The sequence below is a fragment of the Mirounga leonina genome, unplaced genomic scaffold (assembly GCF_011800145.1).
Source record: "Mirounga leonina isolate KUSES-001 unplaced genomic scaffold, KU_Mleo_1.0 Mir_173, whole genome shotgun sequence".
NCBI classification, from domain to species: domain Eukaryota; kingdom Metazoa; phylum Chordata; class Mammalia; order Carnivora; family Phocidae; genus Mirounga; species Mirounga leonina.
In genome coordinates this window covers 82,970,487-83,029,578 of record NW_023270447.1, presented here as the reverse complement: position 1 = coordinate 83,029,578, position 59,092 = coordinate 82,970,487, and the positions used below count along the sequence as shown (strand labels likewise).

General features: G+C 44.9%; 2 protein-coding genes across 3 annotated transcripts; one reads left to right on the top strand and one right to left on the bottom strand.

Annotated features, from left to right (window-relative positions):
* The first annotated feature begins 1,489 nt into the window (after window positions 1-1,489).
* On the top strand, window positions 1,490-41,145 carry DNAJC16 (DnaJ heat shock protein family (Hsp40) member C16). Of its 2 annotated transcripts, XM_035019728.1 has the most exons (15): window positions 1,490-1,579; window positions 3,432-3,616; window positions 7,421-7,487; window positions 8,508-8,847; window positions 18,988-19,172; window positions 20,964-21,068; window positions 21,783-21,941; window positions 31,686-31,816; window positions 33,378-33,561; window positions 34,453-34,635; window positions 34,786-34,862; window positions 36,224-36,304; window positions 36,408-36,506; window positions 37,087-37,257; window positions 37,774-41,145. In XM_035019728.1, exons 2-15 carry the CDS (start codon window positions 3,450-3,452, stop codon window positions 38,171-38,173), a joined length of 2,349 nt encoding a protein of 782 aa, XP_034875619.1. In that variant the 5' UTR covers window positions 1,490-1,579; window positions 3,432-3,449; the 3' UTR covers window positions 38,174-41,145. The 2 variants fall into 2 exon arrangements, with proteins under 2 accessions (XP_034875619.1, XP_034875620.1); XM_035019729.1 differs by lacking the exon at window positions 3,432-3,616 and having other exon boundaries at window positions 1,504-1,579.
* A 407-nt stretch (window positions 41,146-41,552) lies between these two features.
* On the bottom strand, window positions 41,553-51,520 carry AGMAT (agmatinase). The gene is made up of 7 exons (XM_035019730.1): window positions 51,158-51,520; window positions 49,587-49,789; window positions 46,811-46,859; window positions 45,727-45,922; window positions 44,610-44,789; window positions 42,718-42,802; window positions 41,553-41,993 (listed from the first exon to the last, which is right to left on the bottom strand). The coding sequence occupies exons 1-7, from the start codon at window positions 51,427-51,429 to the stop codon at window positions 41,920-41,922; spliced, it is 1,059 nt and encodes a 352-aa protein (XP_034875621.1). The 5' UTR covers window positions 51,430-51,520; the 3' UTR covers window positions 41,553-41,919.
* Between the last annotated feature and the right edge of the window lie 7,572 nt (window positions 51,521-59,092).

Below are 59,092 nucleotides of genomic sequence, written 5' to 3'. Positions count from 1 at the left end.
ACCCATGCCATGGTCTGCCCCGCCCCACTCAAGCCCCTCCCGGCTATGGTGTCCTCCAGCCCCCTCCCCGCCGGTAATAAAACCGTAATTCTCTTGCCCCCGCCCCGTGCCCAGATGTCGTCGTTTACTGTTCCGAACTCTCCTGTCTCACCCAACCAAGCCCACATTTCACGGTCTTAAATCTCCCTCTTCCCTCCCTCCCACCCTAGCACCTCCTACAAGGAAGAAAAAAAAAAAAAACTGGCAGAAATCTAATCTGAACTCCCAATTTGTGCAGCTCACTTCCACATTTCAAAAATAATTGCTCCTGTTCATTGAGCATTTGCTAAGCCTCAGCCATTGAGCTAGTCACTTTACATTGCGTTATCTCACTTGTCCTTGACTACAGTCCTACCAAAGGAATACCAAAAAGTGTTCTTTTCCCCCATCTTGCAGATGGGGCTCAAGGAAGTGGTCTCCGTTCAAGGTCCCAGAGGTAGTAAGTGGCACAAGGCAGCCAAAATTTAAACCGGAACCTGACTCAAGTCCACCTTAGAATCCATTCTCCTGGGCATCAAAACCTCAGCCCCATTCATTCATTTATTCCACAAATATTTATTAAGATCCTGTCTGTGCTGAGGTCCGAGAAGATCCAGGTGAACAAAACAGAAGGCCCTGCGCTTAGAAGCTTACATTCCAGTGGGAGGAGGCAGACGATGAACAATATAAAGAAATAAAGGATACAGTGTGTTGGTGATAAACGCAAAGGAAATTTTTTTAAAATAATAAAAACAGAGCGGGGGGGATATGAAATCTCTTTCTTTATATCCCCAAGGAACCTATATCATTGGCTCAGTGGAAGTTTAACTCATTCACCTGTGACTTTCCCCCTCCCTCCCCGCCACACACACGCATCCCTTTCCCGTGCTGAGGGCAGTCCCTGGCACATTCTATGGCGGAGCTCGCTTTGGTAAATAAGTTTAGGAGTCCTGGATTCTCTGGGCCTTGGGCAAGTCCCTGCCCCTCTCTGGGCCTCAGTCTCGCCATCGGTATAAGGAGCAGTCGGACTAGAAAGGCTCCCTAAGGTCCCGTCCAACTCCGACGCTCTAGGATTCTATGAATAGGGTTAAAGAAAACAGGGACCAGCGATTGCTTCCCCACCCTAGCAACTGTTACTAGACGAGGGCCATCTCCTGGTACGAGTGGAAACTCCTCCCTGAATCGCGAGTGTCTTTGGGGCATCCCATCATGCATCGCGACTTTGCCTCTCTAGGAGGCACGTTTTGGCCTCTTTGGTCACGATCATCCCTTTGGATCCAGCCAAAGAGCGCGCCTCGTTCCTATGGCAACCGCGCCAGGTCCACGCGCAGACGGCAGGTAGCAAGGGTCAAAACAGATTCGCAAAGTAGAAGTCCTCGACCCGTTCAGTCCGCGCCTTCGGTGAGCCGAGCCTTTAAGTGTCACGTGACCTCTCCCGTTCGTCCCCGCCCCTCTCCCCTCCCGAGGTCCAGGCTAGCGCTGGTGCGGAGCGGAGGCTTCCGGCCCGGCGGACTAACTGGAGCACGGACGCTGCAGCCGGTTGGGCCGGTGCCCTTTCCCGGTAACTCCTTCCCGGCGTGACGCGCGGAGCCGCGGACGCGGCGGGGCCGGGCAGGCTCGGGGATCTCCCGTCAGTTCCTCCTCGTTCTCGGTTCCCCCGGGCCCGGGGAAAACCGGGAGCCGGCAGGGCCCGGCGCAGGGCTCTCGGTGGGCGGCGGGGAAGGCGGCCGTCTCTTGGAGGGTTGCGACCTCCGGCGGGAGCTCAGACCTGGAGCGTGCCTCCTGGAGCCGCTGCTCTGACCAGGGGATACTGCCCGCGGGCGGTAGCCTACCTGTTGGGCAGGTGGTTTCCTGCCCCGAGGCTGGCACAGTCGAGCTCGAGACTGCCAGCCAAAGAACTTCACAGCCCCCCCGCCTCTTGGCTGCTCACTGGAGGCGACTGACACGGTGGAATAAGGCAGCGATTGCACTGCGTGATAGAAAAAATAATAAGTATCACTTTCTGACTGTTGACCCTATGTTCAGCAAATCCTTTACATACATTTAACTTCCTTGCTGATCCTTTCAAGGTGGTATTATTCACCTCCATTTATGAATGACACTGAGGCTTAGCAAGTTTAAGTTAACTTGCCCAAGGTCATAAAGTGGTGGAGGGCAGATCCCAATATGACTCTGTTTCCAGAGCCTGTGTGCTTAACCAGTAGCTACCTCACCTTCCCGAGTTTTAGCGCTCTGTACGTGTTTTATAGGGCAGAATAGGTTATAGGTTGCCTTAACAAGGAAGAAACTGAATTGTTTTAGGATTTTTGTTCAGCATGCATGCAGTCCTAAAAATTGGAAATCAAATGAGTCAATTTCGTGAGCACTCCCACGCACTGTTTAGACTTCCGCTTGTCAAAATCCACCGCTGTTACAGCTTTGCCTTCCTTAAGTAAGGTGTCGCATTAGACACTTGAACCTTAAAACTTTAGTAATTCATGAAAAGTCAAGATAAATATGACCCTTGAAAATTCACCGTATGTTAGCACAAAGGTCATAATTCTGTACTGTAAAGGTCCGTGCAATACAGCACTACCTTGTTCATTAACCAACCAGGATTATTTCTGAACCCACAGTGAATTCAGTTACTGCACTCACCAGACATGGATCTTTAACATTTGAAGACCCTGCCTGGTCCACAGCCTTTGCCGTTAATCTCCCTTCACGTGGAAAACTAAATTTTTTCTCCCCAGTTTTTCCTCATCTTTGGTCTCCATTTATAATAACCATATTGCTCATGGTTAAAGAGCATCGTCCCTATTTTCTTGGTCCAGTGGGTGTGGTGAGAATAGAATTGGGGTACACAATGTCATAACCGTTTTTGTTTTTTTAGAGTATATCACTTTCCTACTTGTACTTATTTAACCCCAAGAATGTCACAGCTATTGAATTTCATAGTTTTGCACCTGGCAAATCTTACAGTCTCATGAATTTATTTAGCCTGTACTCAGTGAAGTGTTCTTAAGCCACGTATTTTTAAATTTAAAGTATTATTGTCAGAATAAGTAAAACAGTGTATTTAAGATGTAGTTGCCTTGATTTTCCTATGTATGTTTTCCCACATTTGCTTATTATTTCTTCATCTCATTCATTTTCAGTCATTTCTAGAGCTTTTCTAATCCAAGGAGTCTGGAAAGTTGCTGTTAATTCTTACTGCTCATCTTTTCATCTATTATAGTTCTTATGTATGATATATTCAAAAATAGTAGCAAGATTGTTGATTTTAAAAGACCTGGTCAAACAGATTGACACTTTTCCTGCCAAATAGAGTTTGTCTGTTTTATTTTTCATCTATATATCTTATCCCTTTATCTAAAAAGCAAGACTCTCCAGGTTTCTACCACTGAAACTTACTGCCTCTTCGATCATTTCAGCTCTGGAAAGGAAGAGAAATGGAAGTGAAAAAGTTGAGCATTTCCTGGCAGTTCTTGATAGTTCTGGTTCTGATCCTGCAAATTCTGTCTGCGTTGGATTTTGACCCATACAGAGTCCTAGGGGTCAGCCGAACAGCCAGTCAGGCTGATATTAAAAAGGCTTATAAGAAGCTCGCCCGGGAATGGTAGGTGAAACAAAGAAATAGCAGTTTAATATAAGCTAAGCAGTTTTAGTAGGGGAATGAAGCCTAAATTATGGTTAGCTTTTATTTATCTCTGTTTCAATAAATATATGTATCTGTCTAAAATACTTTATTGGGGAGAACTAATGTTCATGTTATTCTTTAATTTTTAGTGATGAGATCCAAAGTCTGTGTTGCTATGAAACCCACTTTTAAGAATTCTTTGGCCTAAAGGATTACCCTAGATGCTGCTAGCGTATTTACTGTTAAAGTCAAAGGGGGCTTTAGTTTTAAAATACATATGTAAATAGTCAACCATGGATCAGCTAACCATCCCCATGATGTGTTATTCATAAAGTAACTCTTTATGAGTGTCATTGCTGAAGAGAACACCCTCCAATCCTGTTTTCTAAATTATTAATATTAAGCTTTCAAGAAAATTTAGAGTAAGAGTTTTTTGCCCTCAATTTTACAATATTCAGGAACTGAGTACATTACTCTTAAAAATCATCCTGTAGAAAAATCATGATTTTACCTAGATAAGTTTTGTATTTGCTAAAGAGTATACAAGTGTTTGTGAATTAGCAGGATAGCAATGAATTTAAAACTTACAGACAGACATCGTCAGTTTTTTCCCCCGATGCTTTGGACATGCCAAAGAAGTAGAAGTATCTGGATCATATAGCTGGAGGGGAGCAGCAGGAGGGGAAAGGATGGGAAGGGCACTGGTGACTAGAAGCTGGGGGAGCCAGTCATAGATAATAAAAGCAGGTTTGGGATGAGACCGATCGTTGTGCACCTACTGCGTGCTAGGCTCCAGGTTCTATGCTTTTTATCTTATTTACACCTTATAATTACCCTATGAGGGAGATATGCTATCCCTCTTTTACCTGTGGGGAAACCTAGGCTCACTGTTACTAAGTATTACTTCTGGGCTCTGTAGCTTGACCTTCTGTGCCAATAGGTAGTTTATTCCTTTTTTTATTTTCTAATCACGTACACGTCTGAGCAGACGTAAGACTGAGTGGGTTAGTGTTGGGGCGGGCAGGAAGCTAGGCGGAAGCAAAGCTTCCCCATGCAGATGACATTGCAGGCTGTGCATGACTCTGCCTGGCACCATTATTCTTCAGTGAAGGACGTAACTTAGTTTTAAGCTGGTTGCGATAAAGGTAAAATATAGTTTAAAATACAATGTTTTGAATACATAAATATTTTAAACCAAACTCCAATCACAGAGAATCCAGAATTCGATACTAAAAACACAATCTGATTATGTGTGGCCCCTTTCCAGGGATTCTCTTTACAGCAAAATCGTTTCAAACTCTTGCCTCTTTATATTCAAAGCAAAATACATAAATCTGCAATAAATCCATAAGGTAGCAACATTCTTTTGGACAGGGTACTGGCCTTTGGCAACATTTTAAAAGCAGAAATCGCTTGAGTATGTGGGATTTATTAAAATGTACAGCTTTGTCTTTTCTGTCTTCCAGAGCTGAAAAGGGTGTTATGCTATTAATTAAATGAGTCATATGCTTCTCTTCCTTAATTAGATTCTCTCTAGGAGTCATTCATCACCTTAGAAATATAGAGAGTATCATCCAGGGAAAGTCTAAAATTTTACTTCACCTTTGTATTTTCACTGTGTTATTCCTTGTCGCCGTTTGGCTATGGCAGGGTTTTATCCCTAAAATCGTTGGTTTCACTTCATGATGGCTTCATATGCACTGAAAATAGCCAGTTTGACTTTTCGGAATGAACAGCAGCCGGGGGAAGTGGTTAATCATTGAATTGGGTTTGTAACTCTCCTCTGCTAGGTTTTACTACGAAGTAATGTTTCTTAAGCTTCTCAAGAGCTTTCTCCTTCTTTGGTGAAACCATTTCAAGTGACTTTTTTCTCTCAGGAAAGCTATGTTTCTCTCCTAATAATTAAGTTTTAACATAGGCGCCTTTCTGTTGTCATCTACATTGGCAAAATAAACACCCTCACACCCCAAGAAAGAGGCGTCCTAAAACTTGATAGGAAACAAATGGGTATAACATGGTCAGTCACTGGAACAGTAAGACGATTTGTCTATGACTTTTCTGTATTACTTTTTCTACAGCCAGTAGATACCAAGTACAGTATTTTCTTCATTTCCAGGTTTAAAGGACGTGTATCATATTGCGGTCGGTGACGTGTTTCCTACACACTGAAAATAGTATTGGGCAGTTCTTTCCTAGAGCTGGATTTATCCTTTTTTCTACACGTTTGCCACCTTGTGGTAGTGTCCTGCAATTAGGAAAATATCCCTTATAACCTGAAACTGTCTTGTGGTTTCCCCTGTTCTCTGGCCTTGGTTTTGTCTGCGTCAGGATCTGTGGTTCTAACCCAGCCACCCTCACAGCCCTCCCCTTGGTTTGGTCTCCTCAAAAGCCCCTTCCAATCCTTCTTCCCCTACCACATTCTGTATGTTAAATCTTCATTTGTGTGAATGCATCATTTCTCTCTTTTCAGCCTTTAGCCTAAGTTTGAATATTTAAAACGCTTTTTTTTTTTTTTGTCATCCAGAAACATGCTTTGGAACCCCCATCTTGTTTCCTTAAGTCATACTATTTTCATTATACCCAGCTGACATTTTTTTTTCTCACCAATATCCATAATGAGAACTAAATAGTTAAGGGAGGAATGGTGTCTAAATTCAACAGCCAGCCATTTTCAGTTTATTTTTAGAGAAATCAGAATATGTGGTATAATTCATTCAAACATGTTCCTGCCAGAATAAGCTGATCAAGTCATAAATTTTCTTTATTCCAGTGTACTTGGTGCTGTTTTTAGTAGTCATTTGCTTCCAGGTGGATTGTTTCTCTTTCCTGAACCTTTGCTAGAGGAAATTTACTAAAAGTTAGCAGAAGTGGTTACATGAAGAATAGGCTCTGTAATAGAGTCTCTTAACAAAAAGAACGTTGAAAAATCAGTTGGTATAAAACACTGATTTAGGTCTTGGGGGGATCCTAAGGAAGTAAAACCTAGCCCCTACTTTCCAGGACTTTAAAAATCTCCAAAGTGGAAATTGGCATAAGCACAGGCAGATTACAGAATAACCTATGACCGCAAATGGATACAGTTACTTGTCAGCTGTATAAAATAGCAAACATTAGTTGTAACAGAAGTTTAAATCACTTTGCATAAACTGTAGATTTTTCTCACCTCCTAAAACATGGGGCCTGGAAATCATTATCCACTTACAGGTAAAAGGCCACCTTAGGCAAAAAGGGACAAGCAGAGCAATAATGAAACTGAAATGTTCTCATTTGAACATCAGCAGCCAAATGCTATTTGGAACATGGTTGACACTTAAATGAATTCACGCCGTATCGGAAAGCTATTTCCTGTGTCTACCTGAGTTGTCAGAAGAAATCCCTTCCTTGATAACATTCTAACGTTGGGATGAGTTGCTGCCATCCTGGGAAGAGAAGTCGGTTCTTAGGGCTCAGTGTCGTTAGCCTGGAACCAGCTTCAGCAGTGTTTAGGAACCAGGTAAAGACATGCCTACAGCACACCCTTCCTCAGTGGGATGCTGCCGAACTCCCTGGCGCTTTGAAAATGTGCCCTGCTGAAGTGCTTTGGGTAGAAACACCTGTTTCAAAGTTTCACTTAATTATTATGGTCACGTGAAGCAAGTGATTGCTTCTGCCATTTATTTTTAAGAAACTGTCCTAACAGAATGGCCTTCCATTTGCCTCAGATGTAGTGAACTGTGTGTACAAGATGTTAATTGTGTGTAAAACATTAAATCCACGCTCACTGCCTGCCCGTTTGTGTTTCAGGCATCCTGACAAAAACAGAGATCCTGGAGCAGAAGACAAGTTCATCCAAATTAGCAAGGCTTATGAGGTATCATGTCAAACTTGTGATGCATCCATTAGCTCTGATAAAATATTTTTTTAAGTGGCCAGTTTTGTAAAGACCTCTCAGAAAGGGCACGCTCCCAATGCCCTTGACCCAGTTTCTAGATGACGGTAGAGAAAGCATATTCAGCCACATCCAATATGTTGAAATTGGTGCCTGAATAATTCAGCCCTTAAAAACAAAACAAAACAAAAAAACTGGCCTATTTTAAAGGCTTTAATTGGAATTGTAGAATTCTCAGAATTCCTAAATGTAGGTCTCTGTTTCCTTTGTAGGAACTTTTATCACATGCTCACCTCAGCAGCATATATACTAGAGCTTCTATTAAAGAAAGACTGGTGTGCCTGTATTTATTAAAGTCGCACAAGGTTACAGGTACATGTAAACACAAGATTTTCAACAGTTTTCCAACAGGTCAGCTTAAGTAGCTTGGTCTAGAATGTGCACAAAAGATAAGTCCGTGGCTTCCTGATTTGTGTATGGTAATGCTCTTCGAGAGACAGCGCTTGGCTCATAGAATGGCACATCATCCTAAAACAGCTTCTCAAAGTGTAGACTTCAGAGTTATTTCTGAGTAAAACAAAGCCAACGTACAAGACACTGAACTCAGTCCTGTGGCGACTTTTTGGTGTTCGCAGCTTTTCCTATCTCGGTTTGAGTTATTCCAACTTAAGTGGCATGACCTAGGCCATTTTTTTGTGGTCAACATTATGTTAAGTTTTATTTGTTTTACTGATGTGTCGAGTACTCTGAGAACTCAAAATCTCTAAAGCCAAGATGAACGCGAATATCTGAAGGACTGCAGTCTTTCGGTCTTGAAATACTGAACGTTTCTATTGAGAGAGGAGCTTCCTGGCATGTCGGAGACTGCATGCGGAATGTCGAGCCGTGCTATAGCTTTAAACATTTCTTTTCTTCCCGTGTCTTCCGTGCTGCTCACAGGATAGTCCTTGGGGTGAAACTTTTTCCATTTCACAGATTTCCTATTGTTGTCTTTCCTTATAGATTCTTTCCAATGAAGAAAAGAGGTCCAATTACGATCACTATGGAGATGCCGGAGAGAACCAGGGCTACCAGAAGCAGCCGCAACAGCGGGAATATCGCTTCCGGCATTTCCATGAGAATTTTTACTTTGATGAGTCCTTTTTTCACTTCCCCTTTAATTCAGAGCGGCGGGACTCCATTGATGAGAAGTATTTATTGCACTTCTCACACTACGTGAATGAGGTGGTTCCAGATAGCTTCAAGAAACCCTACCTCATCAAGATCACCTCAGATTGGTGCTTTAGCTGTATCCACATCGAGCCTGTTTGGAAAGAGGTAGTTCAAGAACTGGAAGGATTGGGTAAGATAATTTTATTTGCTAGAAGGTGTCTTTATAGAAGAAGGTAGCTTTTGTAGCTTGAATTTTATGGGCTCCTGGGGAGAAGGGACAGTGAGATTTCTCTTCACAAGTTCATGGTGACTGGGGTTTTTCCAGGGACACATTTTCAGAGGAAGAAATGTGTCAGCCATTCTCATTTTGCACTACGAAGTTGAAGCCTTATATGTATAGTTTCCTAACATCTAGTTGGGGGCCTAGTACATAGGAGAAATTTAAAAATTACTGGTTGAACAGAGCAGCCCTCAGGCATCAGTTTTGATGCTGGTGGGATCTGCAGATTGTTCTCAACAATATGATTGAATTTGCTAGAACTGCCATAACAAAATACCACAAAACAACAGAACTGTATTTTCTCACATCTCCCAAGGTTAGAAGTCCAAGATCAAGGTGTCGGCATGTTTGTTCTTTTTTTCTGAGGCCTCACTCCTTGGCTTGCGGATGGCCGCCTTCTCCCTGCATGTCCACATGGTTGTGTCTCCATGTGCATGTTTCTGGTATCTCTCTCTCTCTCTTTCTGTGTCCTAATCTCTTTACAAGGACACCAGGCATATTGGATTAGGGCCCACCCTAACGACCTCATTTTAACTTAATTACTTCCTTAAAGGCCCTATCTCTAAATACAGTCACATACTGAAGTACTGGGGGTGAGGACTTCAGCTCTGTCCATAACACTCATGGTCATGGGTTACCACTCTGGATCACAGATTAGCCCTTCCTGTGTTCATGGTTACCACTTAGTGCCAGGAAAATGCCAGCAATCCAGACAGGGTATTTATTTTAATGACTCTGAAAAGTTGGAATTACTGAATTGTGTGTGTGTGTGTATGTGTTGTGTTTTATAGGTATTAGCAGACCTATTCTTGAGTAACTAAAAAAGGCCAAACTCAATCACAGGGGCCAAGAGCCTGGGTGTCTCTGGAGAGAACAGACCAGTGAAAACCATTAGTTCGTTTATCCTAAAACAGAAATTTTCAGCTTATGGTTCAGAAGCAGTCCAGTGTGCCGAAATGCTTTCGTGAGACTGAGTAAAGAAGTTCTTGGAAGAAGATGAGGAAATAAGTTTAGCACAGTGTCAAACATGTGGTGGGCAGTCAGCAGATGCTTGCTGGTGGTGCATAATGAGTGAACGAGAGGGTGAGATCAGCTGGAAGCCCCTGGGTTGAACAGCTTCTTCGTCAAAAAGTGTAATTGCATTTTATACCCCACTAGGTGGTATACTGAAACCTATTTAACTTCCTTCGTCTAGGAGCCGACATTCAGACCCAATAGCAGAACATAAACGTTAAACCACCGCGTAAGTTAGGAAGGCAATGCGTTTACACCAAAGTCAGATTAGGGCCAACATTCTATTTTAAACATGCCAGGTGAACAACGTGAAGGAGCAAAGCATGGTGGTTACCTGTGTCCCATCCCTGGGCTTGGGAGTCATAGGCCAGTGTTCAGTGCATGTGCCACTCCAGCGAGCACCAGGCAGACCAATGTTCACATCTGAGCTCTGTCATTTACTATCTTTGTGTCCTTGGACAAATTACTTAATACACATTTCTCCATCTCTAAAATGGGTGTAATAATGTCAAACCAACAGGATTGATACGAAGATTAAATGAGAAAAATATCTATTAAGTTTCTAGTATATATTAAGCACAAACATAAAATGAGCCCTAGGGAATTTCTAATGAACTAGGTTTTCTGGTTTACCAAAGTAAAAATTTTTAAAACACCTATTTTATAAATTTTTAAAAATCAGTCTCAAATACAGGAGTCTACTTTCTTGAACTCACTGGCTACCAGGCACTGACTTTTGACTTACATTCAGCTAAGTCTCACAAGGTAATTAGAAGTTGGATGGGCAGGAAACCAAGGAGGAACATTACAGGCAGAGGGAACAGGGCAGCCAGAGACACAAAGAGCATCCAGGGGAGAGGGGGTCGCAGGGTGTGACTCTGGTGTAGCTGAGGGGGAGCAAGCAGGAAGAGCACGCTGGGACCAGGTAGTAAGGAGCCTTAAAGTCCAGGCTCAAGAAGCTGGACTTTATTTTACAGTGCGTAATAAAGCCAAGAGAAAATTGTCACGTAGAGGCATGATTTAATCGTATCTACACTTTAGAAAGCTGTTAGAGCCGCTTGAAGGACAGACTGAAGAAGGTTAGAAGAGTGGCAGGGAGGTCACCAGCCCTGGCAAGACAGCAACCACTGGCCCAGACTAGGACAGAAGGAAGAGAGAGGTGGACAAGGGTAAGATATTTGAGAGGTAGGATCGTGGAAGTCTGGAGGGACCTGGCTCCTGGAGACCACCTGAATGTGAGGAATGAGGAAAAAAGGAGAGAGGGGGACAAGATTGACTCTGCATTCTGACTTGAGCCAGTGGATGGGCAGGGAACGCAGGGAAGAGCTGGATTTGAGAACTTGTTCTAAATCGTAACTACGTTTGGACATACTGCACATGATGACATGAAAATAGTAACACTAGCTTGTATTTATGGAGAATTTACCATACGCCTAGCACAATTCTGTCAACGCATATGAAACAACAGCCATTCAAGGCAGGTGCTGCTGTCATCCCTTTTTTTACAGACATGTAGCTCATTTTGGGAACCTCGTCAGGGTCCCACCGTTGGCGTTCGGCAAAGCTGGGATTTGAACCATGGTAGTCTGGCCCTAAGTCCGTGCATCGCACACCATGCCGTATGGCCTTTTAATATCCTTAAATCTTTGACGATGGAAGATCTTGTTATTCTTTTGGGTTGTCATGCTGTTTGATTATAGTAAGTCGGGACTCAAGTGACAAGGATGTAAGAAGCTGAATTTAGATCCATAGAAGTGACATTTACTGAGGGTTCAGTCCATTCCCCCACTGCACCCCCAAAGTTCCCTGGAAGGCTGGTTTTGACCAAATGTATTAGATTAGTTTGGTTTATAAACCATTTTCCTCTTTGGAACGTTTGGATTAGTTGAAGATTCCCGACAGTCAAGGTCCACTTGGTTATAGTTGGGTGGCAGCACGATGAGATCTTTACAGCGTCCATGGCCATTTCCCTGTCCCAGTGAGGCAGCGCTACCCTTTAAGGCAGGTACTGCCAAAAATGTTTCTTTTTTTTTTCTTTTTTTTTAACATTTATTCCAGAGATAGAGAGGGCACGAGCAGGGGGAGGGGCAGAGGGAGAGGGAGAAGCAGACTCCCCACTGAGCAGGGAGCCCGATGCCAGACTCGATCCCAGGACCCCAGGATCATGACTTGAGCCGAAGGCAGACAGACGCTTAACCAACTGAGCCAACCAGGGCGCCCCCTGCCAAAAATGTTTCTATTCTATAGGAAGAGCAGACTGGGGCACCTGGTGGGCTCAGTCAGTGGAGCAGGTGACTCTTGATCTCAGGGATGTGAGTTGGAGCCCCATGTTTTGTGTAGAGATTATTTAAAAATCTCTCTCAAAAAAAAAAAGGAAGAGCAGACCATCTTAAAAATCAGCTGAGGGGTCTGGGGAAGCTCAGACCTGTCAGAATAACGTAAAATGCCTGGATTGCCATGGGTGGATGAACGAGAACAGTTCTGCCCCGGGGGGACATGCGGCTGCTGGTTAGGTGGAATCCAGAGCCACGCAGCGTGATTACGGCTAGTGTGCAAAGGCAGCCCACGTGTGTGGACAGCCGCCCTGGGGAGAAGGGCCAGAGTAGTAGGCGCTGCCTTCAACCTTGAGGAGCTTACTGTTGAGCTGAAGAGAAAAGATGTACCCAGAGAATACACACCTGACATTTGCAAGTACAGAATCACATTCGTAATTACAGAATAATAAGCGCTACAGGAATAAGCAGAGGATGAGGAAGAATTCATGTTCTCATTTCACACTCTGTTCTTGATGAACCAAGTACTATGTTAGACATTAACGTATAAGTTGTAGTAGTTTTTATTGAGCCTTTCAGTGGTTTGGCATTGTGCTAGGTGCGTTGTGAGGATTGTCTGTATCCCCAGAGCAACTCAGTGAGGGAGAGACTGTTGTTATCCCTGTTTTCCAGATGAGCAAACCGAGGCCCAGGAAGGGTAAGGGACTAACCAAGGTCACACTAGCCACCAGTAGAAGTGCTGGGATACAGACCCAAGAGCACAACTCTAGGGGTCACACTCAACCACCATGCTGCACGGCTTCAAAAATCAGTAAAACGTGGTCCTTGCATCAGCAGACTCAGGTGGGAGACACAGGTGAATTATCACAGTGCTCTGCATGCGCACGGGGAGGGGTACAGACAGCGACCAGGGTGTCAAGGAGGTTACATGTCTTAAAATCAAATACCATTTTAGGGCAACCCAATTTGAACAATCCTGCAGATTATTCACCATGACTTCTCATTTATTTTTTGTAAAAGATTTATTTATTTATTTTAGAGAGAGAGAGAGAGCGCATGAGCAGGGGGAGAGGCAGAGAGAAAGAACCTCACGCAGACTCCTCACTGAGCATGGAGCCTGATACGGAGCTTGATCTCACGACCCTGAGATCATGACCTGAGCCAAAACCAAGAGTCAGGCGCTTAACCGACTGAGCCACCCAGATGCCCCATGACTTCTTATTTTAAAAGAAGGAGTAATTTCTCTCCTTTAAGGAATTGTTAAGTATATAACAGTGTTACACTGTCTAGGAAAAGGGTCTACCTAGATACTGGTTTTAAAAAAATCTGCTTTAGTTTCATATCCTTGATTTTGTTCCGTTTCACATTATTTTGCATCTTTTAATTTCTTTATTGATGGGTTTGTGTTTAGTCAGATTCGACAGTGGCCTATTCCTCCAGCTGGCACTGTACATTCCTTAAGACATATGCAAAACTAAAAAAAAAATAAAAATAAAAAAAAATAAAGACATATGCAAAACTTGTGGGGCGCCTGGGTGGCTCAGTCATTGGGCGTCTGCCTTTGGCTCGGGTCATGATCCCAGGGTCCTGGGATCGAGCCCCACATCGGGCTCCCTGCTCCGCAGGAAGCCTGCTTCTCCCTCTCCCACTCCCCCTGCTTGTGTTCCCTCTCTCGCTATGTCTCTCTCTGTCAAATAAATAAAATCTTAAAAAAAAAAAAAAAAGACATATGCAAAACTTGAAACAAAGATGAATGTGTCTAGAGGTGCCTGGGCGGTTCAGTTGGTTAAACATCTGCCTTCAGCTCAGGTCATGATCCTAGGGTCCTGGGATCGAGCTCCACATTGGGCTCCCTGCTCAGCGGAGAGCCTGCTTCTCCCTGTCCCTCTGCTGCTCCCCTGCTTGTGCTTTCTCTCTCTCTCAGATAAATAAATAAAATCTTTAAAAAAAAAAAAATGAATGTGCCTATGTTATAAAGGAGAAAAAGAATTTCCCTAAAAGGTGCAATACACATTGGTACCTCAAAATAGAGGTACGACATGGACACATTGAGTACTGTAAGGGAGGAAGACTTCTTACAACCTCAAAAAGAGAAGGAAATGTTAGTGTTTTTAATTACCCAGGATCTGCAAATTAGCCAGAAACAACAATCCATATCAAAATCAAATGTTTCTGAAAAAGGTCGCATCTGCTTTGCCTTCCTTTTAAATTCACTACTCCTGTGTGTTTGGATTTGGGGCATGTCCGTCTGTCCTCTAGCCAAGCTGTGCTAAATCAAGATAAGAATACATGGATAGTTTTACTTGTTGTTGGCCACCTGAGCTTGCTTTATGGACCCTGAGCTTTGAAGTGTAGAAAATTCAAAGGCAAAGGAGGAGACAGTGGAGACTGTGTTGTTCTCTGTGACTCAGAGACCCCAAGTCACCACCCGCCACTGGTCATTTCCCAGGCGGAGTCTCTGTGAGATATCAGCACTACCAGCTTTTCTCACTCTTCCTTCCCAGCTTGGGTGGGGAAGGGGGAGGGTTAGACCTGAACTCTCTCTTTTTTTTTTTAAGATTTTATTTATTTATTCGAGATGGGGAGAGAGAGCGCGCACATGCGCAACAGTGGTGGAGAGAAGCAGAAGGAGAGGGAGAAGCAGATTCATGCTGAGCACAGAGCCCGATGCGGGATTCGATCCCAGGACTCTGGGATCATGACCTGGGTCAAAGGCAGATGCCTAACTGACTAAGCCACCCAGGCGCCCCTAGATCTGAACTCTTATTAAATATTTTCTCAGGAAGAAAAATACCAGCAATTGAAACACCAAATATTTATCATTCTTTATTCTATTCTAATCCACATGCTAGTTAATATAGAAGAGAGGTAAAATTCCTCCAGAATTTGGAAGTGGGATTATGATAGTAACAATCGAAGTCCTTTGTGGAAATGATCCAAGAAAATGGCCTTTATAGATTTGGAAACACATTTAACGAAGGTGATGTATGTAAGGACTCGAGGGTAATTTAAGTAAAAGAAATGAAGCCTAATCACTTGTATTCTGTTCTAACCAGGAAAGAAGCTGTACTGATGGGAGGGCAGGAGAGGTGGGGGGAGGACAGCTGAGAGAGCAAGGGTTTGCCGTGTGTATACCCCTCTGCAGGAGGAGACCAGCTGCTCGAGGCAAAAATCCCACCCCCACAGACACAGTCTAGGTTTCAGGCTTCACCATGGTCTGGATGAAATAATACTGAATAATAACAGTTGTAATTAATTAGGCACCTACTGTATTCCAGGCTCGGGGTTAGGTTCTGTTTTATGTTATGTGGTTTAGTCCCAACAGAACAACTTATCTCCATTTTACGAATGAGGAAACAGACCCAGAGAGGTGAAATGACGTGCCTGAAGTTACACAGCTAATGGGGAACAGAGCTGGGCTTGAATCTGGATCTGATTGTGAATACTGATTTTTAATTCATTGGTGTTTGTTTTTTTTTTTTTTTAACTGAGTGCCTACTAAGTGCCAGGACCTGTTCTAGATATTAGGGATGCAGCAGTAAACAAAACAAGCAAAACTCCCTGCACTCCGGGAGCTTATGTTCTAGTGAGTACACACCACTAAGTAAATCACAGAGTCCGACAAAGGGCGCTGTAGCCTGGTAAGGCAGGGTGGGTACCAGAGAATGCCAGGACGAGGTTACAGGCTGAAACTGTGCGGACAAGGAGGGCCTGGCTGAGGAGGCAGCCCACTGGGGGTGTGACAGTGAGCCCCAGGGATATCTGGGAGAAGAGTAGAGTGAACAAGTGCAGATCTTTTCAGTTTCCCTTTGCTCTCCAGGACTGCCTGCATCTCTCATCCCGACTCTGGGCCCAGCAGCCACCTTTCTGATTACTAATTTTGGTCCCTGTGTGTCCTGAAACCTGGCAGAGAGCACCCTGAATGGCACAGTTACTAGACAGGTGTACTCCCTGGGATCGGATAATAAATTGGCATCTGGTCTGTGTAAGATCATTTAGGGTGAGTCAGTCTCTAAGAAGTTGATCCCTCTGGTATTCAGAACCCACGGTGGAAGAGGTCAGTCTTCCGAGGCAGGAAGGGGCCAGGCTTCGCACTCGGGCGGGCGTGGGTCCCGACCCCAGTTCCGCTGCAAGCTGCCTATGGTGCCAGTTCAGTTGTCCTCAGCTCCCAGGCCCGGAGGACATGAAGGCAACAGCACTGACCGCTCGGGATATTGGCGAGCATGAGCAGTGATAGTGTATGTAAAGCTCTAGCCACGCTGCCTCACTTAGAAAGGGTTCAGGACATGGTCGTTCCACCCTTGGGCCTTAGCTGTGTGGCCACTTGACGTCCCTTGGTGATATGTCTTCTGACTTTACATAAAACCGAACCCAGCGTTGTATGTGCCTGCTATATTCCTGTTCCCTCTTCTGCTCGCACAGTTTTCACAAGCCCTTCCATTTGTTGACGCTATTCCGCAGTTACCTGGAATGCCTGCAGTGTGGTATGCTGTCCTGCACTCGACTTGGCTCTGGAACATCCAGCTCGGGTTCTGGTTCTGCAGTGCTGTCAGCTCTGCGAACTGGGATCACGTAATCTCTCTGAAGCTCACTCTTTGTAACATGAGGGAGTAGACCATGTGATGTCCAAGTTTCCTCCTTAAACCTGCCCTTGAGATACTCCAAGGGTCATAGTCAGGTAGCCTGCAGATAGATTTGTTTCTTCTCCTTAGCAGTTTTAATGCATTAAGCTTGTGATCCCTGCCATTTACCCAGCAATTCCATTTTTGGAATTTAATTAGGAAATCACACACGTACACAAAGACGTGTACACAAAGATATACAAGGGTGCCCATCAAAATATTCCTTGTAACAGTGAAAGCCAAAAGCAGCTTCAGTATTCAGACACTGATGGCCGGGTTTCCGCGGTTTCCGTGAGCTCCCGCTGTGTGCCACGCTCTGGTCTGGTGCTTAGGATACATCTGTGAACCGAACCAGGCTCGACAGAAAAAAGCCAAGTGTGAGATACGTTAGAAGATGGGAAGTGCTATGGAAAAAGGGAAAATGAGCAGGTTGAGGGGGATCCCGTGTGTGGAGAGTATGGTTTCAGACATGGTAGCCGGGTGGGCCTCATTGAGAAGGACTTGCAGTTGGCGAAGGAGGGACTCAGCTACGCAGATGTCAGGGAGGAACACACTCCAGGCAGAAGGAACAGCCAGTGCCAGGGCCCTAAGGCGGGAACATGCCAATGGCTTTAAGGAAGAGAAGGACGCTGGGTGCTGGAGCAAGATGAATGAGGAGGAGGACAGGGAGGTCAGCAGGGGATCCGGGGCCAAATTACAAAGGGCTTTGTTGGCCTTTGTGTAGATCGGCTTTTATTCTGAGTGAAATGGGAAGTCTTTGCAGGATTTGGGCAGAGGAGTGCCATGATCCGTTTTATGTGTTAGAGGAGACAGTGTGGTTAGTTGAGAATAGGCCACAGGGAGACCAGGAGAGACAATAACGTTAGGCGGGTGTTGCACAACCAGGGAAGAGAGATGGTGACTCAGAGGAGAATCTAAAGAAAGTGGAAACAAACAGATTCCTGGCGTATTTTGAAAACGAAACCAACAGGACTTGCTGACAGATTGGACGTTGGGTGTGAGAGGCAAGAGGTGGAAGATGACTCCGGTCTTCTGTCCAAGTAACAGGAGGGAAGGGGCCCCGTTGGTGACCAGGGGAGGCCTGCGTGGGATGGGCCTGAGGGAGGAGTGCAGGAGTTGGGTTTGAGAAATGTTAAGCTGGAGAAATCTGTTGGGCATCCACGAGAAGACTAGTCCTTACTGGCTGTTAATATTTCATGTACCTCCCATCTTTAGCTGAGGAGCTGACTCTCCAGATATACTGGTTGAAGGACGGAACAAGAAAAATTATTCAAATATTAAGTGAAATGAGTATCAGATGCTCCTATTTTGTTTTATATATAGGATATGTGTCTACACACGTGTTTGTGTAAGAAAAGGTACAGATAGATACCAAAATATTAACAGTAGTTATATGGGATTTGACTTCTGAGTGATTTCAACTTAATTTCTTTCTCCTTTTGAGAATGTGTACTTTCTAATATCTATCTCTACCAAGTAATTTGTATAAAAAGGAGAATTGTTCTGAAGAGTGAGAAGACTGACTTCTATCAATAAATCATAGTTATTTTTCCAATGATTGCCTAGTTGTTGAACCCTTGGACTTTTTACAGGTGTTTTTCCTTGTGAATAGAGGCACTATGAGCAGATCGCTTTCTTTTTTTTTTTTTCTTAAAGATTTTATTTATTTATTTGACAGAGAGAGACACAGTGAGAGAGGGAACACAAGCAAGGGGAGTAGGAGAGGGAGAAGCAGGCTTCCTGCTGAGCAGAGAACCCGATGCAGGGCTCGATCCCAGGACCCTAGGATCATGACCTGAGCCGAAGGCAGATGCTTAACGACTGAGCCACCCAGGTGCCCCAGCAGATTGCTTTCTTTTCTTATGAAGTATGTTCTCACGATCTCCCAAAATTCGAAATAATGGGGACTAAAAAATACAAAGATTTGTAGCTCTTAAATATTGCCAGATTATTCTGCAATAATAAAACTGAACCGATTTAGAATATCAGCAATGGAAAAAAAATGCCCATCAGCCTATTAGGAAAGATATCCTCCCCTCCTAGGTCAGGATTTCAATTGCACACCAAAAAATCACTTACAGCATTTCTTCATCTACCATGGGGCATAAAAAGGCCTCATGTAGGTCTTCCATACTTTGCAGGTGTAGGAATTGGCGTGGTCCATGCTGGGTACGAGAGACGCCTGGCCCATCACCTGGGAGCGCATAGCACTCCCTCTATCCTGGGAATCATAAATGGGAAAATCTCCTTCTTCCATAATGCAGTCGTCCGCGAGAACCTACGACAGTTTGTAGAAAGTCTTCTTCCAGGGAACTTGGTGGAGAAAGTAAGTACCTGGCGGAACAGTAGTTTACAAAGTACCTGGGAGCACTGGTGGCCCTGAACTCTGTCTGTGGTCATCTCAGACCTGAGTGTCATTTTGAATAGGACAAGACGTATGTTAATTAATTACTCAACCGAAATCATTTAAATGAAGTCTGTTGGAGACTGAAACAAGGTAAAAAGACTGAGAGAATCCCTCCCTGTTAGTAACCACTGGGCACGTTTACACGGTGGTGGGGATCTGAGCCTGAAATGACAATGACTCTGATTTTCTAAACCAAAAATTCAGTCACAATGTAGGATGAAGGATTTCTTTCTGACTCGTGAGTTTGTTCATTTGAAGGTATTTGTCTTATGAAAGGATTCAGATTAAGTTACATTTGGCTATATATTTAACAACCACATCTATGGAAAACACAAGACTCCATGAAGTCAAATACTTTTTGGAACTTCCAGAGCTTAGAGTAATACAAGTGTGAATAAATTTCACAAACAAAAATTGCACTAAAGAAGCCAGGTACAAAGAGTTCATACTAGTTTATGATTTTTATACTTAAGAAGCATTTTTTCCTCCAGTATCTTAGATTAGGGATCAAAGGAACTAGAACAAGATTCTTGTTTGCTTTAAGTGATTCATTCCTTTAACTGTACCAGGGAGAGTGAACATACCAACAATTCCAACCTATTTCCACATGCACTATTCATAGACTATCCCACCAGGATCATTATCCACAGAAGAAATATTTGTTGGAGCTAGCAGAGAGCAGGGCAGGCTCCTAGAATGATTGTAGGTTGTCCAGATGGGTCCTCAAACATTTATGAAATGTCTGTTCTCTGCCAGTCGCTGCAAGTGTTGAGAACACTTTTCAAGGAGCTCCCAGTCTAGTGGGTGATTATTTCCATCTCATCTGCTGAGAGGCTGCCCACGAGAGCTGAGAAAGGCTTCTTGGCAGAAACGGTCCCTGCACTGAGTTCACCAAGTGAGGAGAGAGAGGGAATGAGTTGCAGGCGGACAGAGGTCTGGGACATGAAGCAGTCAGCTCTGCGTGAAGTAGTCACTAGTGAGCAGGAGAGGGCAAGACTAGAGGGCTTTACAGGAATCTCACTGCCAGGACCTCCAAGCGCCCGGCCGCCCTGGTGAGAAACTTGGGCCTTGGTTTGCAGGTGCTTAGAGCCATTGAAGGGGGCTGAGCAGAGAGTGAATGATCAGATTGAGGTTTAATAGAGATCATTCTGGAAGCAGAATGGAAAGATAAATGGATTTTTTAACTATGAAGAATTTCTAGGTAAAATTTTTATTCGTGTTTTTTATATTCTCAGTAGGATTATTTAAGGCATAAACAGGGAAGCACAAAAGTAGCAGTTCACATGGTAATAAATGAAATGGTGTAACATACAGACTGAGTGGGCCCCCTTATTCTTTTAAGCCATTTTAGAAGCAATCATGGCATTATCTTCCACAGGGTAATAGATTAAGAAGGACAGTCTATAACAGATTAAGAAGCATGTCTATAATTCAAAAGTTCAATTTTTTTATAACGTGCTCAGTAATTACTCCAGAAAAGATTGTGATTTCAGTCTATAAGATTGGGAACACATGAAAATATGAAATCAGTAACTATTCTTTTAAACCGTTTTAGTCAAACAGAGACAAAAAATTAGTGGTCTGCATTTTTTATTTTTTACAAAACAATCTTTTACAGATACTGGGTTTTGTTTCATTATCTCCTGACTACATTATAATGCAGTTGTTGAGAACTGAATACTGAAACTAACCTCCTCTCTTCCACTTAAGGTTACAAATAAAAATTACGTCCGATTCCTCTCTGGCTGGCAGCAAGAGAATAAACCTCGTGTCCTTCTGTTTGACCAGATGCCCGTCGTACCACTGCTGTACAAGGTATATGAGGTGCTGGGGGAATGTTTGCTCTTTTTCTGGTGGAAGGAACTTGTGGCCTGCTTGTCCTTTTCGTAAGAGCTTATCCAAAGAGAAATGTTTGAAGACCAGAAATCTGCCTTAGCCGCCATACACTGAGCACCTCCTGATACCATTAAATGTGCTAGTGCATTCCACACACATAAGAGCATGGAATCTTCAGAAGAGCGCAGTGATACAGTATCATCCCTGTTTTATAGACCAAGATACTGAAGCTCAGAGAGGTTGTATAACCTACCCCCGTGGTGACTGCATGATTCCCAGACCCGCCCTCTGAATGACCCCGTCTGCAGCACTTCCAGTACCCCTCTGGTTAACCCTGTGACATGAGATGGGAGAGGAAAGTGTCCTGCTTAACCCCTGGCACGGTCACTGCCGTCTTCCATAATTGAGGTGATTCCTCAAACACTCCCATGTCTCCAACCCAGTGTAGATCTCAGTAAACTGAATATTTTTCTCCATCTGTAAAAAAAAAATAAAATTCACTGTGTTTGGCTTTGTGGATCCAGTTTTCGGGCATGAACACCATAGAATTCCTCCAAGTGCACAGAGGTCTAGCAGCCCGAGTGGGGCTATACAAGCTAGCATTCGTCTCCACCATTGGTGTGAACTCGTCACACTTGGGTTTGTGTGATCCGCTGCCAGTTTAATTTCTTCCTCTCTCTTACACCCTGACAGTTGACTGCTTTTGCATACAAAGATTACTTGTCATTTGGATATGTACACATCGGTTTGAGAGGGGCGGAAGAGATGACAAGACGGTACAATGTCAATGTCTATGCCCCCACCATCTTGATCTTTAAAGAACACATAAACAAGCCTGCAGATGTTATCCAGGTACGTGAGAGTTGCCCTGTTGTGAGATTGCCCTCGCATTGTATCTTGGGCCTTTAGAAATAAACAGCAACATTGAACAGAGCAAGTGAGAAGGAGAAATTCGTTTTTAATTTCTTCCTTCAGAGGCATGAAATTTAAAAACGAGTTTGGTTTTCATCCAGTTTGGGACTGTTTTGCTCAAAAAATAATCCTTTGACAGAAAATAGGATGGTGGCGATGCCAAGAGCTGAGGGAGGAAGATAATGGGGAGTTGGTGTTTCATGGGGACATTTTCCGTTTGGGATGGCGGCGAGAGCAGTTGCACAACAATGTGAATGTATTTAATGCCACAGAATTATGCACTTGGAAATGGTTAAAATGGTCTATTTATGTTATATATATTTTGCAAGTAAGAGGGGCACCTGGCTGGCTTAGTCATAGAGCATGTGACTCCTCTATCTTGGGGTTGTAGGTTCAAGTCCCACATTGGGTACAGAGATTACTTAAAAATAAAATCTTTAAAAAAAAATTTTAGGGCGCCTGGGTGGCTCAGTTGGTTAAGCGACTGCCTTCGGCTCGGGTCATGATCCTGGAGTCCCTGGATCGAGTCCCACATCGGGCTCCCTGCTCGGCAGGGGGTCTGCTTCTCCCTCTGACCCTCCCCCCTCTCATGTGCTCTCTCTCATTCTCTCTCAAATAAATAAATAAATAAATCTTTAAAAAAAAAAAAATTTTTTTAAATAAGAAACAATAATCACTTTATCTCTAAAGTGATCCTGTCAGAAAATCAGTAATCTTATTCTAAAATAAATTACAAAGATAAATTTAAAAGTTAAATATAAAACAACAATAAAAAGGAATGAAAGAAAACCATAAACTAACTTGGAGAACATATAAGTGAATATCTGAGCTTAAGATAAAGAAGGGTTAAAAATCTCGGAAAATCTTGTTTTATAAGTTTTAAATTTGTATATAAATACTTAAAAGTTTTAAGTTAAACAATAAGCTAAGAGAAATATTTACAACCAATCTAAAAAAGATGGTTATCTTTAATTTCTCATGAGCTTCTTCTAATCAAAGAGATCAACACAAAACTTACCGAAAGTGATCGCTTAATGGGTATAGGGTTTTCTTTCAGGGTGATGGAAGTGTTTGGGACTAGAGAGAGGTGATTGTTACAAAACACTGTGCATGTACAAAATGCCATAGAGTGATACATTTTAAAATAGCTAATTTTATGTTATGTGAATTTCACCTCAATAAAAAAAAAATTTTAATAAAACTTCCCAAGAAGAGTAGGTTGAGAATATGAATAAAATTCTGAGAAGAGATTTAGGTGACTGATAGTCACTTTTAAAAATTAAATCTCACTAATCAAGAAAAACCAGTTTAACATTTTCTTCTCCTCCCATCACATTGTTAAAGATTTTCAAAGTGAAGATACTCAGTTGAGAGTGGAGAGAAACAGTCGGTCTTTTGTTTGGCCAAGCTGGAGGAAGCTTCAGAAGTTTTCAGAAAAGTAGTTGGGTGGTAATAGGCCAATTGCGTTGATTCATTCAGGAAAAGAGTATTCCTGAGTACCTGAGTACCTTATGTGGGCCAAACACTGCCCCTAGTGCTGGGGACAAAGCCCTGAACAAAGTCACCTGAATTCCCTGTTCCAGGGTCTGTCCTGTGTCTAGCGGGGATGACAATGGGCATAACATACTCCATGGTGCCGTGTCATATGGGGAGAAGCGCTAAGGAGAAAAATAAAGCAGGAAAAGGGAATGTGGAGTTGGGAGAGCAGGTTCACATTTTTTAAGGTAGAATGACCAAGAGGGGCCTCACTAAGAGGAGGCTTGCGTAAAGACCTCGGGAAGATGAGATTACCTTTTAGGAATCTGTCCTCAGGGAAAAGGAATTCAGACCAAAATTACAGAGACATTATCGTTTGTAACCAATTTCACTGGGGGAAAAATACAAATATCCAACAGTAAGCTAATTATTGGTATATACCAAGCAGGGACTACTACATAGTCATTTAGCCGTTAGAACGGCTGTTCTAGAACACTTACTGATGGGGACAGTTTTCATAACATAATGTTAAAAAGAACATGCAGGATGCAAAATTGAGGTTCCTCACCCTGTAGCAGGTCTGAACTCTGTGGTCATCTCAGACCTGAGTTCCATAGTAGTTAATTACTCAAACAAAATCATTTAAATGAAGTCTGTAAAAGCCTGAAAATTGAAACAGATGAAGCACAGAGACTGAAGGATCTCAATACATACCAATTCCATACACACTCTAAACCCTGATCTCGATTTTGTGACGTGTGTGTATGTGCATGCATGTGCATAGGAAAAAGCCGGAAATAAATACATCTCTTGATGGTAAAATTACATATTATCCTAATATTGGGGTTTTCAAAAATCCCTATCATGAACACGTATTATTTTATTTCTTTAATGTTATTTTTGTTTTGTTTTGTTTTAAGGATTTTTTTTCACATAATCTGCACCCAAAGTGGGGCTTAAACTTACAACCCTGAGATCCAAGAATCAGCATGCTCCACCGGCTGAGCCAGCCAGGTGCCTCTATTTTTTTTTAAAAAGCACTAAGATCCCTTTGATTTACTTTCTCGTAAAGGAAGCTAGAATGAGAAGTTCTATAAAATCCTTTATTTCATTCACTCAGTAAACATTTTGTTTCCTGCCTGCTGTGTGAAAATACAGAGGAGCTCTGGCATCCAGAGTTAGTCTTTGTCCTCACAACTCCATCAGAGGAGAGAGGCCTGAAGGCAATTTCCATCCACTGGCATGGGTGACTCACTCAGATGTGAAAGTAGAGGAAGGGCACTTGAGGCTGGGACTAAAGGAAGGATGGCGTCTGAGGCAGAACCAGATGGGGGAAGGGAAGGGGACAGTGAGGAGAGAAGGGCAGGTTTAGGAAGAAGGTAATGAATTCAGTTGTGGACGTACAGAATGCGAGCTGCCTGCAGGAAGTCTGAGGGGAGGTGTCCATCGGACAGTAGGGTGTAGGGATCCAGGTCTTAGTGAGCTGGGGAGAGAGATCTGTAGCACCTCAGTGAGTTGTGAGAGGTAGAAGTCCTCAGTGTGGCGCAATCTCCCAGCCATACATAGTAGGTGAGGTAAGGAGAGAAGGGGGCCAGGGACAAAATTCTGGACAACCGCCGGCAATTAAAAAGGGGGTGCCCTGCCCGATGGCAGCTGAGGAGCTGAGAGAATCAGGAAGAAAACATGCTGGTGGTGAAGAAAGGAAACGAACTTCTCAGTTCAAGATTAATCTATGAAGACTTCCTAAATTGCTTTTCAGTAATAGCTTCTACTCTTGAGAATGATTTATTTATTCCTCAGGGAAAATTGTAACTCAAATACATTTACAGAATTACTGGCACAGGGGTGCCCGGTGGCTCAGTTGGTTAAGTGTCCGACTCTGGATTTCGGCTCAAGTCGTGATCTCAGGGTCACGAGATCGAGCCCCTCACGAGGCTCTGCGCTGGGGGTGGAGCCTGTTTAAGATTCTCTGTCGCCCTCTGCCCCTCCCCTCTCCTGTGCACACACACATGCTCGCTCTCCCTCTCTAAAAAAAAATTACTGGCACAATGGATGCTTTACCAGTTTGCTCCTATGGATAAAAGCACCACTTGTTCCGTGGAGCACTACTGAATTTGTTTTATTTGCTGAATAGTATTTTTGGCCACATGGTAATTTCTTGATTCATTCTTCCATCAGTGGGCATTTCGGGGCTTTAGGAGCCGTGTTGTCATGAACATCATGGGTATCTCAGTCTATCTGGGTTTCTCTAGGACAGCAGTTTTCAGAATGAGGTTCACAGACCCTGGGGTGGGGGTGAGAAGTCTGTGAGATCAAAACAACACGGAGACGTAATTTGTCCTTTTTCTCTGTGTTGACACTTGCACCGATGGTGTGAGAGCTGTGGTGGGAGAAACTGCCAGTGCGTAAGCCCAGGACCTAACCCAGTGTGAAAGCCCAGGACCTAACCCAGTGCTTAAGCCCAGGACCTAACCCAGTGCATAAACCAAGTCACAACCCAGGACATAAACCCAGGCCTGGGCCCCAGACTACCAATAAGCATCTGTTTTTCTCTCCTAAGCACTCACCATAAAAACAAACAGAAACAACACTCCTTTATCACTTAATGCCCTTGATGAAGCAGTAGCAGGTATTAATTTTATTAATAAATAGATTGACCCCTGAGTACACGTCTTTTGGGTATTTTTAACATCCTGTGTGACAAAACAGGAACACTGCTGTGTGCCAGAGTATAAAAATTGTTGTCTGGAGGGTAAGCATTTGTGTGATGACTTAACTCGTGAGTTTTGAACTAGCCCCCTTTTTTAATGGAACATTGTTTTTACTTGAAAGAATAACTGACAGACAGCTAGGGTTATTCAGACTTGGGTTTGTTACAGGTATTTCCTAAAAACTGAACACAGTGAGCCTACCACTTTAAGGGAAGCAACTGACAGTATGTATTGCCAATGATAAAATTCAGGCTTCCAAGAAAATCAGAATTCTGAAAAATTTGTACCGGCCATTATGAGCTTCTCAAAACTTTCTGATGAGATTGGTTCATCTGTGTGGTGTGCTTTTTTTTATATGTATAATAAAATCCATCAGCATTTGGAAGATCAGAACCAATATTTTCCAAATGACCAATGAATGCATGATTTTTAAAAATCATGCCTGAGTAGGGGCGCCTGGGTGGCTCAGTCATTAAGCATCTGCCCTCAGCTCAGGTCATGATCCCAGGGTCCTGGGATCGAGCCCCGCATCGGGCTCCCTGCTTGGCGAGAAGCCTGCTTCTCCCTCTCCCACTCCCCTGCTTGTATTCCCTCTCTCGCTGTGTCTCTTCTCTGTCGAATAAATAAAATCTTAAAAAAAAAAAAAAAACATGCCTGAGTAAAAGATCCATTTTAGTGCAAGGTGATCAGTGAGTTTAAATTTAACAAAGTATTAAAAGTTCCCTGAATCCAGGGACACCTAGCTGTGACTCTTGATCTCAGGGTCATGAGTTCAAGCCCCATGTTGGGCATGGAGCCTACTTTAAAAAAAAAAAAAAAGCATAAAGGTGTTCTGAGACCAGGAAGTTTTGAGAACTGTTGCTTCCCAGGTATATCTGGTTGCAAAATCGCTGGGTCCTGGGGTCTGCACATCTCCAGCTTCTCTAGGTAATGTTTTCCGAAGTGATGTTACCAGTTTACATTTCCACCAGTCACATGTGAAAGTTTCATTGCTCCACATCCTTGCCAACACCAGTTCGATTTAATTTTTCTGAGTTGACTGATTAATGGTATCTCATTGTGATTCTGCTGTGCATTTCCCTTAATCACAAGAAAGCGGATGATGGGCCTTTTGGATTTCCCCTTTTGTGACATGACTGTCAAGTGTTTTACCCATATTTTTCCTATTGAATTGTCTGCCTTTTTGCTAATGATTTGTACCAGTTATTTATACAACTGAAATCATGCAGTGTCTGGCTTTTGTCAGCTTATATTTGTGAGGTTCATACGTGTTGGCATGAATATACTACAGTGTATCTGTGCAGGCTGCTGCTGACAGACTTTTTGCTTTTCCCAGTTTTTAGTGATTTGACCAGTGCTGCTATGACTATATTCTTGCATTTGGCGTCTTTTTGATGAACAACATATGTTCTTACTTTTAACGTATTCACTGTGCCAACATTTTCCTTTATGATTGATTGGTTCTGTTTGTTTACTGTTTAAGACATCTTCCCCTACATCAAGATAATAAAGATAATCCCTTCACGGAGCTTCTAAAAGCTTTATAGTTTGCCTTTTATACTTAGGTATTGGCCATTTGCAAATAGTCTTGAGGGGCGCCTGGGTGGCTCAGATGGTCAAGCATCTGCCTTCGGCTCAGGTCATGATCCCAGGGTCCTGGGATCGAGCCCCGCATCGGGCTCCCTGCTCCGCAGGAAGCCTGCTTCTCCCTCTCTGACTCCCCCTGCTTCTCCCTCTCCCACTCCCCCTGCTTGTTTTCCCTCTCTCGCTGTGTCTCTCTCTGTCAAATAAATAAAATCTTTAAAAAAAAAAAAAAGAAATAGTCTTGATAACTCACAGAGCAAATCCTCCCACTTTGTTTTTGGATTTTAGGAGGATGGGGGAGCTTCTTCAATAGCATCTTGGCTATTCTTGGTCTTTTGTATGTTTTATATACATACTACATTCTGTCTGTCAAGTTCCCATCAAAACCAACAAACGTGTTGGGATTTTATTGGGTTTGTATTGACTCCTTAAATCAGTTTGGGAAGAACATGCATCTTGGCAAAAATTAGCCTTACAACCTATGAGCATCGTATATCTGTTTTCATTTGTTTAGGTGTTCTGTAATATGTCTCTATAAGCTTTTATAATTTTCTCTGTGAAGATCGTACTTTTTTTCCAGCTTATTTCTAGGTACCTCATATTTTTTAATGCTATTGAAAAGGGTATCTTTTTTTTTTTTTTAAGATTTTATTTATTTGACAGAGAGAGTCACAGTGAGAGAGGGAACACAAGCAGAGGGGGTAGGAGAGGGAGAAGCAGGCTTCCTGCCAAGCAGGGAGCCCGATGTGGGGCTCGATCCCAGGACCCAGGGATCATGACCTGAGCTGAAGGCAGATGCTTAACGACTGAGCCACCCAGGCACCCGAAAAGGGTATCTTTTTTACTGCATTTTCTGTTTGGTGGTATTAAGTAATACAATTGATTTTTTTAAAGATTTATTTATTTTTAGAAAGAGTGTGTGCTTGTGAGTTGGGGGGAGGGGCAGAGGGCGAAGGAGAGAGAGAATCACCAGCAGACTCCCAGCTGAGCACAGAGCCCTGTGGGCTGGATCCCACAACCCTGAGATCATGACCTGAGCCAAAACCGAGAGTCAGACGCTCAACCAACTGAGCCACCCAGGCGCCCCTACAATTGATGTTTAAACATTGACTTTGTGTCCAGAAATCTTGCTAAACTCTCTTACTGATTGAAATAACTTATCTGTACCATCTTTGGGGTTTGCTAAATACACAAACATATCATCTGAGATTAATGGCAGTTTTGCTTCTGTTTTATTTCTTTTTCTTACTTTACTGTGACCTCTGGTGTGATGGATAGAAATGTAGTGATGGAGGGGGTTCCTGGGTGGCTCAGTCAGTTGAGCATCTGACTCTTGATTTTGGCTCAGGTCATGATCTCAGGTCATGGGAACGAGCCCCATGTCAGGCTTCGTGCTCAGCTGGGAGTCTGCTGGAGATTCTCCCTCTCCCTCTGCTCCCCTTCCTGCTCACATGTGCGAGCATACATGTGGGATCTCTCTCTCTCTCTCTCTTCCCCTAAAATAAATAAATAAATAAAATCTTAAAAAGAAAGAAATGTAGTGATCAGGGCATCCTTGTTCTTGATCTCCGTGTCCCCCATAAGTATGATGTTTGCAGAAGGCTTTTTATAGCTACCTTCATCAGGATAAGGAAGTTCCCTTCTATTCATTAATGACCTGAATGGTATTGGTTTTTATCAGATGGATTTTTCCACAGCCATTGAGATTATCCTGATTTTTCTTCTTTAATATTTTGTCTTCTAAAATGTGCTAAATACATTAATTCATTTTCTAATGTTCAACCTAATTTGAGTTCATCAGGTAAGTCCAACAAGATCATGATTTGTATTATGCTTTCAACATATTGCTGGATTCAATTTGCTAGTACTTTGTTGAGGATTTTTGCATTTGTGTTCAGAAATGAGGTTGACTTCTGGCTTTCCTTTCTCCTGATGCCCATGTGAGGCTTTGCATCATGAAGTGAGGTGGGTGCACTGTCCCTTTTTCTGTTCTCAAGAAGACTTTATGTAAGATTGGATTGTCCTCTTGAAAGTTTCATCAAAACCATCTGTAACGCCATCTGGGCCTTGAGTTTGTGTTTAAGGAAAGATCTCTGACTGCCACCAGTTCACCTTCTTTAACGGTTACACAACTATTTAAGCTTTCTATTTTTTCAGATACTGCTATAGTTTTCTAGAAATTTGTCTATCTCATCTTAATTTTCAAATTTAAATAAATTTTTCTTTTAACTTTTACACGTAGGTGGTGATTCCTCCTTGTCATCCTTGATAATGGTTACTTGTGCTTTCTCGTTTGCATGATAGATTTTTCCAGTAGTTTGTCAATTTTATTAGCTCTCCCGGAGAGCCAGCTTTGGCTCTGTTAATTCTTTCTTCTCCTTTTTCTATGTTTATTTTGCTTCATGGATCTCTATTTTTATCTTTATTATTTCTTTACCCCTTCAAATTTTTTGCTGTTTCTTTTTAACTTGATATGGGCATCTAGGTCATTAATTTTTCTGTTTTATTCATTGTAACATTACCCTCCAAGTATGGCTTTATCTGTACCCAAGGGTTTATAAATAGTACTGTCATGAGTCATTCAAATTCATGGGGCATCTGGGTGGTACAGTTGGTTAAGTGTTCTACTCTTGTTTTGGGGTCAGGTCATGATCTCATGGTCATGGGATGGAGCCCCAAGTCAGGCTCCATGCTCAGCGGGGAGTCTGCTTGAGATTCTCTCTCCCTCCCTTTCTGCCCCTCCCACTCATTCAGTCTCTCTCTCTCTAACAAATAAATAAATCCTTAAAAAAAATTCAGAGTGGGTGCCTGGGTGGCTCAGTTGGTTAAGCGACTGCCTTCGGCTCAGGTCATGATCCTGGAGTCCCAGGATCGAGTCCCGCATCGGGTTCCCTGCTCGGCAGGGAGTCTGCTTCTCTCTCTGAACCTCCCTCCTCTCATGCTCTCTATCTCTTTCTCTCTCTCAAATAAAAAAAAAAAAAAAATTCAGAGTATTTTCTTAATATCTGATAGGCTCTTCTGACATAAGCAGGTGATTCAAATATGTTCCTTAACATGTAGGGATTTTCTTGTTTACATTTTATATGGATTTCTAGATTGTAGTCAGACAACCTACTTTATATATAATTTCAATCCTCCAAAATGCACAAAAACTAATAATAACAGAGTGGCCATCATACAGTTTTGTAGTCTGCCTTTTATACTTACTAACTATGGAGTTTATTTTTAATTGTTCAGTTTGCTGTCCATCTTATTTTTTTCTTTTTTAAAGATTTTATTTATTTATTTGACAGAGACATAGCGAGAGAGGGAACACAAGCAGGGGGAGTGGGAGAGGGAGAAGCAGTCTTCCCGCTGAGCAGGGTGCCCGATGGAGAGCTCAATCCCAGGATCCTGGGATCATGACCTGAGCCGAAGGCAGATGCCCAATGACTGAGCCACCCAGGCGCCCCCAAACCGACTTTTAAAATCTGCCAGCATGTAACCATATACAAAAATTCTTCAGTGGAAAAGACACTTGATTTTCCTTTGACATGAGATAGCTCCACCATTGCTTTCAGCCCTGCACTGTTGAAATAGATCACTAATGTTTATTTGCTCAAACAGATCTGTCTTATTTGTTGTATTACTTTAGCCTGGGTCAGCCAGATATTTTTTTCCAGTTTTTTTTTTTTTTAATGACTCTTTTCCTTGAGTATAGTTTACATACAGCGTGACAGTAGTTTCAGGTATACAAGATAGTGATTCGGCTTCTCTGTATGCTGTGCTCACCACGAGTGGGGCTACCATCTGTCACCATACACCGCTGTTACAGTATCATGGGTCAGCCACGTTGTTTTTTTAAGCTTTAAGTAAAGCCCACTTGCAGTGAGAAAAGGGCATAAAACTCAGCTGTTCCTTGGTTTTTCTGCAGGCCCGAGGTATGAAGAAACGGGTCATTGACGACTTCCTCACCCAAAACAAGTATCTACTGGCAGCCAGGCTCACCAGCCAGAAGTTCTTCCATGAGCTCTGCCCCGTAAAGCGGTCTCACCGACAGAGGAAGTAAGGACTCCAGGCTTTGCCTCTGCTTGTTGTTGCAAGAGAGGGGCCACGTCGCATTTCTCTACTGGGCAATTAAACATCGACCTGTGACATCAGAACTTATTCTTTATGTTAGTAGTGGGGTGTATTAATCCAGGGTGTCAGCCTGGCCTGGGGTCAGAGAAGATCTCCCTAATTCATAACCCTTTAGCTGAGGCCAGAAGGATGAGTAGACTTTAGCCAGCTGTCAAGGAGAGGCTGGGTCACTTTATTTATTTATGTATGTATGTATGTATGTATTTATATTTTATTTATTTGTCAGAAAGAGAAAGAGCACAAGCAGAGGGGAGCGGCAGGCAGAGGGAGAGGGAGAGGGAGAAGCAGGTTCCCCGCTGAGCAGGGAGCCTGATGTGGGGCTCGATCCCAGGACCCTGGGATCATGACCTGAGCCGAAGGCAGACGCCTAACCAACTGAGCCACCCAGGCATCCGGAGGCTGGGTCATTTTAAAGAAGCCTGGATGAGCAAGTCACTGCTCCTACTAGGGGCCCCATGCAGGGCGAGCCTTCGGAGGCCTGGGGTGGGGAGCTGGGAAAACACTAACCCTAGGGAAGTGTAGGACACTGAAGAAATGTTCAGAGAATTAGCTGGGAATGGGAAGGCTGAAGCATACTTATTCATACAGAGTATTTTAAAAAGTCAAAATACAGGGGAAATATTTATTAGACACCTTTCAGATTAATGAGTCAGTGGCTTTAAATGTAGGGCTGTTGTGCAATGTGTCTAGATATGGAAAGGAGGAAAACATACTGGTCATCTTATTTGAAAACACAACTACAGTATTGTTTAAAGTGAGAAAACTTCCCTATGTTTCCAGTTTTTCTGATTCCTTTATAAGACTAAGAGAGAAGAAGACTTGAATTCGATATAAAGAAGACTATCATGGACTCCAGGGATTGTTGTGTGCATGGCCTTCAGAAACTATCCCAGATCCACACACTTCTCACCTTTTTTACCACCACCAGCTCTGGAGACCCCGGTGCTAGCCTTCTAACCAGGCTCAGCTTCTGTTCCATTGCCCTCTTGTACCTTCTCCACACAGCAGCCAGTGATCTTCCTGGAACTGTGCGCTGGGTCCAGTCTCTCTCCATCCAGGGGTTCTTTGCGCTCGCAGTTCTCTCTGCCTGGAACCCTGACCCCTTTCCCCATACGGCACATCCCATTCGGGTCTTTGCTCACCTCCAAGAGGTGACGTGTCCCTGTGCAATCTAATGGCCCGAAGCAGATTTGACCAGCCCTGCCTGTGGTGGAGGCACCAGAATAGCTGGCTTCTGAAAGGATTCAGAGGCCACTGCCTTAAAAGAAATTCCTAAGTGTGGTAACGTTTGGTTTGGGGCAGATCTCACCCATCGAAAAGAAGCAAGTCACTGATGACGTTAGAGACGTTAGAGACTTCTAACGTATAGCTTCTATTAGTAAACTATATTCACTTCTGTAAAACACACACGCCTCTTCTTCACCTTCTCTTGTTCTAGCCTCAGCCTCGGAGATGGATTATAAAGTCCTCTTTTGTCGTTATGCAGGTACTGTGTGGTTTTACTGACCCCCGAGGCTACCAAGTTGAGTAAACCCTTTGAGGCTTTCCTGTCCTTTGCCCTGGCAAACACACAAGACACAGTGAGATTCGTGCACGTCTACAGCAATCGACAGCAAGAGTTTGCCAACACCTTACTACCAGACATTGATGCGTTTCAAGGAAAATCAGCGGTGAGTCATGAATTCTCTTCTTATTCTAAGCTCTTGACATGCTCGTGGCACCTGAACTCTGTTTCTCCCTTCTTTGGGAGTTTTGAATACAGATTCCAGGAAATCCAGAAATCTCTGAGCCTGTTTTGAAAGCCTACTCTTGAAATAGTCTTTTATCCTAGTGATTTCACCTCCTAGATTTTCAGTCTTAGACCTTCACAGAAAGCATCTTTCCTGTGAGTAAAGGTTCAGGAGCATCAGTTCTTCTCACCATTTTTTTCCCCATGGTGGGTGTAATCTTAGAGTGCCTAGTTCGTAAGGGATGCCTGGGTGACTCAGTCAGTTAAGTGTCTGACTCTTGATCTCAGCTCAGATCTTGATCTCAGGGTCATGAGTTCAAGCCCCACATTGGGCTCCATGCTGGGTGTGGAGCCTACTTAAAAAAAAAAAAAATAGAGTACGTAGTTTGTAAAATCTTCCTTAGGCTACCAGTAACATCTCCCTCCTTTACTTCTGCCTCTTTCATTTCATTTTAATTGATCTCTCCTTCCCTTCCCCTCCTTTGTCATCACTCTACAGAAGCATTCAATTCTTCCCTGTCTTTGTCATCATTTTGGTCATCATGGAAACTCTCTCTAAAAAACTGAATTTCCTTATTATAATATTAAGTCAGAGGTTATAGGAAAAAGTCTACTCAGAAGAAAGAGCTTTAACTTCTAGCAGAAGCTTTGGAAAGTCACCATAAACATGGTTTCCTTTGTCAGAAGAAACTAAGATCTCTTGCACGTATTTTATACCCATCCATATTCGTGTTTGAGCTTACTGCTGACTTCACTGGATCCTTTTTCCATCCTCCCTGAAAAAAAAACAAGCAAACTTGAAGACTTCTAATGGTTTCTTCTTTTCCCCCAGGTGTCTATCTTGGAAAGGCGCACCACGGGAGGAAGGGTGGTGTATAAAACCCTGGAGGCTCCCTGGACAGGGAGTGAGAGTGATAAATTCACGCTTTTGGGCTATCTTGACCAGCTGCGCAGAGACCCCGCTCTGCTGTCCTCAGAAGCTGTGCTCCCGGACCTGACAGATGAACTTGCCCCTGTAAGAACGTGGCCCGGGAGAGGGGGCGCCGGGCAGGGCTGGTGAGCCCCCAGAGCCCAAGCAGAGGCCGGCAGCACGCTGTGCTGGGCAAGGACTTCACCCAGGCTCGGGGGCTCAGTCCTGACCATCACACATTTTCTCCCTCCATAGATCTTTCTCCTCCGGTGGTTCTACTCTGCTTCTGACTACATCTCAGACTGCTGGGACAGCATATTTCACAACAACTGGTAGGAGTATTGCTACAGTGAATTTCTTTTTCTCCACTGATAGTAGAACCACTTTTTTCTCTTGAAAAGACTCTTTCTTTGATTTCAGTGTATACTCAGTACAGGCAAGTTGGAAGAATGTTTACACATCTTCAACAACTGTTCCCTTTTTCTTTTTCTTTTTTTTAAAGATTTTATTTATTTATTTGACAGAGAGATAGCGAGAGAGGGAACACAAGCAGGGGGAGGGGGAGAGGGAGAAGCAGGCTTCCCACGGAGCAGGGAGTCCGATGTGGGGCTCAATTCCAGGACCCTGGGATCATGACCTGAGCCGAAGGCAGACGCTTAATGACCGAGCCACCCAGGTGCCCCCTTTTTCTTTTTTTTAAAGATTTTATTTATCTGAGAGAGAGTTTGAGCAGCCAGGAGGCGGGGTGGAGGGAATGTTGGAAGCAGAGGGAGAGGGAGAGGCAGGCTCCCCCCTGAGCAGGCAGCCTGATGTGGGGCTCAATCCCAGGACCCTGGGATCGTGAGCTGAGCCGAAGGCAGACGCTTAACCGACTGAGCCACCCAGGCATCCCCCCTTGTTCTTTCAGTAACTTCACTTTTTACATATTTGCTGATTGCCCCTTAACCACTGGGCCTGTCCTCTTCATCAGGGCACCCCTGGCACCCAGTCTGGGGCCCGACACACGTGGAGGCCAGTGTAGAGCTGTACAAGCCAGTCAGTGAGTTAAGCAGAGAAGGGAGGGCCCTCCCACTCCCACCCCCAATCATACCGCGAGCTCCTGAAGGGTAGAACCACATCTCATTCGTGTTTGTGATTCCTGGCACCCAGCACAGCTCCTGAAAACTGACAGGCCTTTGAGGAGTGTTTGTGGGGGAACAAAATGTTAGAGCACCAGTCCTAGAGGACGTTGTGCAAGGTCACTGTCTTCCTCCTCCGACCTCTGTGCCACGTCTGAATTATTCTAGCCAGAAAAAAAAAATCAAAATAAAGGAAATAATTCCACAGACTTTCTACCCTCGACGTCAGAATATTCCTCCACATTGACAGCATAAATCCTGTTATTTCCTTCTGCAGAACTTATTAAGCACAGCCTATTCTATGGAGACAAAATAATCAAACTTGTAGAAAAAGCAAGCTGAATTAAAATGGCGAGGGAAAATCTCTGCTTTCCTCACCACCACCCTCACCCTCAAAAAAAAAAAAAAAAAACTTTATTTGTATGAAACTAGAATGTGTTTATTGATATGAAAGCCTTTTGGTTTGGAGTTCTTTTGGTTTTGTCTGAGCCAAGGAAAAGAAATCCAGTATCATTAACGGACATAATCTCAGCAACCCATCTAGAGCTGACCAGAGTTTGTTAACTTCGTTTCAGGCGGGAAATGATGCCTCTTCTGTCCCTGGTCTTCTCTGCCCTCTTTATCCTCTTTGGCACTGTGATCGTTCAGGCTTTCAGGTAAATGCCTCCGTGGCTTCTCAGCGTGATTTCTCAGGGGTGAGCCCCAAACCTCGGGTTGTGGTGCTGTTTCTTTTCTAAAACTCCTTGTTTCCTACTTTAGTGACTCAAACGATGAGCGAGAGTCCAACCCTCCAGATAAAGAGGAAGCTCAGGAGAAGACCGGGAAGACTGAGCCAACCTTCACCAAAGAAAACAGCAGGTTTCTCTAACAAGACACCAAACCCACCCGACCCCTACCCCCGGGCAGGAGAGCCACGGGCCCTGTAGTCTGACAGCGCGGTGTTCGAGGACCTAGCATATATAAGCACTCCGGGTCACTTCCTTGTGTGTGAGATGAGGATTTAGGGAAAAGTCAGCTGCTAGTTAGTGTTTACTGAAACCCCGTAGGCCTTTAGACACAGGACCTACTTATATTCTACTCAGTACCTTCAGGCTCTCAGTCTTAAATGTAATAATGCGGGCAGGAAGCAAAGCATGTCAGAGTTGCTAGACGAGCCAGAAGCAGAGAAGGGTGCGTCACCATGACTGTGCCGACCACCTTCATCCTGTCCCAAAGCCGCTTCTACGCCAGCTGTGAACGGCAGCATCTGAAAGGCCCTTTGTAGGCCCGGGACCGCCAAGTGGGGACTATCCCCATCCTGCCGATGTGTCAGGCTCCAGAATATTAAATAACATACCTAGTCTGGTTGGAATGCAGCATTTTCTTCCTCTTGTTTCTTTTCAAAGTAATGACATTCTCCTGCCTGATAACATCTCAATTCCTCACTATTTCTCCACAGCAAGATTCCTAAAAAAGGCTTTGTGGAGGTAACTGAGCTCACAGATGTAACGTACACCAGTAACCTGGTCCGCCTGAGGCCAGGCCACATGAACGTGGTCCTCATCCTGTCAAATTCCACCAAGACCAGCCTACTACAGAAATTCGCTTTGGAGGTCTACACATTCACTGGGTAAGCTCGTGTGGGAGAGGGGGAGAGGCAGGGAGAGGAGGGGGCCAGAGGAGAATTTCATCCCTTCCTCTTTCACTGTGAGGGCCTTTATGCACGCAGCAAGATGTTGGCTGTGACCTTTCGAGCCCAGAAATCTAAGCCGTCATGAGGGCACCTTTCTCTCCTCGACTTCATGTCCCGATGCTTCTGAACAGAAGAGTTTGACCTCACTCAGTCTTCTGCCCTGAGCCTTTTGGGGAACTCTGTCCTCTAGCTGTCGTGTGTTTTCCTGAAGCCAGACACTGAGAGTGCTTAAGGGGCACCCGGCAAGGGGCCGGGAGGGAGATGGGCCAGCGGACTGTTAGAGCTGTTGCAGAAGCCCTCACATCCCCCAGGAATCCTCCATTCTTTCCATATTCGGGCCCCATCCAACACAAAGCCACCTCCTATTACATGAGATCTGACGGAGGTATTTACGTTCCCTGCAATTCAGTGTGTCAGGCAGTTCCGTAAATCTTCACTGTGTCCTTCCACCAGGAGCAGCTGCCTGCACTTCTCCTTCCTGAGTCTAGATAAACACAGAGAATGGCTGGAATACTTGCTAGAATTTGCTCAGGATGCAGCCCCGATCCCAAACCAATACGACAAGCATTTCATGGAGCGTGACTACACAGGTTACGTGCTGGCCCTGAACGGTCACAAGAAGTACTTCTGCCTCTTCAAGCCCCAGAAAGCAGTGGAAGAGGAGGAGGCCGTGGGGTCCTGCGGTGATCTTGACTCTTCCCTCCATCTGGGCGAAACTCGAGGGAAATCTTCCTGTGGCCTTGGACCCAGGCCCATCAAAGGGAAATTGAGCAAGTTGTCCTTATGGATGGAGCGCCTGCTCGAAGGCTCCTTACAGAGGTTTTATATCCCATCGTGGCCTGAACTAGACTGAGGGAGCTCGAGAGAGACTTTAACTCTTCAGGCTTTTTAATAGGCCCCTGGGAACAGGTCTTTTCAGGACTCGACCTATCACCACGGACAGAGAATAGATTCTAGATTATTCTTCCGGAACAATGGCTGGAAGAATCTTTCCTTTGTCCTGTCCTACCTAACCTAGAAGTGAAAAACACCTCAAGTTGAATTCCTTAGATCAAAATATTTTGCTTTGGGTTCTTTTTCCCCTCGTTTGAATGCCGCACTATTTAAAGGAGACTGCTCATCCCCTCTTCCTTCATCATCCCTGTCCTGTGCTCCCACCGCCCTCCCCTGTCCTGTCTCTGCGCTGTGGGAGAGACACAGGGCTGTGGCCGGCAGCAGGCCCTGGAGTGCTGGCCGGGCCCCCGCCCCCGCCGTGCTTCCGCGCCCAGTGCATGCTGTATCCGTGGGACGACAGCCCACAGCAGCTTCTAGGCCCTGCATCCTGAAAGAGGCCTGGTTCCAAGCAGTCTCACATTTGATAGTTTTTTCTGGTAGTCAGTGGCTAAAAGTGTATTTGGGGGGTACCCCCCTGCAGCAGTTGGTCAGCCACGGTTTTACAAGGCTAGGGATAAGTGGGGGTCCTGCATGTGAGTTTGGTTTGAAGGGGGAGCTGGGCAGTGACGTACGTGACCCCTTGGGGCGTCCCATCAGCCACCTCCCCCAGCGCTAAGCGTGGCCAGGGAGGGATCTGCACGGCAAGAAGTACTGTAATGACTGAGCCATTTATGTGTCTGTTTTCACATGCCTTTCTGCCTCTGTCAATTTTAGGGTATGAATCTTAGGAGCCATAATTTGTAATCTTGTTCTCTGGACGTAGAGATAAGCTGCTATAAACCAGTAGATGTTAAACTGAAGACACCTCCCTTATCCCCTGCCTGACAGGCGTCAGGCTTGAGGAACCTCTTCACTCTGGTGGTGTCTCTTTAGTAAAATACCAGACATGTCTTTGTATCAAGGAACTTAAAAATTTCTCAACAATTGTATTTTGAACACTGTTAACCCCCAGAAGTGCTGTAACTTTGAGCCCTCTTTTGTGACAAGTGAGCCAAGACTTGTTCTAGACTCCTGTTTGGCAAAAGGCTTACTTTGAGCTTCTGACCTATATTACGATAGCTCAATTGCTTCCACTCTTAACTCACAGCTGCTTCACCAGTAACAGGGTCCGACCTACCATCAGCACCCCGGCTTCCAGTGTGCAGTGGATCACACCCACCAGTTAGAGAGTTTGCCTTTTTGGGGGCGGGGGGGGGGGCGCAAAATTACCAGGGGATTTTGAGCAACCTCAAAGAGTGGTCAGTTCAGATGTCAAAACACATTGGCCTTTTGTAAAGCCAAGTGTCAGGATCAGTGATGGGACATTTACTGAGTTAGTATTTCTTTAATCATCATTGCTTTAAACAAAGCCATTTGGGTCCTGAACAATTTAAACATTGAGCTATAGGGGCAAGTAATAAATTATTTAAGCCCAGGAATTCCTATCATTTCCATGGAGTCTATAGCTTTATTTAAAAGAAAAAAAATCACTGCCAGTCTTTTTTTTCCCCACATGATCCTCTAAAAATTGGATGCTTCCTCTGATTGCTGTCTCCTGGCACCTGGCCCAGGCAGGTGTGATCAAGGGATTCATTTGGTTCCTTGATGCACCAGCCTCAAAATTATTTTCTAGGTCTTTTATGGCCAAGTTGCTGATGTGAGTAGTGTTCTGGTTCAGTGGTCGGCTTTTAATTTCTGGTACTAATGGGATGGATCCCTAACCTTAATTTCTGAAAACCAAAACCTCCCCCAGATTTGTTCACTTTAAAAATGTTTCTCATTAAAATGAAAAGCACCTTTAGACAGACAGCTGCACCCTCTATTTGTACGAAGAAAGGAAAGTTAGAATAGATAGGATTAAAAACATTCCCGGTGAATGTTTCAGTGCAGAAATTATTTCACAGGTCTGTTTGGGGCTGGAAGATACGTCCCCCAAGAGGACACTAGGAAGGTTCTACTTTGAACTAACTTTGCCCTTGACCCCCCAAGCCTTTTCTCCTGAATGTTTCCATGAATTTGTTTACTTTTGTGTCAAATGTATGAGCCTTTGTCATGCTCAGCCAATGCCACCATTTCTCCTCCTCTTGTGTGAAATCACACAGACCTGATTTTGGTTTTAAGTTAATTTCTTGGTCTTTGAATATCTTGAGACTGACAACATTGTTTTGTTTTTAGAAGTAGGCTTTTCTGGTACATCGTGTTTAGCAGCTGGGGATGAAAACTGGCCGAAAACAAGTCTTTGTAGAACACGCACCTACTTACAAATATTTTTTTATCATCCAGGTGCTGGTGGCATAATTTGGCTAAGAGATTGTCCCAGCTCTGAGTCAGCAGCGTTTCAATGAGCAAGACTGCCCTGACTTCTATTAGGCACTATGGTCTCGCTCTCTGCCATCACTTCCCAACCATGAAAATTTGGTCATACTTTTCAAATTAATAGGTTGATTTCCTCCTCATTCAGTACATGAACGTTTTCCTGATTTAAAAAGAAATGAAATCTGAATGTGTTTTTTTTAAGTGATTTGCTCTGTTTGGGAAAAAGAAATCAGAAGCAAACACTCCAACTTTTTTCCTAAGTAAAATTCTTTAAAAGCTGAGGCAAAATATCTTTGCAGATGAAATATCGCTCACATCCAAATGCCTGACCTTTCCCTTGAACACAAATGCAGTGTGGCAACTGCTAAATCTGTCCATTCCGTTTGTCAAGGAGGATGGAACTTTAGAGACCGATCTGAAAAGAAGGTGAATATTTTGCACTTTTGATACTCTTAGGAACAAATAACTTATTTGGCAAATGGTGTCTTTTTTTATGTTGTTTGTGTTTTGTATTGTGAACAGGCACTGAAGCTGATGTTATTTTTGTTTTGAGAATATTACAGACTGGAAACAGAAATAAACTATTTTAATGTGTGATGATTATGCGTCGCTCTTGCATTGGGAGATGATGATTTGCCCGTGGACACGTTAGCGACAAAACTGAATTTGCATGTAACTCAACCCACGCCTGAATCTTCCCTGCGGATTTCAGGAGTTGCCGTCACGGAGGGTGCATCAGCTCCAAGAGTAGATAATGCGAAAGGGAGGAAGTGGGTTAGGAAGGGTCACCAAGGGCTCTTTGGAGGCCACCTGATGTCTGGTTGAAAAGACATTCTGTGCACCCTCCTGGGCTTTTGAGTGGGAAGTTTCTTTATCAGGATCTGCATGTTACTTTCATTCAAACTTTTTGTTTCGGTTCACAGTGGTCCTAAAACCCAGATGCAGCCCTGAGTTCCTCAGGAGAAGCCACAGTGTGAAGGAAGAAACTAGATATGGGATGTTTATGCAGGATTATGTCCTAGGGCTTTTTTATTTCACTTCTCCAATTTTTAGATCATCTTGAACCAAATGCTCCTTGGCTCCCTTTTCCCCTTAATCCTCCACCATCTTTCATCAAAACAACACAAGTGCTTCTCTGTTTTTAGTTCATTCAAACTCCATAGAAATATTAGCTGTTGGATTAGAGTTCTACTGAATGCCCTGGTTTTATAGGCCCCGGGGACACTGTTTAGTGGCAAGTTTTACTGGCATAAACTCTTTGAGTACTCAGACTGCTTGCGCATAAATTCTTGAGAATTGTCATCAGCACAACCTGTTGTATCTTGAAGAGCACAGGTTCAGACGACCGTCACTCTGGGGAGAGCACAAGGTTCAGACGACCGTCACTTTGGGGAGAGCACACAGCATCTCAAACAGCAGGTTAGCCGCCAGAAGGGCCGTGTTTCCTACAAAGAGACAAAACGGAAGGTGAACACCATGCAGGCTGCCCCCAAGGCCAAGCCTCTCGGTACTCCGCCCTCTTCCCTCCGGCCTGCCTTTCCAAATTCGCCCTCCCATGCTCTTCTCTGGGCTGCCCAGCCACCCTGTGGACACACTTTCCCTGGTACTCCGCTCCAACAAACATTCAGAAAGAGCATTCTGAAATTCAGACAGTTCGTTGTTTACTCTGAGAACAGACTCCCCCCAAAGGAAAACCTTTAATAATGGTGTCTATTGTATTTATCACCTACCCTCTGAGACTAATTGGCCTAAGTCTGGAAGCTTCTCTAAGTTGAAATTATTGGGATGGCATCTGCTTTGAATATCTCTCCTAGACCAGCTAACCACCCACTTTTTTAATATTAATAAATATTACTTAGGCAGTAATTCACTTTTCAATGAACTATCAAAGAAGGATAGAACTATGCCACCCTATTAATAAACCATAGGCTGGTTTCTTTCTCTTCTGCTGTCGGGCAGGCAAACCAATAATAGCCACCTCCCAGGGGTTTTGTTAATTAGCTCGTGTTTGTAAGGTGTGCAGTAATAGGTTTATTTTCTTCACTGCAGAACATACTCAGCAGGTTCCCAAGTTATACAAAAGGATCCATCCATCTTCTACTTATTAAGTAGATTAATATAATTTAAACCAGCAGCTGCCTACAGATCATGGTATTCTCGCTTACTCACCAAAAGGATCGTAGGGCGGCGAAACTTCCACAAGATCACAACCCACCACGTTCAGGCCTTGACAACCCCGGATGATTTCCAGCGCCTGTCCAAGACCAAGCCCGAGTTGTCCACAGCAGTAACCACTCACAATGAAAAGCAACCACAGAGGTCCCAGTGCATCTCTCCCAGCACATGCCCACCCTTTGACTTGGAACTGTCGCTTTCCCTCAAAAAACATTTACTGATGGCCAGGCACCCTGGTGGGCATCATGGGGACACAAAAGGCCAAAGCACAGCCCCTGCTCCCGAGGGGTCCGTGTGTGATGGAATACACACAAGCAGGCCAATCATTCCAACCATTCGTACATTACAGGCTTCAGGAAAAGCAAAGCGTAGGGGCACCTGGCTGGCTCAGTCAGTAGAGCATGCAACTCTTGATCTCGGGGTTGTAAATTCGAGCCCCATAGTAGGCGTAGAGATTACTTTAAAAAATAAAAACTTAAAAAAAAAAAGCAAGCGCAGAAAAGTATAATAAGAAACAGCCCGAAAAGCTGGGGGAAGCCCTCCCCAAGCAGCAGGAACACTTAGCCCAAGGAATTAACCAAGCAGACAGGTAAGGGTAGGGCAGCCCAGACAGAAAGACACCAAGATGGAAAGAAGTAACAGTCGTTAGATGTGGCCAGAAGACAGGATAAGTGAGGGGGATGGTAGGAAGAGGTCACTTTGTCTAAAAGAGTTTCCATTCGGCCAGTGAAAAGCCCAGAATGATAAGCTGAGGAAGGAGGATCGTGTTTTAGAAATCTCTCTGAGGGGAACTGATAGAGAATGGCTTTGAGAGGTAGTTGCTCACAGGCCCCTCTCTTAGAGGAGGTAAGATAACGGATCAGGTGTAAGTGGTCTTCACTCATTCACACAGATATCTATGAGTGCCTACTCTTTATGTCAGGCACCATTCTAGACTCCAAGGACAGGGTAGTACATGAAATAACAGCGCTAACCTTGTGGAGCTCGCTTCTAATTATAACCACACTCTGATTCTGCCTCCTGCGTTTACACTCAGCCCACCTTCAGAGAGCTTTATTTGGGTGTTTCTAAAACTCTTGAACTTCGGGCGCCTGGGTGGCTCAGTTGGTTAAGCGACTGCCTTCGGCTCAGGTCATGATCCTGGAGTCCCGGGATCGAGTCCGGCATCGGGCTCCCTGCTCGGCAGGGAGTCTGCTTCTCCCTCTGACCCTCCTCCCTCTCATGCTCTCTGTCTCTTATTCTCTCTCTCAAATAAATAAATAAAATCTTAAAAAAAAAATTAAAAAAAAAGGGGGGGCGCCTGGGTGGCTCAGTTAAGCGACTGCCTTCGGCTCAGGTCATGATCCTGGAGTCCCGGGATCGAGTCCCGCATCGGGCTCCCTGCTCGGCAGGGAGTCTGCTTCTCCCTCTGACCTTCCTGCCTCTCATGCTCTCTGTCTCTCATTCTCTCTCTCTCTCTCAAATAAATAAATAAAATCTTCAAAAAAAAATAAAGTATTAAAAAAAATAAAAAATAAAACTCTTGAACTTCCATGGTAGGTGGTTAATCCCACCATGAGCACTTTTTAAGTGTAACCCCAGAAAGATAAGCTTGGTGTTTTTAAGAGGGGATACTGCTATACGTCCCCAACTATAGGAGGATCAGAGGCAGAAAGCTCAAATAACAGACTATTATATCCCAGAGAGGAAATGAGGGCCCTTGCCAAAGTCCGTCTACTCACTCAACAAGAGTGTCCAACCTGTGGTCAGCCCTGAGAACAGTTAAAGGCCTAACCCCTCTGCTTTTAAAATCCTGTCCTGATCCTGAAGACTCACCACAAGTCCCAGGAAAGTGGGGAGTTGAGACTCCTCACCCCCAGGCATTGTCCCTGGTGGAACCTCCTTACCTGACTAGGGGTGAGCCCGGCAGTTTCAGGGGTGCCTGTCCCTGGGGCATAGGCAGGATCCAAGCCGTCGATGTCAAAGCTGATATAAATGGGTCTGCCGCCCACCTGCTGCCTCACCTCCCCCATCAGAGGAACCAGGGACTTCATCCAGCAGTCTTCAGCCGGGACCACCCGGAAGCCCTGAGGACGTGGGAAGTAAAGAGCAGGATGTCGAGGCTTCTACATGGTGCCATTTACTGGGCATTTCTTATGTGCCAACCCCACGCTAAGTGCTTCTGTACACATGACATCAGACCCCCAATCTTCACGAAGAGGGAACTGTCCTCCCCCTTCTACTGGTGCGGAAGGGAGGAGCGACGGCTGGTGAAGAAGCAGGGAGTAAGTCAAAGCTGACCTGGGGGGGATGCGATCAGAGAGAAGCTGGGCTATAGAGTAAGAGGGAGAAACTCAGCACCTCCTGAACGACTCTGTCCAGAAGACTGGCCCTTGCACGCTCTAAAAGCAGGGGACTTGGGTCTTTCCTGTTGGGATCTTGTCATCCGCGTTTCCCTGGGAGCCACTGTGCCCGGTGGGGGTGAGGACAAGAACTAGAAAGATGGCCACTGGCCTTGGGTTCGGTCCTCCTCAGCTCGTTGGGAAGCCAGCGAAAGTGCAGAGGCTGGTATGTTTCGGCTTCTCTCCCCACCCCAGCGATGAGGCCCCCTTTGCCTCATGAACTCACATCCTCTCTCTCTGCTCCACACGACCTTCTTGGGGCAAACTTGGCCTTCCGTCCCGTTTTTCTGAATTTGGTTATTAAAGCCCCCGTGGAGGGGCGCCTGGGTGGCTCAGTCGTTAGGCGTCTGCCTTCGGCTCAGGTCATGATCCCAGCGTCCTGGGATCGAGCCCCACATCGGGCTCCCTGCTTGGCGGGAAGCCCGCTTCTCCCTCTCCCACTCCCCCTGCTTGTGTTCCCTCTCTCGATTTCTCTCTGTCAAATAAATAAAATAAAATCTTTAAAAAATTTTTTAAAAAATAAATAAAGCCCCCGTGGAATCCGCAGCCACCACCGAATGGGCACCAGAGAGAAATGCACTTCGCAGGCTGGGGGCAGAGGAAGAGGCATTTAGCTTGTCACCTGGCTCCTGCTGTATCTGTAGGGATCCAAGGTCATGGCGGAGCCCCGGATGCCGATCTGCACCACGCGCTTACAGTCCAGGAGACCCTCGTCCACGCAGCGGCGGAAGGGCGTCCCGTGATAGAGCTTCTCTCCGAGGGCCTTGTCGGCCGTGTCCATGTGAGCGTCCACATGCAGCAGCCCCACGGGGCCATGCCTGATGACAACAGGCAGCTCAGAGCCCAGGCCTCCTTCTGGGGCCTGAGCACGACCACCCTCCAGGCTACCCGGACTTCCCAACTTGACCATTCACAGCCACGCGAGACCCGGCCTCGGTGACCAGCCCTGCAACTGGTTTCTGTCTTCAAATCACTTAGCCGCTCAGAATAATCGACCCAGAGAAGTCCGGCAGAGGATCGACAGCTCTCTCTCCATAATCTCCAACAACCCCGCCAGCCGCCCGAAAGCAACATGCAATCTAAATCAACGCTAGGCAAGCACAGACTTCCAGAAAAGACCTATACCCGCCCACCACCACCGAGGATGCTACCCATATGTCCTTCCTATATATGAATTCTGGAGTTGCCACCACCTTGGCCCTTCTGCCTCTTTTTCAAACTAATTAACCAAAGTTAGTTAATCCCTGGTAGACTTCCACGACCGGAAAATCCGTTTTCTCATTCTCTGGAGAAGGGGCCCTTTCAGGAAGAAACAGGACCTCTCCTCAGCAAGCAACACTGCTGTATATTTGGCCTTTGAAGCCAAACAGAAACTGCTGTTAGCTGGGGTTGTGTATTTCACGCGGGGCCCATCTTCCAAAAACAGAGACAGATGCTGAGCACGCATATCAGAGCAGATCCAGGGCAAGCAAGGGTAACCACAAGTGTGAACAATAAATTGTCTTGGTTCCCAGCTGGTGACTGACAGAGACACCGGGAGCTCGACCTTCATTTTGATCCACAGAAGCAACCCAGTGGGGCATTTCCTATCACCCCAAGTCACCTGAGCCAGCAGAGGTCACTTGATACCGTCTAGCGGCAAACGACTCATGCCCTAGCTCCTGAATTTTGAAACCCTTGTGCGCGCCCAGACACTTGGGACGTACTTTTTTGCCATTGCTTGTAATATTGGATATGTGATTGTGTGATCTCCACCTGCAAAGAGGAAGAAGAAAACATCTGGAATGCGGGTAAGAGGAGAGGAGCATGTATTATAGAGAGCAATCTTCAATCTACCCAATTGTGCCACCCTTTTGTTGAGACCAAAGAGCTATAACCTCAGCTAACACAGGATCTTGTTCAGTGGTGGGAAAACAGCCACTGGATGTTTGGGATTACATTGTTCTTTAAAAGAGGAAACAAGGGCACCTGGGTGGCTCAGTCGTGAAGCATCTGCCTTCAGCTTAGGTCATGGTCCCCACGGCCCGGGGATCGAGCCCCGCATCGGGGTCTCTGCTCCGCGGGCAGCCTGCTTCTCCCTCTCCCACTCCCCCTGCTGTGTTCCCTCTCTAGCTGTCTGGCTCTCTCTGTCAAATAAATAGATAAATAAAATCTTTAAAAGATAATAAATAAAAGAGGAAACGAAGCTTACAGGTCAAATGCCAGGAACAGGTCTGTCCAACAGAACTCTCTGCAGTGATGGGCATATTCTCTCTCTGCACTGGCCGGCACGGGGGTCACTAACCACACGTGCCTATGGGAATACAGCTCAGGCCGGGGAGGAACTGCATTTTTTATTTTATCTCATTGTGATTCATTGTAATTTTATTTTATTTTTTTTTAAGATTTTTTTTTATTTATTATTTGACAGAGAATGAGAGAGAGAGAGCACATGAGAGGGGGGAGGGTCAGAGGGAGAAGCAGGCTCCCCGCCGAGCAGGGAGCCCGATGCGGGACTCGATCCCGGGACTCCAGGATCATGACCTGAGCCGAAGGCAGTCGCTCAACCGACTGAGCCACCCAGGGGCCCGATTAATTGTAATTTTAATAACCATATGTGGCTAGTGACCACTGTACAGGACAGCTCAGGGCCAGAAAAGTATTACTACGGACCACTATTACTAACAACAACAGCTGACATTTATTGAAGCTTAAAATACGTAAGTCACGATGCCAGACACGTTATATGCACTTTCATTATACGCCCCTCCCACAAAACAATGAGGAAGACGCTGATAGTGTTATTCCCATTTTACAAGTGAGGAAATGAAGCATAAATAGCTAGTGAGAGGTGAAGCTGAGATTTTTCAAACTGTGCCGTCCAGAAACCACACTCCGCACCACAGTGTTCTGAAGGCTCGGCCCTCTCGTTTGGCAAAAATACATTTGGATATTTAGAAAAAGCCCCGTGTCGTTTTAACTATTTGTGAACTGGAAGAGAAAGAAGTGTAAGGGTGGGGGAGAGATCAGGCAAGACAAGGGGAAAGCCACTCTATAGACTAATAGAGACCCTGATGAGAAGGAAATACCCCTTTGCAGCTCTCTCTCAAATAACGTCATTAAAAGTATGTCCCTGAGAGGCGCCTGGGTGGCACGGTTGGTTCAGTTTCCAGCTCTTGATTTCGGCTCAGGTGTGATATCAGCGTTGTGAGATCAGCCCCGAGGGGGCTCTGTGCTGTGCATAGAGCCCACTGAAGATTCTCTCCCTCTCTCCCTCTGCCTGTCCCCCACCCCGCTCTCGGGCATGTGCACTCTATCACGCTCGCTCACTCTCTCAAAAGAAAAGAGAAAAGAAAAAAGAAAAGCATTTCTTGAAAAGAAAGAAGAGAGAAAGAAAAGCATTTCCTGAAAAGAAAGAAAAAGAAAAGAAAAGCATCGCCTGAAAAGAGAGATAAGAGAAAAAGAAAAAAGAAAAGCATTTCTTGAAAAAGAAAAGAGAAAAAGAAAAGCATTTCCTGAAAAGAAAGAAAGAGAAAAAGAAAAAAGAAAAGTATGTCCTTGAAATAGTTAAAAAGTCACAGCTGAGCTCCTGTTGTGAGCCTTCCCCAGGCCTGGAATCAAGGGGTAGGACAAAGGTGAGGTGGGTAGAGACACTTGCTGGGATGCAAAATTTAAGGGACACCAAAAAACTCAGTCATTAAAATAAATACTATTTTGATGTAATACTTTTAAAAATCAAGGTCAATGCAAAAAAAATCCACGATAAATTTTTTTTTTTAGATTTATTTATTTGAGAGAGAGAACAGAAGTGAGGGTGAGGGAGCAGAGGAAGAGGGACAAGCAGATTCCGAGCTGAGCCCAGAGCCAGACACGGGGCTCAATCCCAGGACCCTGAGATCATGACTTGAGGGAAACCAAGAGTCAGATGCCCAACCGACTGAGCCACCCAGGCACCCCTCCATGATAAATTTTTTTAAAAAGACAGGATCAGGGGCACCTGGGTGGCTCAGTTGTTAAGCGTCTGCTTTCGGCTCAGGTCATGGTCCCAGGGTCCTAGGATCGAGCCCCGCATCAGGCTCCCTGCTTGGCGGGAAGCCTGCTTCTCCCTCTCCCGCTCCCCCTGCTTGTGTTCCCTCTCTCGCTGTGTCTCTCTCTGTCAAATGAATAAATAAAATCTTTAAAAGAAAAAAAAAAGACAGGATCAGTAATAGTACTATTCTGAACTATACTGGAGCCTGAGGCAAAAGGGAAAAGTCGATCATATTTATAGTTGACTTTTTGGCAACCCCCCCAAAGTGAATGCCTCACTTCCTCACCCTAGTCCATCCCTGCCAGTCATACTAGTCCAAAAATGTAAACAGCCTCTCCCCAGGGATTAAAACAAATGAATTTAAAACATTCTCTTTCCGGCTGTCTCCATATTCCCAGTGGCTTGCCCGGAAGGAGCCCACCATAAATGAACCCTCAGCGCAGAGCTGCGCTTGTCCCCACAGACGCCATTACCCAAGGTGAGGGGAATACAGCCAGCTGCTACAATTTTCTGATAGGCCTCTCGAATTAGACGGCAGCTGTCCGTAAGGTTGTAAAGATTGACGTTCACGTCGCCTAGGTCTGCAACCATGAGGGACTGGAAGGGGAGGGCCCCCATGCTAGGGTTTGCTGTCCGAAGCATCACGGATTCTTCCCGGATCCGCCGAGGTCCAAATCTGGAGAAGGAAGAATCATCCTGTGAACCATCCCAAAAAGGTCAGAGGTCCTACCTAGGCCAGGATTTCTTAGCCTCTGCACTGCTGACGTTTGGGGCTGGAGGAATCTTTGATGTGGGGGGCCATGCAGTGCCTTGTAGAATGTTTCCCCTAATCTATAACCCACTAGATGCCACTGGCAAGTTGGAATAACCAGAAAGGCCTCCAGACGCCACCAAATGTCCCCTGGGGGCAAAATCACCCCTGGTTGAGAACCACTGATCCAGGCTATATACTTGAAGAGATTAAAGGCACGGATTTAGGAGACTACCCATCACCAATTTACTACATGACATTAGATAATTTCTTAATCTCCATGAGCCTCAATTTCCTAATCTGTGAAATAATGATATTTACCTTACTGTGTTGTTGGAGGAATTGAGTGAGGTCATCTATGCAAAGCGCCTTGCATTAAGGAGACATTTTATAAATGGTGGCATCCACACTTCAGATTATTAGATGTAAAGTGGCTGAGCTGAATCAGAAATAGCTGATACTCACTAATTAGGAAATTACTTCAGCTGCCTTGATCTTAGAAAAAAATGCCTTGGGGTCCTTGGCTGGCTCAGGTGGTAGAGATAGAGGGTGGGACTCTTGATGTCGGGTTTGTAAATTCCAGTCACACACTGGGTGTAGAGATTACTTAAAAATAATAAAATGTATTTTTTTTTTAAAGCACCTTGTGTTTGAGCAATTCTTTTTGTTTTGTTTTGCTTTTTATTTTTTATTTATTTATTTTTAAAAGATTTTCTTTATTTATTTGACAAAGAGAGAGAGAGGGAGAGCACAAGTAGGCAGAGAGGCAAGCAGAGGGTGAGGGAGAAGCAGGCTCCCCGCAGAGCAGGGAGCCCGATGCGGGGCTCGATCCCAGGACCCTGGGATCATGACCTGAGCCGAAGGCAGACGCTTAACGACTGAGCCACCCAGGCGCCATTTGTTTTGTTTTTTAAAGATTTATTTGACAGAAGTATTTGAGCAATTCTTGATCAGGTGACATCTAGAAGTTTGGGGAAGGTGCATCCAATTTCCTCTGTTCTCAGAAACAACGTCCCCTGCCCCCGTAAGCCCCACCGCCACCATCCCAGCAAGGCTCAGGAATCAGCGTGTGGAGAAGGCTCCTGTCACCAACAGATGACCCACATGTCCAGCCCTCACCACTGCTTGACGCGGGAGGAGGGAAAGCAAGGGTCTTTCAACCGATTGGGAGCATTCTGGAGCCAGCGCTTCCAACCCCACCCTGGGTGAGCGGAGGCGCCCGTCCCTTTGTCTTTCGCGCCCAGTGGCCATCGGGCGGTCCACCCACGTGTCCCCGAATCCTTCGGACCTTACCTCGCCCCGGGCCGGTTGGAGGTCCCAATGTCCAGCGGCACCCCGACGAAGGCGGCGTCCAGCCCCTCGGGGGAGGCCTGCACCGGCAGCCGCATCATGGAGCAGACGCCCACCGGCCGCGCCACGAACTCGGAGCTGGGGGGCTGGTTCCGGGGCGCATCGGAGGACCGGCTGCTGGAGCTGCGGCCGGGGTGGCAGAGCCCCACGGCAGGACGTGCGCCCCCGCCGGCCCCCAGGCCCCGGGCGCGCCGGGACGCGATCCGCCGCAGCATGCCGTCCGCCCGGTCCCCGCAGCTCCAGGCCCGCGGGCTGTGCTCAAAGAGCAGGCGGCCTGGGGATCTGGGCGGGCGAGGGGCCGCTCTCTCCCCGCCCCCTCTCTGGACTCTGGCCTCTGGCTCTCTCGGTAAACAAAGCCAGGCCCGGGACTCCCCACTCCCCGCCACCGCCCCGCCCCGCTGCCTATGCCCCCAAAACACTGGCCCTCGGCCCCTGCTTCTCCCTTTTAGAGTAATATTTTTAAAGCGAAATGATTTAAAGGAAAAAAAAAAAAACTTTTCTCTAAGGAAGAGAAATTGGAAATGCACTTTTTAAAAATATTTATTTATTTTAGAAAGAGAGCGAGCGCGGGAGGGGGGGGCAGGAGAGAGAAGCGGACTCTGCACTGAGCCCAGGGCCCATGGGGGGGGTGAGGGGGGGCTCGATCTCATGACCCTGAGATCATGACCTGAACTGAAATCAAGAGTAGGAGACTTAAGGGACTGAGCCACCCAGGCACCCCCGGAAATGCATTTTTTTTTAAATAATATATTAGGAAATGTCTGGGGTAAGATTCTCAGGAAGTAGAGTCTTTCTAAATAAACTTTTAAAAAAGGATTTAGATACCACCCCTAGTGAAGGTCACACTGCCAAGGAGTCCCTAATCTGCAATCCTCTTTCTTTCTAAGGGGAAAGGGGGGAAACCACCAGGGAAAGGAAAAAAGTGATTTGTAATGAAGTTATGTGAGCCATGCGGTGGTATTATACATTTTTATTCTCTGGAAGTTGAGATTGAATGGAAAAGGCCTGAGTTTGCTTTAAATTGTTACCTTTACAGGAAAGTCACACCTTAAACCCCACACCCCCCAGCCTCCACTCTGCAGGATGGGGGCAAAGTTTCCTAATGGTCAGTGTTGAAAGAGCCTGCAGAGCATGTTCCAGAAAAAAAAAAGCAACAATCGCTTAACACCCCTACGGGCAGATTCTATCACTATTTCTTTCATATGGTTTGTCCTGGATGTATCGTTTTCTTACCCCTGGTTTATTCTTTCATTCTTCTCACAAATATTTGCATCCCTACTGCGTGCCAGGGACTATTCGACAATAACTCCAACCTGCTCCCACCTTCCGCTACTGCTGAATGCGTCCTTCCTTTAAACTTCCCTTCAGGTGTGCCCTCCTGCTCTTCTGATGACTCCCTCTCTGATGGCAGTCTTTCAATACCAAGGTGACAATTTTCACCTGGATGCAGGTAATTCACAGACCAAATCCCAGCCATTGGCTCCAGCTGCACATTTTCTAACTCCCCACCAAGATGCTCTGACGGCACCTCAGGTGGCCTGTGGCTCAGCCGCAACGTTCCATCTGCTTCTCCTCGATCCTGCTCTCCGCCCCATCCTTTAGTAAGTCATGGTGGTTTCCTGCGGGCAAGCCCCCCACTCGCTCCCTCTGCTGTTACTGTGGTTCCGGCCTTCCCACCTCTAGCGTTCCACTTGGTGCCTCCACTCTCCCATCAGATAATGCTTCCTGAAGCCAATCCACGTTTCTAATTCGGTTTCCCATCATACATCTTCATGTACTTGTCCCTCGAGCTATTGTTCACCTTACACAGCCCTCATTTTCTTGCCTCCTGTCCTTTGTTCATACCATCTCCTCGTCTGGAATGTTCTGTCCCACGACCCCCATCTTCACGTGCCCCATGTTCTGCTGAAGCCCATGCTCAAACTACTCTCTCTGGAACTCTTAAAACTCTTAAAATTCTCACCGTTTTCAACCCTGGACAAGTACAGGAACTGGGATCAGAAAAAAAAAGTTAAATCCTAGCTCCACCCTCCATGTATCTCAATGACTTATGGCAGGAGAGAGACCTCATTCGCATTCCCTGTGGGTTTGGGGCAACAGCTCAAAGTAGCTCCCCGTCCAGCACAACGTCTCTTTGAAGTTTCATGCCTGATCTTGCAAATTTGTGCTGTTTCATTCCGTTTCATAACACATGTTTATGTTAGTATAAAAACATTTGATCTTATTTACCAGTTAAATGCTCCCCCCCAAATTTTTAAGTGAAGCTATCACTCCAATAACTGACGTTGTTTAAACTAGCCACACCCATGTGTATATTCCCGAGGCACCCGATCAGGGAAGCTCGGATTTAGCATGTCAACCTGAGCAATTCACCCTTTTGAACCTATTTCCTATTCTGCCAAATGGAATGATAACCCTTGCTGGTTGTTCTTATCAGGATTGAACGAGGTCCACTGTGAAGAGCATTGTGAAACCAAAAACTGGTAAATATTAGGTAGTGTCATCATTGTATGTTTTATTTTCTCTGCTACAGAGTTTCCTAACCAGTGGTCATAGCGCACTGGGTGTTTGCAGCTGGGTTACGAGGGGAGGTGGTTACATAACATAAAGATCCCATGGTCCTTGGGGCCGCCAGCGAGGCCAGTCACCTCTGGGTGCATGCAGGCCACACAGAGCCCCTCGGAGTCTGACGTCCTGCTCTGTGACCCCTGCAAGGAGGCAGCAGGATCCACAGCATTGGCGGCTTCCCATGCATTACCACCTGGACATCGACCTCAGAGGCCAGCTGCAGACTACACAGCTATCCCTCGGGGGTGAAGGCTTGATGCCCCGCTAGAGGAGTTGGGTGCTAGGGACCCAAGGAGGACGAGCAGAAGTGCAAGGTGCAGAGGGTCAGGGGAGGAAGAGCAAGGAGATTGGCTGGGAGGTTTGGGCCAGAGCAGCCCCAGACGGCTGACCTAAATCCGTCTTCACTTCGAATCAGATCTCTCTGTCCATTTTTGGCTGATGTCCAAACAGGGTCCAAGCTAACTTTGGAGTGACTGCTTGAACAATGCTGATGGCAGGTGGTATTAAAACTATTTAACCTCTGAGGGGCGCCTGGGTGGCTCAGATGGTTAAGCGTCTGCCTTCGGCTCAGGTCATGATCCCAGAGTCTTGGGATGGAGCCCCGCATCGGGCTCCCAGCTGGGCGGGGAGTCTGCTTCTCCCTCTCCCTTTGACTCTCTCCTTGCTTGTGCTCTCTCTGATGAATAAATAAAATCTTAAAAAAAAAAACTATTTAACCTCTGAGATGGCCCAGGTACTAGCTAACCATAAAAGTGCACGTCAGCACATACCAAGTGGATATTTTAAGTATTTGTTCTGAAGGAACATGCTTTAAATCAGAGCTGTCATTCGTTTGAAATGCTTGCCGGGAAAGCATTTGATTGGATTAAAAATCCATTGTTACCTCAAGAAATTTCAATTGAACAATTGTTAATGAAAGGAAAATAAGATGCTTCTATAAGTCTAACTTTTGTAAATGTTTAATATTAAAATTTTAAATTTTTATTACTTACCTGAGTTTCCAATTGTTCATGGTTACTTGAAGAGATCCTTCTTTTTTTTAAAGATTTATTTATTTATTTTGAGAGCGAGAGAGAGCACACGAGTGAGGGGAGGGGCAGAAGGAGACGGAGAGAATCTCAAGCAGACTCCCGCCAATGCGGGGCAGTGCAGGGCTCCATCTCATGACCCCAAGATCATGACCCGAGCAGAAATCAAGAGTCAGGCGCTTAACCGACTGAGCCACCCAGGTGCCCCTTGAAGGAATCCTTCTTGAAAAGTCCTGGTAGTTATTGCATATAGCCAATTCAAACATAAAACCTGATAATAAAAAGCGATATTCACAGAGGAAAGCTAAAATTTGGAAAATATTTTATTTGGAAATTTTATATAAGTTCAATATTTAATGCTGTCTAATACTTTTGTTTTCCAAATCATAATCATATAATATGTAGAGAATATAATTATTTTATTTTTTTTACCAAATCCCATACAGATCCCTAAATCCGCTCCCCACCATCCACGTTTACCTCAATGGGACATATAAATTGTATGATTTTTCAATGTGTGCCCTGACAGGAAAAAGATTCCAAAGCACCATTCTAGTGAACTCTAAATTCCAATATGTGTTTTGTCCTTTTGTTCAGCCTCTAATCACAGTGCCTCAAAAAACAAGTAACAGAATAAATGTTTGGTGGGTGAGTGAGTGGACCTTTCTGGAAGCTGTTGAGGGCAGCTCTAGGCTGATTGCTATTTCAGCCAAAAAGCCATGACAGCCAAAGAACATGAGGAAGTCATTGTGTACATTTTGGCTGTCTGCACGGATTCCCTTTGGCCTAAAGAATGGTATAAGGGCTCCACAGAAGGAGTCAACAAACTTGTCTGTGCTTGCAGAGGCTCAGAAATGATCCTGCATCAGCTCCAGCCTCCCTGAGACACCTGGCCGGGGCTTTCTGGGACACTCTACTCACTGTCACACAGTTACACGGTTATATTTCCTTGTCCCCTGGCCCTAAAGAAAAATAGGTATTTTTTTAGCATGTTCAGAAAACTTTCATACAGTTTTGTCAAACTCTCCACTCTTTATTTTACCTATAAAGTTACACACTCAACAATGCTTCAGGGAATACTTTACACACTCACATGAAGTTACCTCCAAATAATGGCATCATTTTTTTTTAAGTTTTTTTTATTATTTTATTTAACAGAGAGAGCACAAGCAGGGGGAGCGGCAGGCAGAGGGAGAGGGAGAAGCGGACTCCCCGCTGAGCGGGGAGCCGGATGCGGGACTCGATCCCAGGACCCCGGGATCATGACCTGAGCTGAAGGCAGACGCTTAACCGACTGAGCCACCCAGGCGCCCCATGACATCATTTTTGAATCTCAAAAATAGTATGTACTATTTGAACGCGAGATTGGTTGTTTGGTCTATTTGCTTGTCAGGTGGACATCTGGAGCCTGATTAATCGGACCACTTTTATCCGGACGCCAAATAAGTGGCCCGCTCAGTCTCTCTCTGGTCCAAATAAGCTTCCTGGGGCAAGAGAAAAGGGAAGGGAGAGCATGAATTTATCTAAGGAAAGACCCATCCAGTGAAGTTTAAAGATCACTGTCTTGCAGTTTCAAAGTCAAGCCAGGAGAGGGCACAGAAAACTTCTACTTGATCGGCTAACAAGGAAGAGGAACTTCAGGAAATGGACAGAGCGCTCCTTCAATCTTCCATTAGGTGACAGACATAGTCCAGGTCATTTAGTCGGTCTGATTTCATCAGACCACAATTTTTTTTTTTAGGATTTTATTTATTTATTTAGAGAGAGCGCAAGCAGGGGGAAGGGCAGAGGAGGAGACAATCTTGAGCAGACCCCGCACTGAGCGTGGAGCTGGTCTCGGGGCTGGATCTCACAATCCCAAAACCATGACCTGAGCTGAAATCAAGAGTCAGACGCTCAACCAACTGAGCCACCCAGGCGCCCAAGCCCACAACAATTTTATTATACAGTAGGCTAGCTTAATGTGATCTTTGCACCATTTAATTCTTTCTTGAAGAAAATGTTCAGATCTTCAGCTGAGGTCATGATTCCAGCCTTCAGCTCAGGTCATGATCCCAGGCTCCTGGGATCGAGTCCTGCATCGGGCTCTGTGCTCAGCGGGGAGCCTGCTTCTCCCTCTCCCCCTGCTTGTGTTCCCTCTCTCACTATACCTCTCTGTCAAATAAATAAATAAAATCTTTAAAAAAAAATGTTCAGATCTCTTCAAGCCCCAGCCAGTTTTCCTCTGCATTTCTTTTAGATAGCAGTCCTCTTTGCCTCTCTCAGGAAGTCAGCTGCTTCTGAGTAGCTCTCCTTCGCGTGCAAAGTGGAGACTGGAGGAGCTAATCTCTCCTGACTTCCTGGTGATGATGCACAGCTGAAAAGCACATGGTCAACCTTGTGTTTGGTGGGAACATTAGGTAAATGCAGGGTTATTAACTATAAACTACATACTCTGGGTAATAGATCTGACACAAGTTACTAGTGAGACTGAATACGCAGTAATTGAGGACCAAAGGGACTGTAGCTAAAAACCGAGGTTCCAGAGTGACGCAAAGCTCAGGGACACGTGGGAAAATGCTGTTTAGACAAAGCCATCTATAAGCCAACTCATGCTAGGCAATTCAACCCAAGAGAACATCATTATACTCCGTGTTTGGAGGACAAGGATCAATGCTTGAAGTACAGAGACCTCATACAATAAAACAGGTATGTTACAATGTTTCCTGCAGTATTATAAAGACAATGGGATGATAAAGTATTTGTTTGTTTCATTATGACTTACTTTTCCATCCCAATTTCTTTCTATATTCAACACTTGATGTATTTTACATCATGATGTGTTTGTCTTTTCAATTATTCTATAAATTAAACATTTATATTTGATAAGGAAACTGGAATGCTAAGCCAATGATGTGACCGTATATTGCAAGGCCACTTCCTCCCCAGAATCCAGGATTAGAGATGGTCTTACCTGTTAAAGGTTTCAGTCAGAGTGGTTGGAAGGGAGTCAGTCTCATCATGTATCAGACAGTTAAGAGGATAAAAAAAATCCCCCTGAATTGACATCCTTCCCATCGCTGCTATCAAAATTGTTTCAGATTTTCACTTTCGACACTTAAGATCCAGACTCCAAATATTCACTTCATTACTTGAACCTGGTTTCTGGAACAATAGCCAGCTGCTATGTAATTTTTCTTAGCTCAGAGTTCAAAGACCAGAACAAGAACAGAATTCAGGCTTTCTGGTTTCTTTATTTTTTTTAAGATTTTATTTATTTATTTGACAGAGAGAGAGAGAGACAGTGAGAGAACACAAGCAGGGGGAGCGGGAGAGGGAGAAGCAGGGGCTCGATGCGGGGCTCGATGCAGGGCTGGTTGCGGGGCTCAATGCGGGGCTCAATGCGGGGCTCGATCCCAGGACCCTGGGGTCATGACCTGAGCCGAAGGCAGACACTTAACAACTGAGCTACTCAGGCGCCCAGGCTTTCTGGTTTCTAATTTAATATCCTCGTGGATGGGTCAAATCTACCTTTTTTCTCTTGGTGTCACCCTTGACTCTTCTCTTTTAATCTTCTTTTTAAAATCTTTAATTTGTTCTGATTACAAAAGTGATACGTGTGTATTGTACAAAGTGAGCCCATCATTGTCTACTCCCACCTAATCAAGGTTGTATTTCAACGCATAGAAGGCTTTTGAAAAAATCAAAACTTGATTTAGCTTATATTAAGTGGTTGACGACTCCCTTTTTCACCTTAAACTGCCTTGGAAATTTTCAAGATAAGTTTTTTAAAAACTGCTTTATTTAGGGGTGCCTGGGTGGCTCAGTCAGTTTAACACCCGACTCTTGATTTCGGCTCAGGTCATGATCTCAGGGTCGTGAGATTGAGCCCTGAGTCCGGCTCTGCGCTCAGGGGGAATCTGCTTCTCTCCTCTTCCCTCTCCCTTTGCCCCTCCCCCTGCTTACGCGCACTCTCTCTAAAATAAATAATCTTTTAAAAAAACCTGCTTTATTTAGGTGAAATTTATATACCACAAAATTCACCTATTTTTAAGTGTACAATCCAATGATTTTTTGTAAGCTTGTGCAACCATCACCACAACCCAGTTTTAGAACATTTTCCTCATCCCTAAAAGTTTCCTCATGCCTGCAAATAAGCTTTTTTAAAGGGTGCATTTTTGTGGATAATTACAATCATGAATAACAAGTCCCAGAAATTTCCATTTTGCCTAGCTTTCATTTGCTGCTGGCAGGCAAGAAGAAAATTGCAAAAGCCCATCAACAAATGTTGGAAGAAAACACC

Excerpts from the sequence above, each read along its gene's own strand:
- DNAJC16 (XM_035019728.1), top strand. The coding sequence starts at position 3,450 with ATGGAAGTGAAAAAGTTGAGCATTTCCTGGCAGTTCTTGATAGTTCTG. Across the intron at positions 3,617-7,420 it reads AAGAAGCTCGCCCGGGAATG|GCATCCTGACAAAAACAGAG; the intron begins GTAGGTGAAACA and ends TTTGTGTTTCAG. Across the intron at positions 34,636-34,785 it reads TGACAGATGAACTTGCCCCT|ATCTTTCTCCTCCGGTGGTT; the intron begins GTAAGAACGTGG and ends CTCCCTCCATAG.
- AGMAT (XM_035019730.1), bottom strand. The coding sequence starts at position 51,429 with ATGCTGCGGCGGATCGCGTCCCGGCGCGCCCGGGGCCTGGGGGCCGGC. Across the intron at positions 44,790-45,726 it reads ACAGATACAGCAGGAGCCAG|GGCTTCCGGGTGGTCCCGGC; the intron begins GTGACAAGCTAA and ends CCACGTCCTCAG. Across the intron at positions 41,994-42,717 it reads GCCGCCCTACGATCCTTTTG|GAAACACGGCCCTTCTGGCG; the intron begins GTGAGTAAGCGA and ends GTCTCTTTGTAG.